Raw genomic sequence first — 72,089 nt, forward strand, 5'->3', positions numbered from 1 at the left:
AACAGGTATTCGTAGTTAAATTCTTTTAGTTCACCTAAGAATAATAATTGCGTGATTTATCATTCTACGTTATGTAATATAGTAGAATGTTATGAACCGACACTGAATCGTAGGAGCTAACTACTAGCTATGTAAAAGTTGAACAGAAGAACGCCCAGTGCTGCTTACCTGAGATGCCATCATCACACAGTCCTTCTTCGTAGGTGTCCGCTATGACTTCCTTTGTGTCGGAAAAAAGTTGTTTTCAGAACAATTACTTTGATTGAAAGTAAAAAAGTTTTACTCTCGACAAAAAGACACAAATTTACCTCCATAGCAAAAACTATTTGCCTGTGAATAACCACACCTTCATACAAACTTCCTTCTGTATGCAGAATTCTTGACGCACAACCGAAGGTGCTGCCATATCCTGCCAGCACCTCCACTAGCGAGCCACTCTGGTGCAGAATAATGACGCGTGGAAGAGGTTGCAAGTCGGGGAGTGGGGTTAATAGCTGAACAGTAGACTATTCAACCTTTACTAAAGAATAGTCTAATAGCTGAGCTAGGTGTGAAACCCCCCCCTCCTACCACAGACCAGATTTGCCCTAACGATCAAGGGGTAGCTTGCTGCTCAATGTAATAAAGTAATGACTTTTCAAATAAATTACCTTACACGTTATGTTGGCTGACAATTTGTTAACTACGCTGTCCTTACGAACCACATAGCATATCATTACAGCAGTATGTACCGGTATGTTAGCTAGCTACCTAACGTTAATAATAGTTGTACATCAAACTTGCCAGTATGTTAACTAAAGGCTATCTAACTACGGAACATTTATTGATTTGATTATTCCCATCATGTTTACCTTAGCTAAATGGTATAGTCATTGTGCGTTCTCAATGGTCATTCGGATGCTTTCGTAAATTCGCTCTGGCTATCTACACCGATTTCAGAACACTCTCGTCTGAGTGTACCAGAGTGAAGAATAATGAATTTAGTGTACCAGAGCACAGAATAATGAATTTACGAGCTCTCAACACCCGTTGAATATGGCCGGTGTCAGTAAACGTTGGCAAAAAAGCGTCATTAAATTGTTTCCAGCAGAATAGTTACAGTCACCAACAATCTGGCTAACACGAAAACTGCCTAACCAGCTCTGCTTGGGCGAGTAAAATGGTCAGAGGGGTCTTATTTGTGTCTGGAAGTAGCTAGCAAGCTAACCAACTTTAGCTTGGGTGCTTGACTTTAGTTGCAAGGCCGTTGCAATTTATGAGCGTCCCGTTGTACAGCGCCATATTTTCTGTTCCATTCAAACGGAAACCCAGAAGGAAACCCAGAACTAGATAACAGGGACTAGAGAGAAAAGAAGTATGGGAAAAAACACGCTGGTAGGCTTGATGAGATAAGACGAACTGGCAACAGACAAACAGAAAACACAGGTATAAATGCAGATGGGAAAATGGGGAAAATGGGTGACACCTGGAGGGGGGTGGACACAAGCACAAGACAGGTGAAACAGATCAGGGTGTGACAAGCATCTTCTATGAATAAGTCACTTACCTCGAACAGCAGACATGCTCTCTTGTGTCACATCCTGAACCTTGTAAGAGTTAATTTTCTATAGTAGATGGGTCAGGGCGTGACAGGGGGTGTTTGGCTGGTTTTCTTGTTTTCTATTTCTATGTTTTGTGTTCTAGGTTTTCTATTTCTATGTTGTTGTTTTTTTGGGTTGATCTCCAATTGGAGGCAGCTGGTTCTCGTTGCCTCTGATTGGAGATCATATTTAAGTAGGGCGTTTTTCCTTTTGGGTTTGTGGGTTGTTAATTTTGAGTAGTGTGTTATCCTCTCTGCGTCACGGTTTGTTGTTTTTTGTATTTCTAGTATTTGGTGTATTGCAACGTTTCACTATAAATAAAAAGATGTGGAACTACAACCATCCTGTGCGTTGGTCCGATCATTCTGACAGCCGTGACATTTTGTTCATATTGTAAATGACGCAAGTCAGGACAATGATCAGGATGAGAGAAAGCCAATGCTACTCCCAGGCAGTAGACCAAGAAAAGAGGGTCTGCTCCATTGTCTGTGAAAATAAATATGGGGATATAAGTATAGTACTGTATGGATAATTTTCTTATGTGATCTAAATAACTAGTACTGTGTACAGTTTTACACAGCAGAGTATCCAATAGATATAAACAAAAATGTAAGATATATCACCTACCCTTGATGTCCAGTATCTCCCCACATGAGGCCACAGCACAGTAATAAGTCTTGACAACAGAGAGGCTGAGGTTCCTCTTGGGGAGGTTGTAGACACAGCTCTGTGTAGGAGTCCCAGCCTCAGGGCTCTTCTCACACTGATCATTCCTGTCTGGGTGTAAATAATTCCTGAATGGGATTCTCCTGAGCCATGTCTGAACCAATAGACACTGTGTTCTCCTGCACAGGTCTCAGTGTGTATTGTACAGTTCAGAGTCATAGAGTCTCCTGGCTGGACTGAATCAGACACAAGCTGCTGGAGCACAGACATGCAGTTGGACCCAGAATCTGAAGAGCGTGAATAAGATCATGGTTTGTACATTCTATTTTCCTGCTAGATTAATTAATTTAGCATTATATGAATGCACTTCAGAACCAACATTTTTAAAAACAACTTAAGTTACCTTTGACAATTACAACAGCTCCTTCCCCAAATGTGGCTTCCCTCGCTAACATACTAACACAGTAGTATGTAGCTGAGTCCCCTGACTCTGTCTTGGAGATGGTTAGCTGTCAAATCCTCTCTCACATTCAAATGTTTAGTCTCGGTAAAGTCCTCGGTAAAGTTGTTGAAATAAATACTATTTTCAGTCCAATAATATGATGATGCCATGAGAAGAGGCTTCTGTCCAATAGTTTGCTTGTACTAAGAGACTCTGAACAATTGAGATCGACAAAAGCAAGTGAGAGATACACTTTGTCCCAGTTGTGTAACTATCACAGGGTCTGGTTGGATTACATCCGTATTAAGTGCACAACCTGTGAAGCAAACAAACTAAATAAATCAGACGAAGGTATAGTACAGAATTTAAAATTATTATTGTTATTCAGACTACATAGTCATTCAAATGGATGAGAAAAGACTGACAAAAAAGTAAAAGTATCCGTATTAAGTCTTACTTACCCAAATTGGCACAAAACAAAAAGATTGTCCAATATATAATCATCATTTCCTTTCTGAACTGTATAGTGTGTGGGTCTGACAACGGGGCAGCTTTTACATGATGACACTAATCGGGTAATCATTATGATGTAGGAGGAAACTCTGAACTAAGTGGTATTATTGGCTGTCTGAACAGGCATAAAGCATGTGATAAAAACTACAATCTAACATGTGTCCTGTGGCATTCCATAGTTAGAGCAGCCCTTCAAATGATGTAAAGTCAGAGTTACTGGTTTGTATTTTTTCATCATTTGGGTCAGTGTCTGAGACTACTGGTACATATGTCCTTTTTTACATACACAGGGGGTTTACATTGTTTTTCTCACTTCATGTCTGTAGAAGGCAGTTCAAGCTTCAGGAGGAAGTGAACTCTGGTGAGGTTGGCACCTTTTTTTACAAAATTAAGATGTGATCCTTTGATACCTGGTGCAAATAAGTGGTAAGAATTGGGCAAGTCATTAAACTAGGAAATAAAAATAAGTTTATTGAAATATCACACAACCATAAAGGCAGGTTGCAGAGTACCATATTACAACTATTATCATAAAAAGGAAGAATTCAAACATTTGCAAAATCATTATATACATTTTGTTGTACACTTTTACAAAAACAAATGTATGCTGTCAGTCAACCTCAGCCACTAGTGCTAAAGTTTTGAGTCTTCTGAAACCATCCCGTTATCAGCTCTCACACTTGCTGTACAATTATGCTCTGCACCTGAGAGTTTTTAGATTTATATTAGGCGAAGCTTGGCCCCTGCAATAGCATCCAACAATAAATGAGAAATGTATATAATAGACAGTTCACGCTGGCTCAGTCACGATCTGTAACAGCGCCTCTCGTAGGAGGGGGGTGTGTAGGAAATCAGGAGCAGGAGAGCAGATAAGTTCCAGTGTAATTCAACGTTTATTCAGGCAGTCCCGAAAGCACAACACAAACACAATGGGAATAAGCGCACTAACGTCGTCGCCACCCACAGGGAAGGAATTTCGCACACGGAGGAGAAACCTCGACTCCTCAAACTAAAGCACAAAATGCACACGGTAAACATATACCGTAAGAAACAAATTAAATCCTGTGGTGCAGGCACACACCCCTTACAAGCACAATACAAAGCAATAATCCCGCACACAGCCTAGCCTGCAGCGGGGTGTAATAAACCGACCGAAATCAACTTAATTAAACACAGGTGTGAAAAACAGACAGAACTAATCGAAAAGGAAAATGGGATCGGTGGCAGCTAGTAGGCCGGCGACGACGATCGCCGAGCACCGCCCGAACAGGGAGAGGAGCCACCTTCGGTGGAAGTTGTGACGGGATCAAAGTGGAGTTCAGAGGAGGGGTGGGGCTTAACTTAGAATGATGCTGATTGAATGACCCTCATATGTCACATCCTGTCTTGATTACTCACACCAGAGTAGATGGTTTCTTCTTCTCTCTGTTCTCTCCTCTGTCTCCTGGGCTTGGTACTCTTCTTGTCACTGAACAGCAGGGCAGTATAGTTCAGAGCATCATAATCACCGTTTAGCTATGGGGATGAAACAAGGACTCAGTAAATTCAGAGTATGGGTCAAGTCTAATGCTTTAGTCTTTTACTTTAATACTCTTTCCCTGTCTCATCCTGCTAACCTTTTGTTCTGACGTGTTGGCATGAGGGTTTCCATACTGGTGTCATGACTGTCCTGATCAGGTCAGGGTACAGAAGACCACCACCCTACAGATTATCTCCCAAAACCCCAACAGAGGAGGAGAGATTTAGGGGTCTGAAGATGTGGGGGTTTTATGACCCCTCACGCCATAATAAACCTTAAGCCACAGAGAAATTCCTTTGTCCTCACAATGGAATTCTGGCCTCAGAACATTAAACATGCAATAAAGGGACTTTGGAACAATGGTTTCCGTCAGCCACAACGGTGGTCATGACGAGAGGTGGAATATGAAAAGGTATGTAACTTTTGAATTGTTATTAAAGGTTAAGAGATGACGTTATTATGAAAACATTGTACCTTTAAGAGTTTTCCCAGTATATGCCTGATGTTTATACATTGTACGTTGTGTGGAAAATATCCAAATCAAAGAGAATGTTTTGGTAAAGATGAGATGTGAAGGTAGTGTCTAAAATAGGATTTTAGTCAAATCTAGGCCTTGCCCCTTAACTTGGTCCGCCCAGAGAATTGCCCTAAAGGCGGTTACCCCCACTTCTGACCCAAGGGTATAAGACAGGAGAGTGAAGAATTAACATAGGAGACTAATTGACCCCAAGCTGCAGCGAAGGTCTAACAAAGTCAACGAACCCCAAAACGAAACACAAGGTTGAAGACAAAGAAATCTTTTTCTACACGAGCTATGGACGAGTAGCTGTGTCTAAGCAGGTGAATTCAAGCCTAACCACACTCTCCATTGAATCGTGGTATATACACCGTTCGAGTCCGAAGCTGTGAGCTCTGAGCTACAGAGCTGTCTGTCCTCAGAAGACCCCTTTCAGATCAAGGGCGAGGGATCAGACCACTTAGCCAAGAAGGACACTGACATCGTGAGGACAACCAGAGAGTTGCGCCGGAGAAGTGCATCATTGAGAAGCCTAAACGACACACACGGAGCTTCCCACCTGAGACCTCCAACACGTAATTACATCATTATATTCTGACCCATAAGAGCGGCAGTTCGGGGCAAGGCTAGGTTTAAATAAGCATGGCTGACAAATGAACCCAAATGTATATTTCTCTCGTGTACTTTCTTGATTTCTCTCTCTTTTAAATCCTAATCAATAACTAGACTGTGTTTTGTGTATGTGTATTTTTATCATCATTTTAGCTTGCTAGTAAATAAATAATCAACTAAGATTGGTGTGGTAAACTCATTGGTGAAGCCCGGGTCCGTGCAGATTCCCGGATTATGCGACGTTCAGAATGAGACTGTAGAGGAAATTGATTAATTTAGCGACTGTTGTAAAATCGATATTCTGATATCCTTTGAGTTAATTTGGGAAATAGAAACTCAATCAAAATACTGTTCCCATGGTGCCCCAGGTTGATGAGTTAATAATTGCTTGATTCATTGCTTAATTCATGTAATCACGCAATTATAAACCGTTAATCATTCGATGAGCAACAGTCGTCACATTAACTAATACAACGTCACGACACTGGCTTTGCTGAGAAGGGGTCCCCGCTAAAAGAAAAATGACACAACATTTAAAACACTTGAAACCTCTTCTTGTCTACATGTCAAACACTTGAAACCTCTTCTTGTTTACTAATTAAATGGCATACTACCATGTCTTGTGTTCTTCTTAATTAAGAAATGACATCAGAGTACCTGTAAATAGGTTGCTGTGTGTTTGAGCGGGTGTTAGTGGCATGAGAAGAGAAAAATACTGTTCATCACTGGAACATAAAAATGCCTGAGTATGGCCTAAATGAATACCCTCCCTTTGTCATGTCTACTCCCGCTCCTCACCTCCATTGTTCGACGTCGCCAGTTTGGTAACCACCAGTCCTGGCATTCAACATTAGGCACACCTGGACTCCATCACTTCACTGATTACCTCCCCTATATCTGTCACTCCCCTAGTTCCCGTCCCCAGGCAGTACTTAACTGACTTGCCTCGTTAAATAAAGGTTAAATAAAATAAAGGTTTTGACTAAGTGTTTCATGTCTATACGTTACTTGTGTTTGTTATATTGTTCTATGTTCCGTTTATTATTAAACTCACCAGCTGCACTTGTTTTCCAACTCCCAGCATATACATTACAGAATACTGCCTCAACAAATGGAAGCAGCAGGTAATCAGAACATCTCCCAGATGGTTGAAGAACAGGGATACCTACTTCATCAACACAACAACCAGATGGTGGAACTGGGAAAGGCTATGGAAGAGGTTCTTTGCAGTCTTCAACGTCTGGAACATTCCCAAGTAGCGTTGCCTTCATCTAGCAGAGGATACTCTGCCAACAGTCGACCCAGTGAGACAGCACACCATTCCACTCAGCAGTCCACCCATGTTAGCGATGACCGTCTGTCCTTCCCGGATAAATGTGATGGAACCCCATCTAAGTGCCGTGGCTTCCTACTCCAGTGCTCCCTCTATTTTGTGCACCAGATGGGAGTTCCCAGCACTGAGAGGTCCAAGGCTGCCACAGTTATTTCTCTGCTGACTGGGCAAGCATTGAAGTGGGCTACGGCCATTTGGGAGAGAGGAGAGGAGGAGATGGATTCTATTCAGAGGTATCTTCGATCAAATCAAAGTTTATTTGTCACGTGCGCCGAATACAACAGGTGTAGACCTTACAGTGAAATGCTTACTTACAGGCTCAAACCAATAGTGTGAAAAAGGTATGTGTGTGTGTGTGTGTGTGTGTGTGTGTGTGTGTGTGTGTGTGTGTGTGTGTGTGTGTGTGTGTGTGTGTGTGTGTGAGTGTGTGTGTGTGTGTGTGTGTGTGTGTGTGGGTAAGTAAAGAAATAAAATAACAGTGAAAAGACATTTGAAAGTAAGAGCAGCAAGGCTATATATAGACACTGGTTAGTCAGGCTTATTGAGGTAGTATGTACATGTAGGTATGGTTATTAAACTAAGTCCCCCCGGCACGCTCCAGCAGGGAAGCTCCTTCCCCTTCCCGTGCCTCAGCATACCTGGTCTCATCTGTCCATTGACTTTGTTACTTTGGTGGTTGTGGACAGATTTTCAAAATCATGCCGGTTTATTCCTCTCTCTGGTCTCCCCACAGCGCTCCAGGTTGCTGAGGCACTGTTCCAGCAGGTCTTCCGGCACTATAGCCTTACGGAAGATATCATTTGTGACCGTGGCCCCCAATTCACTTCACGGGTATGGAGGGCATAAATGGAGAAACTACGGGTCACGGTCAGCCTCTCTTCCGGGTACCGGCCTCAGTCCAATGGGCAGGTGGAGAGGATGAACCAGGAGCTGGGGAGGTTCCTGAGGAGTCATTGCCAGGACCAACAGGGGGAGTGGGCTAGATTTCTTCCCTGGGCTTAGTCCCTTCCAATGTGTCCTGTGTTTTCAGCCGGCCCTGGCTCTGTGGACTCCGAGCCAGACCGAGATCCCTGTGGTGGACAACTGGTTCCGGTGCGCAGAGGATGTTTGGAGTGATGCTCATGTGAGGCTCCAGCATGCCATCCGTCGCCAGAAGGAGCAGGCGGATCGCCACCGCAGTAAGGTGCTCGTGTTCCATCCTGGTGATCGCGTCTGGGTCACCACCAGGACCCTCCCACTCCACATGCCCTGCAAGATGCGGAACCCACGGTTTGTGGGGCCGTTCAAGGATCTCCGGAAAGTCAACGAGGTGACGTATAGGTTACAGCTTCCCAGTGACTACCGTGTCTCAGCTCATTTCATGTCTTCCTTTTCAGGCCGGTGTTTCCTGGTCCCTTGGCTGATGCTGTCCCCCACGACACCCCTCCGTCAAAAACTGGTGTTTGAGATGCACCTGAAAAAAAACACAACATTTACTGCATTTATTACATTTACCAAATGCCTATAGTAAGCACTTTAAATCTATAAAGAACATGTATAACGTTAGTCAATTGAGCTAGATGTTACTGACATGCTTTCCAGATCAAAGAAAGGTGAGGAGTTTATTCATCCTGGTTGCTCCTTCACTGGACGAGACTGACCTGTGTAAAATGCAGTCTCTCTTCAGAAAAGAATGGAAACTTGCATTTACGTTCATTGGTTCATCTCAGGTACCGTCTGATTTTGATGGTCAAATTTGATTGACTGAACACTCGATAGGCCGCCCAGTAGACCATGAATAGAACAAACACTGTCCTTTCATGTTGTTGTACAGCTTGATTCTGTAATGCACAACTTTATCACGTAGCAAGTTTGAATATGTCAATGTTCAGTTTTATAATTGTTTGTTAATGTCACTACCGTGGATTTATCCTTTGTTAGGCCTAACTATGCTCACACTGTCTACAATACTATGTACTGCAGCTGGCCAACAGAGGGCTTGTCCACCCAAAGAGACACAACAGCAAGAGTCAATGGATCCTTTACTTAATGTTTGTCATGCCATTGTGGTCCATGGGAGTCATACAGTAGTTGGGACCTGGTTGGCCACATGTTATGACTCTGTCATCCTCTAGGGCCTCTATGACTTCCACACAGTCACTTCATAACACAGAGAAACAGAAAACATGACAATAGTCTTTGCTTAACCAACAATATCTCATATACTATTTATTCTTTAACGTATTGACAGATTAAATCCCTCCCATGATATAATTAGGAGGCTCTTTCTTCCTGGCCCAGATGATGATACTCTACATCCCACTTCAAACAATGCTTTGTGTTTAACTAAGGACTTCAGATCTCTAGGTCAAATGACCTAATAAATAGTTAATTGTGTTTTTACACAGATTTCAGTCGACTATATATAGATAACTAGATGCCTCATAAAAATAGTGTTCTGTTGTTGATAAAAAGGGCAACATGAAGAGCAAAAGAGTATGTGATACAACTGAATGACACCGCTGAGACATCCTGCTGAAACCACATAGAGAGAGACAGAGAGAGAAAGATAGAGAGAAAGAGACATGGAGGGTCCTGTGCAGAAGGCCAACTGGCCTTAACAAAGTGTAGATAGCTACAGCCTTGTGTATTTTTCATAGCAGACTGCAGAAAACCTGTAAATATGTTGCTGTGTATGTGAGGGGGTGTGTGGTATGCAATCTGTAGGCCTATGTCTTAATGAGAAAACAAAGAAGACCTCCCATACTATAACTGGCCTGTCCTCCTTTTGTGGAGGTGGCTGTTGTGCCACTTTCACTATGAGTAATTATGTTGAAAGGGGCCTATGTTATTTACTGTAACATGATGCAAGGGACTACCTGACTTCACATAAATGAGAAGACATTGACCTTTACATTGTAAGCACTGTGTTTAGAGAACATTGTTGCACTAAGGGGTGTGAACAGTACGGTGGCCCTGAGAGGAAAAGTAGAGTGCAGTGTGTTGCTGCAGGTCAGTCTTCCTGTGTTAAAGGTGACCACAGAGGTGTGTGAACAAAATACATTGAGTTCAACTTATTCAAATGAATTAGTTTTAACCGTCGGAAATGCTTTCTTTTTCTTGACAAATGCAAATCAAACGTAAAATAAGCTTGACAGAGAAGCAATGCATGAAATTATGTATACATTGTATTACATTTAAAAAAGCTTTAACAACTGCTTTCATCCCATTTTTTCTGCATATCCATTCATAGAAATAGCTAATGAAGCTAGAGCTAGTTAAAGAGCTATCTAGTATGAAGGGGAAAGTATTTCATTCATCCAGTTCTACTGTCTAATTCCAGAGTACATGACCACTGTCTCTTCCTCCATGTTTCCTCTCTGTCTTCTAGACCTGTTCGTCTTGTTGCTCAGATTCAGAGCTACATAATGGAGACTGTCTGCATCTTGGCTCTGTGAAGAACAAAATAGTTTTGTTGCCATTAAAATGTATTACTTCTTGCACAATTTGGTTTTGCAAGCCAAGTCTGAAAGTTTGTATAAGACATGCAATATAAAAGTATTTCTGCTTACACTTGCATCTGACCGGGAAACTGTAGGACCTCTTGTCTGAGAGACCAGTTCTGAGAACAAAGACAGAAAACGCTATAGATACTGCCACGTCTTCCAGTTTATCTACTTATAGAGATGGTGACATCAAAGAATAGCAACTTTCAATCACTTACCACTGCACTGCAGACATGTTATCTTCTTCATCTTGTAAATGATGCAAGCAAGGAGAATGATCAAGATGAACGCAAAGGCCAATGCTACGGCCAGGCAGTATACAAAGAGAAGAGGGTCTATACTCTCGTCTGCTGAAATTTGAGCAATAATAGAAGAAACTCAGAATAGCAAGCATATGTATAGTAGATATAAACAACAATGAAAGCTATTTAACCTACCCTCAATGTTCAGCTTGGTCCCGTTCCCGAACAGTATCTCCCCACATGAGGCCACAGCACAGTAGTAAGTCCCAGCATCAGAGAGGCTGAGGTTCCTCTTGGGGAGGTTGTAGACACAGCTCTGTGTAGGAGACCCAGCCTCAGGGCTCTTCTCACACTGATCACTCCTGTCTCCATGGGTGTAAATGATTCCTGGGTGGGATTCTCCTGAGCCATGTCTGAACCAATATACACTGTGGTCTCCTGCACAGGTCTCAGTGTGTATTGTACAGTTCAGAGTCACAGACTCTCCTGGCTGGACTGACTCAGACACAAGCTGATGTATAACAGGCATATTTCTGGACCCTGAAAATAAACCAATTTCATCTCTCTAGAATATCACTGTAGCAAGTTTTGTAAATCAAAATTTATTAAATCAAGATTTTGTTTGATTAAGAAAATACATCATATCTGTATATTCAGATTTACAAAAAATAAATCATAATAATAACTTTCTCTTTACCTTTTATGATGAGAACGACTCCTTGTCCAAACTCCACATTGATTCCATAAGCACTTCCACAGTAGTATGTGCCTGAATCAGAGAGTTCCACATCTGCGATCATTAGGTGATTTTTTCCTTGTCCACCTTCCACTGAGAAGCGAGGGTTGTCCTTAAACTCATGGTAAAATGTTGCATTCCTGTCATACTTATAAATGGTTGAGATGAGCTGAGGAATATTTCCAAAACTTTGCTTGTACCAGGAGAACATTATTCCCATGTCGCCTGAATTGAAGCAATGCAAAACTACTGTGTCTCCAACGTTGGCTGACATGAGACCAATCTTCTGACGCATGGATGAGGATTCAGTCCCAGCTAGCACATGAACTAGAGAACATGAAAATATATTAGCTGTTACATATCTCAATTACAACTTTGGATTGTCAAAGTGTCTGTAAAACGATAATGGGATACCTTGTGTCTTCAAATCAAGATTGGACATCACATAAGCAGAGAAATATAAAAGATTGACTTACCCCTCTCTACAAGAAGTGGAAATATCAGACACAGTGCGGTCATCTTCAAAGTTGTCAGCTCTTCACAACTCGGTCTTGAGTGGAAAGAGTCCACCTATGTAGACAACACTTCAGCAATGGAGTTACAGGTGATTGGTCGAACTACACAACATCATTTTTGTTGACACCTCATTCAGGCACAACTGTGGTCTTTACGTGTATCTTGTACAGTTTCGAATCACAGAATTGTCGTAAAGGTAGTATCTCATAGTTTGGATTTATACAAATGTTTTATGTACGGTTTCCCTTATTCTTTATCACTGCAGCTGATGTTGTCTAAGAGACTCAAATGTGCGACCTTTTTGGAACATGCATGCTATGACACTGTCATCCACGAGGGCTTCTATCACCACACAGTCACTTCACCTCACTAAAACCATCTATGGAGAAAACACAGCAAACACAATACCGTAGTCTTCTTTTAGTGATCTCTCATTCAGAATTTACACTCAGTACAATAGATGGATAGAATGCCCTCCCATGATATAGTTACTGAGTAGGTCCATGGTTCTAGAGGCCTAACATCACACTGATTGAGAATACCCTACTGGTCTCTACATCAAATACATAATACGTAGCTCACAGATTTCAGTTGACTTGGTATAGATAAACTGTCTCATCAAAATAGATGGTTTATTGTTGCAAAAATTGTACATTTCAATAGGAAGTAGTATAACCTACAGTATGAGAGAACTAAGAGTTCTGAGACATCTGGCTGAAAACCACAGAAATAGAGAAACAGAGAGAGAGAGAGAGAGAGAGAGAGAGAGACATAGAGACATAGAGAGACACATAGAGAGACACATAGAGAGAAAGAGAGTGGGAGAGAGAGAGAGTGAAAGGAGCAGAGAGACAACGGTCTTGTGTGCCTGAGGCCAGCAGGCCCTAACAATGCGTAGAGACATCCTTATCTTGTGTTCATCACAGACCACAGAGTAACTGTCAATCAGTTGCTTTGTGTGTGAGGGGGTATAAGTGGCATGAGAAGAGAAAACTATTTTCAACACTACAACTTCAAGATGCCTGAGTATGTCCCAAATAAATAAATTAAACTTCCTTTGTCCTGATTATTGTTGAATGCTTTATTCATCTTATCACAAGCAAGTCAATATGAAATGGTGGTGAAGCAATGCATTTCATTTATTAGTAGCTACAATTACAATAACAAAGCTAATACAGTTAACTAAGAGCTCATGAATTTTAATTGACGTCTGATTTATTGTTCTACTGTCTGATCTCAGAATACACTGTCTCTTCCTCCATGTTGCTTCTCTGTCTTCTAGACCTGTTCTTCTTGTTGCTCAGATTCAGAGCTACATAATGGAGACTGTCTGCATCTTGGGCCTGTGAAGAACAATTATATAATGGAGGAGAATATTACTAACTATACGTTTTATTAACTGGAACAATTTTTAAGGATTTCTACCTACCCGTGTATCCAAAAACGAGACTGGCTGGACCTCTTGTTTGAGAGCCGGGTCCTGAAAAGAAACACAGAAAAGATATTGATAGAACCCCTCACTACTGATACATCTGTAGATGGTGATATCAAAGAAGAGCAACTTCTTAGAATAAGTCACTTACCTCTGCGCTGCAGACATGTTCTCTTGTTCATCTTGTAAAGGATGCAAGTCAGGAGAAGAAACAGGATTAGAGAGAGAGCAACTGCTACTCCCAGGCAGTACACAAAGAGAAGAGAGTCTGCTCCATTGTCAGTGAAAATAAATATGGGAATAGAAGTATAATAACTATATGAATGATTGCACATATTCCCATGTGATCTAAACAACTTGTACTGTGTACAGTTTTACACAGTAGAGTATCCAATAGATATAAACAAAAATGTAAGATGTGCCACCCGTTTCAATGTCCAGCTTGGTCCCGTTTTCAAACAGTATCTCCCCACATGAGACCACAGCACAGTAGTAAATCCCAGGATCAGCGAGGCTGAGGTTCATCTTGGGGAGGTTGTAGACACAACTCTGTGTAGGAGACCCAGCCTCAGGGCTCTTCTTACACTGATCACAATGATTGGTGTAATTGATTCCTGGAAGGGATTCTCCTGAGTCATGTGTGACCCAATAGCCACTGACAAGAGAATGAGTAAGATCATGGAGAACATTCTCTTTTCCTGCTAGATTAATTCATTAAATTATTTAATTTATTAACAATCCGAAATGAAAGAAGCAATTTAAGTTACCTTTGACAGCTAAAATAGTTCCTTCTCCAAATTCAATGTCGTTCAAGAACAAAGCACATCACAATAGTATGTAGCTCATTCTCCTTCCTCTGTCTGGGACATGGTCAGGTTAAAGCTGTCAACTCCTCTCTTCACAATCAGATGTTTAGTTTCCACTGAAATCCTTGATAAAGTTGTTGTATAATAACTATCTTGATTGGTGTGAAGTGGTGATGTCATGAGTAAAGGCATTTGTCCAACAGCCTGCTTGAACCAAGCAACATAGGTCATCAAACTAGATGGACAAAAGCAAGTGAGTCACAATACCTCCCAGATGAGTTACTATCACCAGGTCTGGTTGGACTATGTCCATAGTAAATGCACAAACTGTAAAATAAAAAAATAGAAAATAGATCAGAGATATAGATTCAAAAAACATTTATATAGATGCCTCAAAGTGTCTGTGAATAATACTAAAATACCTTGTATTTTTTAGGAAGCAAATAAACAGAAATATGATTGGTTCAACTGGTAGGCATAGGGTTTCTCAATATGCATACTAGAGTGATCCACACTCTCATGCTCAGAGTGCATTCTCTGACGATGTTCTCTTGAGTATGTTCTTGTGAGGAAGAGAGTGTGGAGGGTGCATAAAACATTACATTTGAGAAGCACTTACATTACATTACACCTAGCAAACATTTTACTTCATAACTATCAGTTAGCTATACGTACATCATAATAATGTAGCTAACCAGATAGTTTAACAGGCAAAAATGACATAAAATGAATATTATGCAAGATAAATGTAATTTATATGTGGGTAGCTATCTATCAGTTCCTCATGGCTATCTGGTAAGCTAACAGTAGTAGCTAGCCAGTTTGCCCTATTGACTTACTATGGGCTTGCGATCTACGGTACGTACATTTACATTTAACATTTAAGTCATTTAGCAGACGCTCTTATCCAGAGCGACTTACAAATTGGTGCATTCACCTTATGATATCCAGTGGAACAACCACTTTACAATATTGCATCTAAATCTTTTAAGGGGGGTGGGGTTAGAAGGATTACTTTATCCTATCCTAGGTATTCCTTAACCTGTTAGGGCTAGGGGGCAGTATTGACACGGCTGGATAAAAAACGTACCCGATTTAATCTGGTTACTACTCCTGCCCAGTAACTAGAATATGCATATAATTATTGGCTTTGGATAGAAAACACTCCAAAGTTTCTAAAACTGTTTGAATGGTGTCTGTGACTATAACAGAACTCAAATGGCAGGTCAAAACCTGAGAAGATTCTGTACAGGAAGTACCCTGTCTGACCATTTCTTGGCCTTCTTTGCCATCTCTATCCATTACAAAGGATCTCTGCTGTTACGTGACACTTCCTACGGCTCCCATGGGCTCTCAGAAGGCGGCAAAAAGCTGAATCGTGGCTTTGCAGGCTCTGGCTGAAAAAAAGTAGCGCGTTTGGGTAGTGGCTGGTTACAGTACTGTGAGACTCAGGCGCGTGCCCGCGTCGACTGAATGCTTTGTTTTCTTTCCTCTGTTTACCTTAACGGAGATTCCCGGTTGGAATATTATCGCTTTTTTACGAGAAAAATGGCATAAAAATGGATTTTAAACAGCGGTTGACATGCTTCGAAGTACGGTAATGGAATATTTAGACATTTTTTGTCACGAATTGCGCCATGCTCGTGACCCTGATTTACCATTTCGGATAGTGTCTGGAACGCACAAACAAAACGCCGCTATTTGGATATAACGATGGATTATTTTGGACCAAACCAACATTTGTTATTGAAGTAGCAGTCCTGGGAGTGCATTCTGACAAGACAACAAAGGTAATCAAACTTTTGTAATAGTAAATCTGACTTTGGTCAGGGCTAAACTTGGTGGGTGTCTAAATGGCTAGCCGTGATGGCTGGGCTATCTACTGAGAATATTGCAAAATGTGCTTTCACCGAAAGCTATTTTAAAATCGGACACCTCGATTGCACAAAGGAGTTCTGTATCTATAATTCTTAAAATAATTGTTATGTTTTTTGTGAACGTTTATCGTGAGTAATTTAGTAAATTGTTAGTAAATTCCCCAGAAGTTTGCGGGGGGTATGCTAGTTCTGAACGTCACATGCTAATGTAAAAAGCTGGTTTTTGATATAAATATGAACTTGATTGAACAAAACATGCATGTATTGTATAACATAATGTCCTAGGTGTGTCATCTGATGAAGATCATCAAAGGTTAGTGCTGCATTTAGCTGTCTTCTGGGTTTTTGTGACATTATATGCTAGTTTGAAAAATGGGTGTCTGATTATTTCTGGCTGGGTACTCTGCTGACATAATCTAATGTTTTGCTTTCGTTGTAAAGCCTTTTTGAAATCGGACAGTGTGGTTAGATTAACGAGAGTCTTGTCTTTAAAATGCTGTAAAATAGTCATATGTTTGAGAAATTGAAGTAATAGCATTTCTAAGGTATTTGAAAATCGCGCCACGGTATTCAACTGGCTGTTGCGTAGGTGGGACGAATTCGTCCCGACTAGCCCAGAGAGGTTAAAGAGGTGGGGTTTCAGGTGTCTCCGGAAGGTGGTGATTGACTCCGCTGTCCTGGCGTCGTGAGGGAGCTTGTTCCACCATTGGGGTGCCAGAGCAGCGAACAGTTTTGACTGGGCTGAGCGGGAACTGTGCTTCCTCAGAGGTAGGGAGGCGAGCAGGCCAGAGGTGGATGAACGCAGTGCCCTTGTTTGGGTGTAGGGCCTGATCAGAGCCTGAAGGTACGTACTCTGCGTATGTTGTAGAGCATGAACCTACAGGATCAGGTCACCGCCTTGATGTTAGTGGAGAACGACAGGGTGTTGTCCAGGGTCACGCCAAGGTTCTTAGCACTCTGGGAGGAGGACACAATGGAGTTGTCAACCGTGATGGCGAGATCATGGAACGGGCAGCCCTTCCCCGGGAGGAAGAGCAGCTCCGTCTTGCCGAGGTTCAGCTTGAGGTGGTGATCCGTCATCCACACTGATATGTCTGCCAGACATGCAGAGATGCGATTCGCCACCTGGTTATCAGAAGGGGGAAAGGAGAAGATTAATTGTGTGTCGTCTGCATAGCAATGATAGGAGAGTTCATGTGAGGATATGACAGAGCCAAGTGACTTGGTGTATAGCAAGAATAGGAGAGGGCCTAGAACAGAGCCCTGGGGGACACCAGTGGTGAGAGCACGTGGTGCGGAGACAGATTCTCGCCACGCCACCTGGTAGGAGCGACCTGTCAGGTAGGACGCAATCCAAGCCTGGGCCGCGCCGAAGATGCCCAACTCGGAGAGGGTGGAGAGGAGGATCTGATGGTTCACAGAATCAAAGGCAGCAGATAGGTCTAGAAGGATGAGAGCAGAGGAGAGAGAGTTAGCTTTAGCAGTGCGGAGAGCCTCCGTGACACAGAGAAGAGCAGTCTCAGTTGAATGACCAGTCTTGAAACCTGACTGATTTGGATCAAGAAGGTCATTCTGAGAGAGATAGCAGGAGAGCTGGCCAAGGACGGCACGTTCAAGAGTTTTGGAGAGAAAGGAAAGAAGGGATACTGGTCTGTAGTTGTTGACATCGGAGGGATCGAGTGTAGGTTTTTTCAGAAGGGGTGCAACTCTCGCTCTCTTGAAGACGGAAGGGACGTAGCAAGCGGTCAAGGATGAGATGATGAGCAAGGTGAGGTAAGGGAGAAGGTCTCCGGAAATGGTCTGGAGAAGAGAGGAGGGGATAGGGTCAAGCGGGCAGGTTGTTGGGCGGCCGGCCGTCACAAGACGTGAGATTTCATCTGGAGAGAGAGGGGAGAAAGAGGTCAAAGCACAGGGTAGGGCAGTGTGAGCAGGACCAGCGGTGTCGTTTGACTTAACCTGTTAGGGCTAGGGGGCAGTATTGACACGGCTGGATAAAAAACATACCCGATTTAATCTGGTTACCACTCCTACCCAGTAACTAGAATATGCATATACTTATTACATATGGATAGAAAACACCCTAAATTTTCTAAAACTGTTTGAATGGTGTCTGTGAGTATAACAGAACTCAAATGGCAGGTCAAAACCTGAGAGATTCCTTTACAGGAAGTGGCCTGTCTGACCATTTCTTGAACTTCTTTTCCATCTCTATCATTTACTAAGGATCTCTGCTCTAACGTGACACTTCCCACGTCGTCCATAGGCGCTCAGAGCCCGGGAAAAAACAGAATGTCGTCATTCCAGCCCCAGGCTGAAACACATTATCGCCTTTCTCAAGTGGCCGATCAAGGGACACTGAGCTTATGCGCGTGACCCCGACCGCCCCCGCCTTTGGGATTTTTTCCTCTGTTTGCCGAAAAGGAGATTCCCTGTCGGAATATTATCGCTTTTCTACGAGAAAAGTGTCGTAAAAATTGATTTTAAACAGCGGTTGACATGCTTCGAAGTACGGTAATGGAATATTTAGAATTTTATTGTCACGAATTGCGCCATGCGCGCGACACTTCTTTACTATTTCGGATAGTGTCTGGAACGCACGAACAAAACGCCGCTATTCGGATATAACGATGGATTATTTTGGACCAAACCAACATTTGTTATTGAAGTAGCTGTCCTGGGTGTGCATTCTGACGAAGACAACAAAAGGTAATCAAACTTTTATAATAGTAAATATGATTATGGTGAGTGCTAAACTTGCCGGGTGTCTAAATAGCGAGCCCGTGATGCCTGGGCTATGTACTTAGAATATTGCAAAATGTGCTTTCACCAAAAAGCTATTTTAAAATCGGACATATCGAGTGCATAGAGGAGGTCTGTATCTATAATTCTTAAAATAATTGTTATGCTTTTTGTGAACGTTTATCGTGAGTAATTTAGTAAAATGTTAGCGAATTCCCCGGAAGTTTGCGGGGGGTATGCTAGTTCTGAACGTCACATGCTAATGTAAAAAGCTGGTTTTTGATATAAATATGAACTTGATTGAACAAAACATGCATGTATTGTATAACATAATGTCCTAGGGTTGTCATCTGATGAAGATCATCAAAGGTGAGTGCTGCATTTAGCTGTCTTCTGGGTTTTGGTGACATTATATGCTGGCTTGAAAAATGGGTGTCTGATTATTTCTGGCTTGGTACTCTGCTGACATAATCTAATGTTTTGCTTTCGTTGTAAAGCCTTTTTGAAATCGGACAGTGTGGTTAGATTAACGAGAGTCTTGTCTTTAAATGGCTGTAAAATAGTCATATGTTTGAGAAATTGAAGTAATAGGATTTTTAAGGTTTTGAAAATCGCGCCACAGGCTGGCAGTGGCTGTTACGTAGGTGGGACGCAAGCGTCCCACCTAGCCCATAGAGGTTAACAAACGAGGATCGGATGTTGTCGACCTTCTTTTCAAAATGGTTGACGAAGTCATCCGCAGAGAGGGAGGAGGGGGGGGGGAGGAGGATTCAGGAGGGAGGAGAAGGTGGCGAAGAGCTTCCTAGGGTTAGAGGCAGATGCTTGGAATTTAGAGCGGTAGAAAGTGGCTTTAGCAGCAGAGACAGAAGAGGAAAATGTAGAGAGGAGGGAGTGAAAGGATGCCAGGTCCGCAAGGAGGCGAGTTTTCCTCCATTTCCGCTCGGCTGCCCGGAGCCCTGTTCTGTGAGCTCGCAATGAGTCGTCGAGCCACGGAGCAGGAGGGGAGGACCGAGCTGGCCTGGAGGATAGGGGACATAGAGAGTCGAAGGATGCAGAAAGGGAGGAGAGGAGGGTTGAGGAGGCAGAATCAGGAGATAGGTTGGAGAAGGTTTGAGCAGAGGGAAGAGATGATAGGATGGAAGAGGAGAGAGTAGCGGGAGAGAGAGAGCGAAGGTTGGGATGGCGCAATACCATCCGAGTAGGGGCAGAGTGAGAAGTGTTGGATGAGAGCGAGAGGGAAAAAGATACAAGGAAGTGGTCGGAGACTTGGAGGGGAGTTGCAATGAGATTAGTGGAAGAACAGCATCTAGTAAAGATGAGGTCAAGCGTATTGCCTGCCTTGTGAGTAGGGGGGAAGGTGAGAGGGTGAGGTTAAAAGAGGAGAGGAGTGGAAAGAAGGAGGCAGAGAGGAATGAGTCAAAGGTAGACGTGGGGAGGTTAAAGTCACCCAGAACTGTGAGAGGTGAGCCATCCTCAGGAAAGGAACTTATCAAGGCGTCAAGCTCATTGATGAACTCTCCAAGGGAACCTGGAGGACGATAAATGATAAGGATGTTAAGCTTGAAAGGGCTGGTAACTGTGACAGCATGGAATTCAAAGGAGGCGATAGACAGATGGGTCAGGGGAGAAAGAGAGAATGTTCACTTGGGAGAGATGAGGATTCCAGTGCCACCACCCCGCTGGCCAGATGCTCTCGGGTTATGCGAGAACACGTGGGCAGACGAGGAGAGAGCAGTAGGAATAGCAGTGTTATCTGTGGTAATCCATGTTTCCGTCAGCGCCAAGAAGTCGAGGGACGGGAGGGTAGCATAGGCTGAGATGAACTCTGCCTTGTTGGCCGCAGACCGGCAGTTCCAGAGGCTGCCGGAGACCTGGAACTCCACGTGGGTCGTGCGTGCTGGGACCACCAGGTTAGAGTGGCAGCGGCCACGCGGTGTGAAGCGTTTGTATGGCCTGTGCAGAGGGGAGAGAACAGGGATAGACAGACACATAGTTGACAGGCTACAGAAGAGGCTACGCTAATGCAAAGGAGATTGGAATCCACTTTGGACTACACGTATCGAATGTTCAGAAAGTTAAGCTTACGTTGCAAAAATCTTATTGACTAAAATGATTAAAATGATACAGTACTGCTGGCTGGTGAAGTAGGCTAGCTAGCAGTGGCTGCATTGTTGACTTTGTTTGAAAGTGTAGCTGGCTAGGTAACCTCGATAGTTTCAGCACTACACCTTATCATGATACAAAGGCAACTATGTAGCTAGCTAACATAACACTAATCAAGACGTTCTTTTGTAATGTATTTAGTTTCTACAATGCTGCTCGTCGGTAATAGTTGGCTAGGTTTGGAAATGGCGTCGCAGGGGACGAAAATAGCTGGCCAGCTAACCTTGATAATTACTCTAAACTACACAATTATCAAACTATGACAAAGACAACTTATTGACTAAAATGACTAAAATGATACAGTACTGCTGGCTGGTGAAGTAGGCTAGCTAGCAGTTGCTGCGTTGTTGACTTTGTTTGAAAGTGTAGCTGGCTAGGTAACCTCGATAGTTTCAGTGCTACACCTTATCATGATACAAAGGCAACTATATAGCTAGCTAACACTAGCTAACCTGGCTAGCTAACCTCGATAATTACTCTAAACTACACAATTATCTTAGATACAAAGACAGCAAAGACAACGATGTAGCTAGCTAACACTACACTAATCAAATCGTTCCGTTGTAATGTATTAGTTTCTACAGTGCTGCTAGTCGGTAGAAGTTGGCTAGCTAGCTAGCAGTGTTGACTAAGTAGGAGAACGGTGGCGCGGCGCGGCGGACAAAAATAGCTGGCTAGCTAACCTCGATAATTACTCTAAACTACACAATTATCTTAGATACAAAGACAGCAAAGACAACTATGTAGCTAGCTAACACTACACTAATCAAATCGTTCCGTTGTAATGTATTAGTTTCTACAGTGCTGCTAGTCGGTAGAAGTTGGCTAGCTAGCTAGCAGTTGTTGACTAAGTAGGAGAACGGTGGCGCGGCACGGCGGACGAAAATAGCTGGCTAGCTAACCTCGATAATTACTCTAAACTACACAATTATCTTTGATACAAAGACAGCTAAGTAGCTAGCAAAAAAATTGCTCAGATCAAACAAATCAAACCATTGTAATGTAATGAGATGTAATATTACCTGCGGAGGGAAGCGGAACGAAGTGCAGCACAACTAATCATGCCAAAATTAACAATGCATGTATTTATTATCGTATCAAGATAAAATATTGTACTCAGGCACCATATGAGATGTCAATAGGCAACATTTCTTTCCAAAGTCGGAGTGTATTTTGTCTCGCTTTAGCTCAAATAATGGCTGCCATTCATTTCAAGAAATGTAGAATAATTTTTATGTGGTTGCATCATGTTTCTTTGTATACTTTCTGATGAAGCCTGCATCGATGCATGCTTCAGAATATGTACAAGCAGAGTACGCATTCGACAAGTGCCCTCTGTATTGCATTTCGCATACTTTGATTTTGATACTCCAACACTCCCGTGTTCCAATTTGCATGCTCGGAGCACGGTAGTATGCATTTTGAGAAATACCCATAGGTTTTGTTGACGCCTCATTCAGCCGAAACAGTTTGGAATAGTTTGTGCATATATTATGTCAACATTTTGTGATGTTTTAGTTCATTTTGGTCTTCGACAAGGGTTTTCCGGTTGTTCGTGCACACAAAAGAAAATTCTTGAGGCAAACCGAAGTCAGCAGCAAATGTCGCTACCTAAAGCCGGTAGCCGAAGTCTAAGCCCTTTCATCCGTGATTGGTCAACAGGAGGGATTCTTCAATAAAGTGTTTGATGACATTCAACAGAAGTCCTGCACTGAACATCTAAGTTAGATGTAAAATTGTGCGACTAAGATCTCAACGGCAAAAAACTTCAAAATGAATTTCTTGAGTTATCTTGAGGGAGTATATTCTAGCTACAGTGTCTCAAAATGGAGAAACAGTACCATTTATGTTTTTTTCTAGTTTTTCAAGCAAAGGTATTTTAACGGCATTGTAAGATGTTCTGTTAGTCTACATGGCATGCAGTATATCAGTGGAGCTGTGTTTCCAATTGTCAAGGGCTTCAACATCGGAGAATGAAGGAACAGACTGAGGCCACAACACAGTATAAAGTCCCAGCATCAGAGAGGCTGAGGTTCCTGTTGGTGAGATTGTATACACAGCTCTGTTTAGGAGAACCAGCCTCAGGGCTTAAATCTAGACGTTCCGCTAGCGGAACGCCTCACCAATATCCAATGGTATAGCGTGGCGCGAATTACAAATACCTCAAAAATGCAAAAACTTTAATTTTTCAAACATATGACTATTTTACACCATTTTAAAGTCAGTTACATAGCTTTCTTCATTGTTCCATTCTAATTTAGACCTGGAACCCCAGGTGCGTGCAATTAATGATCAGGTAGAACAGGAAACCATCAGGCTCCGGATCTCGTAGGGTAAAGTTGAATTCAACTGAACCAGAACATTCCTGCCTCACGTATATACCTCAAACTACCACCATTTAAGTGTTGTGTGTTGATTTTTTCAAATTGTCTCAAAATGTGAATAACGTTGAAATGTCCTTGCCTTTTTGTTTTCTCACACTTACTTTAGGTGCACTGGATTTATCTCTCCTCCATTACGCCGGTCAAGGTAAGCCAACTGTATTACATTATTTGAAAGAAAACAAATAATATTTTCAGCAGATACAGTTGTTAAAAACTATTTGACTTGAGCCCGTTTTAATCTGATTATAATTGTATAATAATCTTAGCAGTAGTAATTATCGTGTTATGGGTCAGTTGTAATGATCTATGTGCATTATATTTGAGCATAGGTAAAGAACGAAGGCTGATTGCAAGAATGATTTCATAGGGGTTGAACAAGAGCCATGTGTCTGGGGTGGCTGCTCATAGATCCTAATTTCTGTTCTATAACATTGTCTTATATCTACTGTTTTATATCATTATATTATCCTTGTATGAATATGCAGTTTTATATTCTTACAGATTGAAAGTAGTGTTAGGTTTAAGCTCTTTGTGTATGAGAAGTGTAATTATCTAGTGGACTGCAGTAGACTGTAGGAACGTGTACTCCCAATAACTCAAGGCCTCTCATGACTGATAAGAAGACATGTGAAAGGCACTGGGAAGTACAAAGGTTCTGGAATCGACAGGCTGGAACACAGTAACATGAATAGGATGAACAGACTCAGTTCCTGCCAAGCAACAGAGACTGATTCATGCTAGACATAGAAAGGGGACCAAGTCGGGAGGTATAAATATACATGCTTGTTTTACCTGTAGGCGTGCTTTTGCAGCTGCAATACCTAGTTTGGTGAATACATTTAGCTTGAATCCGTCTGGTTTATTGTACCAGAAATTAGAACCTAACACAGTACTCCTGATGTTCCATAGGTCTGTTGTGCATTTAACATATGTTGACATGTAGGGGTAGAGCAATGTCAGTGTATGTGGGGGAAAAATCTACAGAGTGAAACATTTCAATTTCAGTCTCATTCCCTGTGTATCATTTACAGAAACATCCACTAACTGAAGTGTAACACATGAGAGTTCCATGACTGATTGGACACACCGGCCTAACTAATACATATGATATGCTTTATCTTTCACTCTCTTCTTAGTGTTGTTCTCATAGGAAGTAATCCTCTTCTATTGGTTTCATTCTGACAGAGGAACCTGCAGTAGTTTTTGTGCTGTACATGTCTGATTGAGAATGTACTGAAAGTTCTCCCATGACATCATCATACATTGTCCCCTCCCCCTGAGCCCATTGATCTAGAATAGAGGGTGCTGTATCACACATGAGACGCTTAACTGAGAGAGTTCAAATAGGGTTCATCAGTAGTTCTTTGTGGTTTGTAACTGATTTCAGATAACAAAATATATGTTATAGTCAGTTTAATAAATAACTGTTTTGCTGTGGCTGTAAGCTGTCAGGGGCAACATGAACAACAAGTAAAGATAGTGATAACAGTGACACCACATAGACATCCTGCTGAAAACCACATAGAGACACAGAGACACAGAGAGCAGGTAGCAGGGTCCTGTGGGTACAAAGTCAGCGGGCCCATCTGACCAAAGTATAGATACAGCCTCGTCTTGGGCTTACAGAAGACTGCAGAGTACCTGGGAACTTGTTCACTGTATCAAATCAAATGTATTTATATAGCCCTTCTTACATCAGCTGATATCACAAAGTGCTGTACAGAAACCCAGCCTAAAACCCCAAACAGCAAGCAATGCAGGTGTAGAAGCACGGTGGCTAGGAAAAACTCCCTAGAAAGGCCAAAACCTAGGAAGAAACCTAGAGAGGAACCAGGCTATGAGGGGTGGCCAGTCCTCTTCTGGCTGTGCCGGGTGGAGATTATAACAGCACATGGCCTAGATGTTCAAATGTTCATAAATGACCAGCATTGTCAAATAATAATAATCATAGTAGTTGTCGAGGGTGCAACAAGTCAGTAACACAAGAGTAAGTATCAGTTGGCTTTTTCATAGCCGATCTTTGAGAGTAACTCTACCGCTCCTGCTGTCTCTAGAGAGTTGAAAACAGCAGGTCTGGGACAGGTAGCACGTCCGGTGAATAGGTCAGGGTTCCAGCAGGTCTGGGACAACAGGTCTGGGACAGGTAGCACGTCCGGTGAACAGGTCAGGGTTCCATAGCTGCAGGCAGAACAGTTGGAACTGGAGCAGTAGCACGGCCAGGTGAACTGGGGACAGCAAGGAGTCATCAAGCCAGGTAGTCCTGAGGCATGGTCCTAGGGCTCAGGTCCTCCGAGAGAGAGAAAGAAAGAAAGAAAGAAAGAGAAAGAGAAAGAGAATTAGAGAGAGCATATTTAACCTGTTTGGGCTAGGGGGCAGTATTGAGAATTTTGGAAAAAATATGTGCCCATTTTTAACTGCCTCCTACACCAACTCAGAAGCTAGAATATGCATATTATTGTTCAGGTTTGGATAGAAAACACTCTAAAGTTTCTAAAACTGTTTGAATGGTGTCTGTGAGTATAACAGAACTCCTATGGCAGGCAAAAACTTGACAAGGTTTCATGCAGGAAGTGGCCTGTTTGACAAGGAGTCGTGCGTCTTGCATCTGTTTATTGAAGAGTAAGGATCTTAGCTGTAACGTGACAATTCCCAGGGCTCCAATAGGCTCTCAGGACCCGGGAAAATCATGAAGGTTGACGAGGCAGCCTCAGGCTGAAACAGATTATCACCTTATCCAAGTGTCCCATTAGGTGACAATGGAATGAGGCGCGTGCGCGATTAGCCCCCGTGGAGTATTTTAATTCGGCTGTTTAGTTTATTGCAGATTCCCGGTCGGAATATTATCGCTTTTCTACGAGATAAATGGCATAAAAATTGGTTTTAAACAGCGGTTGACATGCTTCGAAGTACGGTAATGGAATATTTAGACATTTTTTGTCACGCCATGCGCCATGTGCACGACCGTGGATTACCATTCGTATAGTGTCTAGAACGCACTAACAAAACGACGCTATTTGGATATAACTATGGATTATTTGGGACCAAACCTACATTTGTTATTGAAGTAGAAGTCCTGGGCGTGCATTCTGACGAAGAACAGGAAAGGTAAGAACATTTTTCTTATAGGAAATGTTATTATGGTGAAGGCTAATCTTGCCGGGTGTCTAAATAGCTAGCCGTGATGGCTGGGCTATGTACTTAGAATATTGCAAAATGTGCTTCATCCGAAAAGCTATTTTAAAATCGGACATATCGAGTGCATAGAGGAGTAATGTATCTATAATTCTTAAAATAATTGTTATGCTTTTTGTGAACGTTTATCGTGAGTAATTTAGCAAACTGTTAGTAAATTCCCCGGAAGTTTGCGGGGGGTATGCTTTTTCTGAACGTCACATGCTAATGTAAAAAGCTGTTTTTTGATATAAATATGAACTTGATTGAACAGACATGCATGTATTGTATAACATAATGTCCTAGGTGTGTCATCTGATGAAGATCATAAAAGGTTAGTGCTGCATTTAGCTGTGGTTTGGGTTTTGGTGACATTATATGCTAGCTTGAAAAATGGGTGTCTGATTATTTCTGGCTGGGCACTCTCCTGACATCATCTAATGTTTTGCTTTCGTTGTAAAGCCTTTTTGAAATCGGACAGTGTGGTTAGATAAACGAGAGTCTTGTCTTTAAATAGCTGTAAAATAGTCATATGTTTGAGAAATTGAAGTAATAGTATTTCAAACGATTCAAAAATCGCGCCACTGGATTAGACTGGCTGTTACGTAGGTGGGACGAATTCGTCCCGCCTAGCCCATAGAGGTTAAATTCACACAGGACACCGGAAAAGACAAGAGAAATACTCCAGATGTGACAGACTGACCCTAGCCCCCCGACACAAACTACTGCAGCATAAATACTGGAGGCTGAGCCAGGAGGGGTCAGGAGACACTGTGGCCCCATCCGATGAAACCCCCGGACAGGGCCAAACAGGTAGGATATAACCCCACCCACTTTGCCAAAGCACAGCCTCCACACCACTGGAGGGATATCTCCAACCAGCAACATACCATCCTGGGACAAGGCCGAGTATAGCCCACAAAGATCTCCGCCACGGCACAGCCCAAGGGGGGGGGGGCGCCAACCCAGACAGGAAGACCACATCAGTGACTCAACCCACTCAAGTGACGCACCCCTCCCAGGGACAGCATGGAAGAACACCAGTAAGCCAGTGACTCAGCCCCCGTAATAGGGGTAGAGGCAGAGAATCCCAGTGGAAAGAGGGGAAACCGGCCAGGCAGAGACAGCAAGGGTGGTTCGTTGCTTCAGCCTTTCCGTTCACCTTCACATCCCTGGGCCAGACTACACTTAATCATAGGACCTACTAAAGAGATAAGTCTTCAGTTAAGACTTAAAGGTTGAGACTGAGTCTGCGTCTCTCACATGGGTAGGCAGACTATTCCATAAAATTGAGCTCTATAGGAGAAAGCCCTGCCTCCAGCTGTTTGCTTAGAAATTCTAGGAACAATTAGGAGGCCCGCGTCTTGTGACCGTAGCGTACGTGTAGGTATGTACGGCAGGACCAAATCGGAAAGATAGGTAGGAGCAAGCCCATGTAATGCTTTGTAGGTTAGCAGTAAAACCTTGAAATCAGCCCTTGCCTTAACAGGAAGCCAGTGTAGGGAGGCTAGCACTGGAGTAATATGATCAAATATAGGGGTGGGTGTGGCATGCTATCAACACAACTACATGAAAACAACTCATTACAGAGGAACAATTACTTGAATAAAAAGGTTGTGTGCCTTACTAGTATCTGGAACTCAATACAAAAAACCGACTACTTGTGTTCTGCAAAAAAAGTCAAAATTAATACATTTTAATAATGAAGGAATTTTGACAGGCCCAATGAGCTTAAAATGAACCAGCCCATCTAGCATTTGATGGCCAGTCTGCCCCTGTCGCTTATCACAAAATGAAAAAAAAACGTGTAAATATTCTTACAGAGAGTGTATAAATACACATTTTAATACATTTGATGGTGCTAAACAAGCTTTACATTGTGCATGGTGTTCTTAGGCTTGTGTGCAGCTGCTCGGCCATGGAAACCCTTTTCATGAATCTCCCATCAAACAGTTCTTCTGCTGAAATTGCTTCCAGAGGTTGTTTGGAACTTGGTAGTGAGTGTTGCAACCGAGGACAGATGATTTTTACACGCTCATCACTCTGAGGTCCCGTTCTGTGAGTTTGTGTGGCCTACCACTTTGTGGCTGAGCCGTTGTTGCTCCTAGATGTTTCCACTTGACAATAACAGCACTGACAGTTGACTGGGGCATTTCTAGAAGGGCTAACATTTTATGAACTGACTTGTTGGAAAAGTGGCATCCTATGACAGTGCCATGTTTAAAGTCACTGAGTTCTTCAGTAAGGCCATTCTACTGCCAATGTTTGTCTATGTTGATTGCATGGCTGTGTGCTCGATTTTATACACCTGTCAGCAATGAGTGTGGCTGAAATTGCCGAAACCACTATTTGAAGTGGTGTCCACATACCCTACATATACAAAAGTATTTTAATAAGTTTGAAGGTGAAAAATCTATGTCACCTCCTCTTTTAAGATGCCTGAGTATGGCCTAAATAAATACATTCAACTTCCTTTCTCTTCATTGTTGTTAAATGCTTTGTTCATCTTACCACAAGCCAGTCCATGTCAGTGAGAAGCAATTTAGTTTATTCATTAGTAGCTACAGTTACAGTAATACAGCTAATAAAGCTAGAGTCAATAAAGAGCTAATTCATGTTAATGGCCATCTGTTGTATTGTTTTACTGTCTGATCCCAGAGTACACTGTCTCTTCCTCCATGTTGCTTCTCTGTCTTCCAGACCTGTTATTCTTGGTGCTCTGATCCAAGATTCAAAGCTACATAATGGAGACTGTCTGCATCTTAGGCGTGTAAAGAACAATTATAAAATGGAAGGAGAATACTACTACACATTATTAAATATATTTAAAAAAATGTACACGTTTTTATAGTAATACAAAATACAAGAATTCTGCTGACCTTTGTAACCAACGATGAGACAGGCTGGACCTTCTGTTTGAGATAAAGATACAACACCTCACTACTGATACATCTGTAGGTGGTGATATCAAAGAAGAGCATCTTCTAAGAATAAGTCAGTTACCTTGTAATGGGTGTGTGTTGGTGGCAGGGAAGTCAGGCGCAGGAGAACGAACTTGGTATAAACGGAGTCGTTTAATAAGTGCTCATAATAACTCCAAAAACCAAAATATACAAAAATAATAAAAGTGGGTACAAAACCCGTCACGCACCAACACATAACTAGCACAAACATACAATCAACCAATCACCGACAAGGACATGATTGGAAACAGAGGGTTAAAACCTGTTAGGGCTAGGGGGCAGCATTTGCACGTCTGGATAAAAAAATGTACCCGATTTAATCTGGTTACTAATCCTACCCAGTAACTAGAATATGCATATACTTATTATATATGGATAGAAAACACTCTAAAGTTTCTAAAACTGTTTGAATGGTGTCTGTGAGTATAACAGAACTCATTTGGCAGGCAAAACCCTGAGACATTTTCTGACAGGAAGTGGATACCTGATGTGTTGTATTACCTTTAAACCTATCCCATTGAAAAACACAGGGGCTGAGGAATATTTTGGCACTTCCTATTGCTTCCACTAGATGTCACCAGCCTTTACAAAGTGTTTTGAGTCTTCTGGAGGGAGATCTGACCGAACAAGAGCCATGGAACGATGATGTCCCATTAGACACCTGGCGCGCGAGTTCATGTTGGGTACCCTCGTTCCAATACGTTATAAAAGAGTATGCATTCGTCCACCTTGAATATTATTCATGTTCTGGTTAAAAAAGGCCCTAATGATTTATGCTATACAACGTTTGACATGTTTGAACGAACGTAAATATATTTTTTCCCCTCGTTCATGACGAGAAGTCCGGCTGGCTTAGATCATGTGCTAACAAGACGGAGATTTTTGGACATAAATGATGAGCTTTTTTGAACAAAACTACATTCGTTATGGACCTGTGATACCTGGAAGTGACATCTGATGAAGAGAATCAAAGGTAATGGATTATTTACATAGTATTTTCGATTTTAGATCTCCCCAACATGACGTCTAGTCTGTATCGCAACGCGTATTTTTCTGGGCGCAGTGCTCAGATTATTGCAAAGTGTGATTTCCCAGTAAGGTTATTTTTAAATCTGGCAAGTTGATTGCGTTCAAGAGATGTAAATCTATAATTCTTTAAATGACAATATAATATTTTACCAATGTTTTCTAATTTTAATTATTTAATTTGTGACGCTGACTTGACTGCCGGTTATTGGAGGGAAACGATTTCCTCAACATCAATGCCATAGTAAAACGCTGTTTTTGGATATAAATATGAACTTGATAGAACTAAAAATGCATGCATTGTCTAACATAATGTCCTAGGAGTGTCATCTGATGGAGATTGTAAAAGGTTAGTGCATCATTTTAGCTGGTTTTATGGTTTTGGTGACCCTGTCTTTGACTTGACAAAACATTACACACAACTCTTGTAAATGTACTGTCCTAACATACTCTAAATTTATGCTTTCGCCGTAAAACCTTTTTGAAATCGTAAAACGTGGTTAGATTAAGGAGATGTTTATCTTTCAAAGGGTGTAAAATAGTTGTATGTTTGAAAAATTTGAATTTTGACATTTATTTGGATTCAAATTTGCCGCTCTTGAAATGCACCTGCTGTTGATGGAGTGCACCACGGGTGGCACGCTAGCGTCCCACCTAGCCCATAGAGGTTAAACATTGATTCAGGAGTATGAAATATTAGAATCATTGGTTTACAAATAGCATTTTAAGTTGTTAAACTGGAATGATAACCAGGACTAGACACAATGTAAGGTTCTGGGTGTAGCTGGTGCATAGGAGTCAGGCGCAGGACAGCAGAGATGAGTAACAAAAGGAACTTTACTCAAAAATTAAAAATACATAACGTAACACCAAGCCCACAAATATCGGACCGAACTTACAATAAACAAACACGCACAAAAACCATGGGGAAAACAGAGGATTAAATAATGAACATGTAATTGGGGAATTGAAACCAGGTGTGTAAAACAAAGACAAAACAAATGGAAAATGAAAAGTGGATCGCGATGGCTAGAAGGCCGGTGACGTCGACCGCCGAACGCCGCCCAAACAAGGAGAGGGACCGACTTCAGCGGAAGTCGTGACACAACCTGAACATCTTTCAACTTCTTCTCTCTGGTCTGGTGTAACAGTACAACTGAGATGAGGGTCAAGAGACAATGTGAAGTGACAGCATCAGCAGAAATGTGAATCTACATGCACCACAGGAGGCACAACTTTTAGATTGTATCCAGTGGTTGTTTGAAGAGGAAGTGAGGTCGAAATAATGTCCCACCTTAGATACAGAATGTATTCATAGATGAATCTACGATGTGTCTCTCTAAAAATGCATACGCTATCAAGAAGGTGTGCTATTTATCTTCAAATGGTATAAAGTCAGAGTTACTGGTTTGTATTTCATAATTTGGGTCAGTTTCTGAGACTAGCAGCATGTACAGTGCCTACAGAAAGTCAACACCAACATTGGATTTCTTCATATTTTATTGTGACAAAGTGGGATTCAAATGGATTTAATTGTCATTTTTTGTCAACGATGTACACAAAACACTCATGTCAAATTGGAAGAAAATCAAAGACAAGTTAGGTGGTAAGAATTAAACATAGGTAATAAAAACATGTTTATTGAACTATCACACGCATATAGGCAGGTGACAGAGTTCCATGTTACAACTAATGTCATCAAAGGGAAGAGTTTAGACATTTGTAAATCATTATATACATTTTGTTGTACACTTCTACAAAAACAAATGTATCCAGTCAGTCAACCTCAGCAACTATTGGTCAAGATTTGAGACTTCTGAAACCATCCTAGTATCAGCTTTCACACTTGCTGAACAATTATGCTCTGCATTTGAGTGATTCTATGTCGTTATTAGGAGAATATGCCAATGCAGTGACAGTCTCTTCAGCTAGGCCCGACTATTTCATTTTACAGCAAATAAGGAATGTACAAAACAGCCAAGTCACACAGACACAGTCAAGCTCAAAGTGGAGGTCAGTGGGCTCAACTTAAAATTATGCTGATTGGAGGACTGTCACATCCTGTCTTGATGACTCACATCAGAGTAGATGGTTTCTTACTCTCTCTGTTCTCTCCTCTGTCTTCAGGGCTTGGAACACTTCTTGACAGTGAACTTCAGGGCAGTATAGTTCAGGGCATCATTGTCACCATGGACCTATGGGGATGAAACACAGACTCACTCAGTTCAGACTCTGGGTCAAATCTAATGCTGTACTCTTTTGCTTATCCAGACGCACTCTTGATACAGTAGAACTGATCCTGCTAACCTGTTGGTCTGAAGTGTTGGCATGAGGATTCCCATAGTGGCCTTGTTGAAAAGGGGTCCCTGCTAAAAGACAAATGTCAAAACGTTCATTATATTGGAAACCTTTTCTTGTTAACTAATACAAAGGCTTACTCCTGTGAATGTCATATTATCCACTTCAAAATGAAGTAGGTTTGTGAAATTAAAACAATGTCCAGAGAGGGAAGTGATAAGAGGAGGGCTAGCCTTCACTCTTCTTTATGATCTATAGCTATTATTACTATTGCTATTAGTATGAAGACTTTTACTGTACCTGCACAGTGTTCACATCGTGACCTCTTCATTCTCTCACAGAGGATAATGTTGACAATCACACTCAGAATCACAGCAGTTGTCAGGCAAGATATAATGATGAGGAAAAGAAGATTACTCTGATCACCCAACAGGTCTGAAACTTAAAAAACAAGGCTTGATTACTTTCTATTATTCTTTATTGATTTATTGCTCTATAAAATATTTATAATTTTAAATCTACTATGAATTAAATGTGATAGGAAATATCAAAATGTAAATCTACCATTTGAGAGAAAAGTAGTGCTGTATTTTTGTTATGCACTACCTACCTTCAACATCCAGCTTGGTCCCGTTCCCAAATAGTATCTCCCCACATGAGGCCAAAGCACAGTAGTAAGTCCCAGCATCAGAGAGGCTGAGGTTCCTCTTGGGGAGGTTGTAGACACAGCTCCGTGTAGGTGGACAAGCCTCGGTATTCTTCTCACACTGATCACTCCTGTCTCTAAGGGTGTAAATGATTCTTGGATGGGATTCTCCTGAGCCATGTCTGAACCAATAGACATAGGGTTCACCTGCACAGGTCTCAGTGTGAATTGTACAGTTCAGAGTTACAGAGTCCCCTGGCTGGACTGACTCAGAAACAGGCTGCTGGAGAACAGACATGCTGTTGGACCCCGAATCTGAGGAGAGTGAATAAGATCATGGTTTGTACATTCTATTTTCCTGCTAGATTCATGAAATTAGCGTTATATGAACACTAGGTTAGGAAGCGACTGAAGTTACCTTTGACAATTAAAAAAGTTCCTTCTCCAAATTTGACTTCGCTCATGTCCATAGCACCACAGTAGTATGTAGCTGAGTCCCATGACTCTGTCTTGGAGATGGTCAGGTTAAAGCTGTCAACTCCTCTCTTCACACTCAAATGTTTCGTCTCAGTAAAGTCCTTGGTAAAATTGTTGGGGAAAAAAATATTTTGAGAGAGATAATATGATGATGCCATGAGAAGAGGCTTCTGTCCAACAGATTGCTTGAACCAAGAGACAATGAACATCGAATTAGATCGACAAAAGCAAGTTAGAGATACACTTTGTCCCTTGTGTGCAACCATCACAGAGTCTGGTTGGATTACATCCTTGTTAAGTGCACAACCTGTGAAGCAAACAAACTAAATAAATCAGACAAAGGTATAGTACAGATTTATACATTATTATCATTATTCAGACTACATAGTAATTCAAATGGATTAAAAAAGACTATGACATAATTAAAAGGATCCACATTAATATTTCTTACTTACCAAAATTGGCGTAAATCAAAAAGATTGGCCAATATATAATCACCATTGTAATGTCCATTCCGCACTGTATAGTGTGTGGGTCTGACAACGGGGCACCTTTTATATGATGACACTCATTGGGTAATCATTATGAAGTAGGAGGAAACTCTGAACTAAGTGGTATTATTGGCTGTCTGAACAGGCATAAAACATGTAATAAAAACTACAAGCTAACATGTGTCCTGTGGCATTCCATAGTTAGAGCAGCCCTTCAAATGATGTAAAGTCAGAGTTACTGGTTTGTATTTTTTCATGATTTGGGTCGGTGGCTGAGACTACTGGTACATATGTCCTCTTTGACATACACAGGGGGTTTATATTGTATTTCTCATTTCATGTCTGTAGAAGGCAGTTCAAGCTTTCAGGAGGAAGTGAACTCTGGTGAGGTTGGCACCTTTTTGACAAAATAAAGATGTGATCCTTTGATACCTGGTGCAAATAATTGGTAAGAATTGGGCAAGTCATTAAACTTCATAATAAAAACATGTTTATTGAAGAATCCCACAAGTATAAGGGCAGGTTACAGAGTTCCATGATACAACCAATATCATGAAAATGATGACTTCAGACATTTGCAAAATCATGATATACATTTTGTTAAACGCTTCTACAAAAACAAATGTATCCAGTCAGTCTACCTCTTTTGCTGAGGATTTGAGACTCATGAAACCATCCTAGTATCAGCTATCACACTTGCTGGACAATTATGCCCTGCATCAGAGTTATTTTACAGTTATAGAGTAGGCAAAGCTAAGCCTCTGCAATGGAATCTTATAGCAAATGAGAAATGTATATAACAGCCAGTTCAAACTGGAACAGTCAAGATCAAAGTGTAGTTCAGAGGAGGGGTGGGGCTTAACTTAGAATGATGCTGATTGGATGACCTTTACATGTCACATCCTGTCTTGATGACTCACACCAGAGTAGATGGTTTCTTCCTCTCTCTGTTCTCTCCTCTGTCTCCTGGGCTTGGTACGCTTCTTGTCGGTGAACTTCAGGGCAGTGCAGTTCAAGGCATCATCGTCAACGTGGAGCTATGGGGATGAAACACAGACTCCCTCAATTCAAACGCTATGTCAAAGCTAATGCTGTAATATTTAGCTTTAATACTTTTATCCAGTCTCACTTTTGATACAGCAATTCTGCTAACCTGTAGGTTTGAGGTGTTGGCATGAGGATTCCCATACTGGCTTTGCTGAGAAGGGGTCCCCACTAAAAGACAAATGACAAAACCTGTAAAACACTTGAAACCTGTTACTGTTTACTTATTAAAAGGCTTACTACCATGTCTTATGTTCTTCTTAATTAAGAAATTACATCAGAGTACCTGTAAATAGGTTGCTGTGTGTGTGATGGGGTCCTAGTGGCTTGACAAGAGAAAAAGCTGTTCATCACTGCAACATAAGGATGCCTGAATATGGCCTAAATAAATACATTCAACTTCCTTTGTCTTGATTGTTGTTAAATGCTTTATTCATCTTATCACAAGTAAGTCATTGTCAAATGAGAGTGGCAAAGAAGCAATGCACCTAATTCATTACAGTTACAGCTAATAAAGTTAACAATTAAGGCTGTGTCATTCATCCATTTCTACTGTCTGATCCCAGAGTACACCATCTCTTCCTCCGTGTTGCTTCTGTGTCTTCTAGACCTGTTCTTCTTGTTGCTCAGATTCAGAGCTACATAATGGAGACTGTCTGCATCTTGGGCCTGTGAAGAACAATAATAAAATGGAGGAGAATATTACTATATGTTTTTATTGTAACCCCTTTCACTCTTCTTTATATGGTAATTCAACATAAGGAATTCTATTTACCGCTGCATCTGAATAAGAGACTGCTGGACCTCTTGTCTGAGAGACGGGTCCTGAAAAGAAAGAGAGAAAAGATAAAGGTACAACTCCTTCTTCAAATACAGACACATCTGGTGATGTGAAAGAAGAGCAACTTCTATGGACTTTACCTGCTACATACATCATTCATTTATTTGTTATGGACTTCACTTACCTCTACACTGCAGACACTTTCTCTTGTTCATCTTGTAGATGATGCTACCAAGGACAATGATCAGGATGAACGAGAGACCCAATGCTGCACTCAGGCAGTACACCAAGAGAAGAGGGTCTGCGCCATTGTCTGGGAAAATAAATATGATGATTGAAGTATAGTAACTATATGGATGATTGCACGTTTTCTTATGTGATCTAAATAACTAGTACTGGATACAGTTTGATTACGCAATAGTTATGAACAAAACTGGACGATGTATCACGTACCCTTAGTCTCCAGCCTAGTCGAGTTCCAGAACAGTATCTCCCCACATGAGGCCACTGCACAGAAGTAAGTCCCAGCATCAGAGAGGCTGAGGTTCCTCATGGGGAGGTTGTAGACACAGCTCTGCGTAGGAGACCCAGCCTCAGGGCTCTTCTCACACTGATCATTACTGTCTCCATGAGTTTAAATGATTCCTGGATGGGATTCTCCTGAGCCATTTCTGAACCAATACACACTGTGTTCTTCTGCACAGGTCTCAGTGTGTATTGTACAGTTCAGAGTCACAGACTCTCCTGGCTGGACTGACTCAGACACAGGCTGCTGTACAACTGTCTTGCTGTTGGATCCTTAACCTGAAAAGAAGCATCATGTCAATAACACTTTTGATTATCTAGAAATTCAAATTCAACTCTGGACCTTAAAGTCAGTTCCACAGCTTTTTTCATTGTTCCCCTCTAATCAGTGACTGATTTAGACCTGGGACACCAGGTGCGTGCAATTAATGATCAGGTAGAACAGAAAACCATCAGGCTCCGGATCTCGTAGGGTAAGAGTTGAATACCCCCGAACTAGAACATTCCTACCTCACGTGTTGTACCATGATATCATCTCATTATGAAAATTCATTCTAAAAGAGGCAGTACATTTTGTTACTGCAATTATTCAGTCCTATAGCTATGCTTCTACTACCTTTATCTATAAATACACATTTTAGACTTTCTGAAAATAAGAACTATCTCTGTACCTTTTACAATGAGAATTGCTCCATCTTCAAAGTGCACCATGTTGTTATAAGCATTTACACAGTAGTATGTTGCTGAATCAGACAGTTGCATGTCTGAGATCCTTTGGTGGTCTATTCCTTTGCCACTTTGCACTGAGAAGCGAGGGTTATCCTTAAACTCATGGTAAAACGTTTTATCACTGTTATACTTATAAAAGGTTGCTAAGATTCGAGGAAATTCTCACAATGTTTGCTGGTACCCCAATAATTGAATTCCCATGTTTCCGTCATGGAAGTAATGCAAAGTTACCGTATCTCCAACGTTGGCTGACACGAGGTGTATCGGTGAGGATTGTGCCGCAGTTAGAAGATCTAGAATATTCAGAAACATATTATTTAGACAAATATATTAGCAGTTACAGTGCATTCGGAAAGTCTTCAGAACATTTGACTTTTTCCACATTTTGTTACGTTACAGCCTTATTTTAAAATTGATTAAATAAATGTTTATCCTCCTCAATCTACACACAATACCCCATAATGACGAAGCGAAAATAGGTTATTAGAATGTTTTGTTTTTCAGTCGCAGGGACTGGGAGACCACACTGCGTGCACAATTATTAGGCACATTGTATTCCTCGTGATTAATTTTATTGTTGAACAAAAACAATGCTCTCAGTCAATCCAAAATGTTATTGAATCTCAAACCTGAATGTTTAACAAAGGAAAAGTGAGTTTTGTCTTTCTCAGGGAAATATATAAGTGTGCACAATTATTGGGAAACTATTAGTATGCAGAATTATTAGGCAACTAAATTACAAAAATAATTTCTCTCAACTCACTTGTTTATTCTCAATTTTTAGAGTAAGTGTAACAGATAAGTAACACAAAATGATAATTATATAACATTTTTGGCCTTTCAAAAATATTCAGTGACCAATATAGCCACCCTTATTTTCAATAACTGCCATGAGCCTTCCATCCATGGAGTCTGTCAGTTTCTTGATCTGTTCATGATCAATTTTTGCTGAAGCAGCAACCACAGCCTCCCAAATGCTGTTCAAAAAGGTGTATTGTCTTCCATCACTGTAAATCTCACATTTGAGAAGGGCCCACAAGATCTCAATAGGATTTAAGTAAGGTGAGGAAGGGGGCCAGGTCATTATTCAGGCATCTTTGAGGCCCTTGCTGGCTAGCCAAGCAGTGGAGTACTTGGATGCATGTGATGGAGCATTGTCCTGCATAAAGATCATGGCCTTCTAGAATGCTGAGGACTTCTTCCTGTACCACTGTTTGATGAAAGAATCTTCCAGAAACTGGCAGTAGGTTTGGGAGTTGAGTTTCAGTCCATCTTCAACCCGAAAAGGTCCAACTACCTCATCCTCAATGATAGCAGCCCATACCAGTACCCCTCCTTCACCTTGCTGGCACCTGACTCAAAGTGGTGCCCTGTGTCCATTACTGATCCAGCCACGGGCCCATACATTTGGTCCATCAAGAGTCACTTTCATTTCATCTGTCCATAAAACCTTTGAAAAATCTGTCTTCAGGTATTTCTTTGCCCAATCTTGACGCTTCAACTTGTGAATCATATTCAGTGGTGGTCTTGTTTCAGTCTTCTTGACCTTGGCTATGTCTCTGAGCACTTGACACCTTGTACTTCTGAACACTCCAGGTAGGTTGCAGTTCTGGAATACGGTGGCACTGGAGGATAATGGGTTCATGGTAGTTTGACGTTTAATTCTTCTCAAGTCTTTTGTAGTTAATTTGCGCCTTTTCTTCCCCATGCGTTCTTTGCGCCCCAGTTGGCTTTTCGCAAACAAAACGTTTAGCTATTTAAAGAGTGTCGCATCCGTCTGAAAGGCATTTTACATTTTTGGCTTTTCAGTGTCAGTAAATTTCTTTTTTGGCGCATTTTACCTGAGGTAATGAGGCTGGCTAATAACTATGCACACCTTGATATAAGGTGTTATTCACTTTCGCAAACACCCTCCCTCATTACACGAATACATATCACCTGAAAATGAGTAAATCCAATAAGCATTGAAGTTTATATGGTTTGGAGTTCGAAAATGTGAATAGAAACAATGATAAGATCAGAATACTCACTAGCCTAATAATTGTGCACGCAGTACAGTCAGGATCGAGGGAAAGAAGAACGGAGCAAAGTACAGAGAGATCCTTGATGAAAACCTGCACCAGAGCGCTCAGGACCTCAGACTGGGACAAGGTTCACCTTCCAACAAGACAACGACCCTAAGCACACAGCCAAGACAATGTTGTCTCTCTGTTGAACTCGATGGTTCTATTGTGAAGTTATCCAGGGGTGTAAGACTCCTCCAGAGGTCACAATGTCATTTGTAGTAGAGCTTTTCTGTCTTGGAGTGCTCGTTAGACTAGATACCTCAGGTGTACCACACGGTGGTGAGAGGGGTCTGTTCCCTACATTACATACACAGCTGCAGAATGTGAATATTTGGTCTAGTCTTTACCTTCTTCACTCGTTGAGAGTTTCAGAGGGTTTTACCATTTTCAGCCGTGTAGCTACCGCTCTACGCTGTCTGATCTTGTAGTTTTAACCATTTCAACGTCTGGACCACGGCCTCACGTTCTCTGGTCAATTGTAAATTATTGGTGAGGCCTTTAAGCACTCTGGCCTTGGAGGACTTCCGTCATGTTGACACGAACTGTGAGCTCACTTGGGCGTGTCTCCTGAGAGACGGGGTTTGGCTATCTGTCAGCCATGTGCCGTGCTGATCTCACACCATTGATCCTCAACCAAGGAGGATGGGAACTTGTTCTCTGTATGGGGGAGGGGGATGTGAGTGTCGTGCGATCAACACAACTAAATGAAGACAACTCATTACAGAGGAGCGATGACGTGAATAAAAAGGTTGTGTGCCTTATGCAACTACTCACTGGAACTCAATACAAAAAATGACACGTAAATACATGAGCCATTGTCTTCGTCATATAGAGATCATTCTGCTACCCATTTAATTTGGAATGATTGTGTGGCTCCTCCTGGTAACTAAGCTAGACATATGTCTATTTTACACCATTTTAAAGACAAGACTCTCGTTAACCTGTTGGGATAGGGGGCAGTATTGGCACACCCGGATAAAAAACGTACCCGATTTAAACTGGTTACTACTCTTGCCCAGAAACGAGAATATGCATATAATTAGTAGATTTGGATAGAAAACACTCTAAAGTTTCTAAAACTGTTTGAATGGTGTCTGTGATTATAACAGAACTCATATGGCAGGCCAAAACCTGAGAAGATTCCATACAGGAAGTGCCCTGTCTGACAATTTGTTCTCCTTCTGTAGCATCTCTATCGAAAATACAGCATCTGTGCTGTAACGTGACATTTTCTAAGGCTTCCATTGGCTCTCAGAAGGCGCCAGAAAGTGTAATGGGGTGTCTGCTGTCTCTGTGCGAAGAACAGCAGGAGAATTTGTTAGTGGTCAGCCTGGGAACAGTGAGACTGAGAGGCGCATTCACGAGAATTCTCCATGTTTTTCTTTCATCCTTTGAATGAATACAACTTCGCCCCGTTGGAATATTATCGCTATTTTACGAGAAAAGTAGCATAAAAATGGATTTTAAACAGCGTTTGACATGCTTCGAAGTACAGTAATGGAATATTTAAAAATAAATTGTCATAAAATGCGCTCGCGCGTCACCCTTCGGATAGTGACCTGAACGCATGAACAAAATGTAGCTATTTGATTATAACTATGGATTATTTGGAACCAAAATAGCATTTGTTGTTGAAGTAGAAGTCCTGGGAGTGCATTCTGACGAAGAACAGCAAAGGTAGTCCAATCTTTCTAATAGTAATTCTGAGTTTAGGTTGTCCCAAACTTGGTGGGTGTCAAATTAACTAGCCTGTGATGGCTGGGCTATGTACTCAGAATATTGCAAAATGTGCTTTCGCCGAAAAGCTATTTTAAAATCTGACACCGCGATTGCATAAAGGAGTTCTGTATCTATAATTCTTAAAATAATTGTTATGTTTTTTGTGAACGTTTATCATGAGTAATTTAGTAAATTCACCGGAAGTTTGCGGTGGGTATGCTAGTTCTGAACATCACATGCTAATGTAAAAAGCTGGTTTTTGATATAAATATGAACTTGATTGAACAAAACATGCATGTATTGTATAACATAATGTCCTAGGAGTGTCATCTGATGAAGATCATCAAAGGTTAGTGCTGCATTTAGCTGTGGTTTTGGTTTTTGTGACATATATGCTTGCTTTGAAAATGGCTGTGTGATTCTTTTTGGCAGGGTACTCTCCTGACATAATCTAAAGTTTTGCTTTCGCTGTAAAGCCTTTTTGAAATCAGACAATGTGGTTAGATAAAGGATAGTCTTGTTTTTAAAATGGTGCAAAATAGTCATATGTTTGAGAAATTGACGTTTTTGCATTTTTGAGGTATTTGTAATTCGCGCCTTGTAGTTTCTGGGCAGGAGTAGTAACCAGATTAAATCGGGTACGTTTTTTATCCGGCCGTGAAAATACTGCCCCCTTTCCCGAACAGGTTAAAAAAGAGAGTTTGAGACAACTGCAAGTGTTAGTCAATTGAATGTACTCTATGCATGCTATTATGCACATCATGTAATCAGGATGCAATGTCCCTGCAAACCTACCAGTGAATATTGAAGAATATGAGTGAAAATCAAACAATACATTTAAATTACAGTGAGTTAATGTTTTATTTGATCTAAAATGCACAACTGTATCACATCAGGAATGTAAAAAGGAGTATGGCAAAATACAAGCAAGTGAACCAATGTTCACTGTGTTCTCAGTGTGTATTGTACAGTTCAGAGTAACAGAGTCTCCAGGCAGAACTGAGCACAGTCATGTTTTTGGAACCTGAAACTGACAAAAAGGTCAATTAACCAATAGAATTTCTAGAATATCACGATAGTAAGTGTTCTAGCTGATCATTTGTTCAAATAAAATCTGATTTAGAGAATTTCTTATATTTACACAGTAATATAAAAAAATCTGATTTAAAAAACAAACTTTCTCTCCACCTTTTTTCAATGAGAATGTCTCCAAACTCCATCTTATTGCTAGAAGAGCTCCCAGAGTAGTGTTAACCCTTGCAAGGCTGCCGGCCAAGATGGCATCCCTAGTTGCTTCCAAAGAGCATGCGCAGACCAGCTGGCTGGTGTGTTTACGGACATATTCAATCAATCCCTATCCCAGTCTGCTGTTCCCACATACTTCAAGAGGGCCACCATTGTTCCAGTTCCCAAGACAACTAAGGTAACTGAGCTAAACGACTATCGCCCCGTAGCACTCACTTCCGTCATCATGAAATGCTTTGAGAGACTAGTCAAGGATCATATCGCCTCCACCCTACCTGACACCCTAGACCCACTCAAATTTGCTTACCGCCCCAAGAGGTCCACAGACGATGCAATCGCAATCACACTGCACACTGCCCTAACCCATCTGGACAAGAGGAATACCTATGTAAGAATGCTGTTCATTGACTACAGCTCAGCATTTAACACCATAGTGCCCTCCAGACTCGTCATGAAGCTCGAGATCCTGGGTCTCGACCACATCCTGTGCAACTGGGTCCTGGACTTTCTGACGGGCCGCCCACAGGTGGTGAGGGTCGGAAACAACATCTCCACCCCGCTGATCCTCAACACTGGGGCCCCACAAGGGTGCGTTCTCAACCCTCTCCTGTACTCCCTGTTCACCCATGACTGCGTGGCCATGCACGCCTCCAACTCAATCATCAAGTTTGCAGACGACACTACAGTGGTAGGCTTCATTACCAACAATGACGAGATGGCCTACAGGGAGGAGGTGAGGGCCCTTGGAGTGTGGTGTCAGGAAAATAACCTCACACTCAACGTCAACAAAACAAAGGAGATGATTGTGGACTTCAGGAAACAGCAGAGGGAGCACCTCCCTATCCACATCGACGGGACAGTAGTGGAGAAGGTGGAAAGTTTTAAGTTCCTTTGCGTACACACCACGGACAAACTGAAATGGTCCACCCACACAGGCAGCGTGGTGAAGAAGGCACAACAGCGCCTCTTCAACCTCAGAAGGCTGAAGAAATTTCACAAACTTTTACAGATGCACAATCGAGAGCATCCTGTCGGGCTGTATCACCGCCTGGTATGGCAACTTCTCCGCCCACAACCGTAAGGCTCTCCAGAGGGTAGTGAGGTCTGCCACTGCCTGTTCACCCCGCTATCATCCAGAAGGCGAGGTCAATACAGGTGCATCAAAGCGGGGACCGAGAGACTGAAAAACAGCTTCTATCTCAAGGCCATCAGACTGATAATAACATTGAGTGGCTGCTGCCAACATGCTGACTCAAATCTCTAGCCACTTTAAGAATTAAACATTCGATGTAATAAATGTATAACTATTCACTTTAAACAATGCCTCTTTATATAGTGCTTACATACCCTACATTACTCATCTCATATGTATATACTGTATTCTACACCATCTACTGCATCTTGCCTATGCCGTTCGGCCATCGCTCATCCATATATTTATATGTACATATTCTTATTCATTCCTTTACACTTGTGTGTATAAGGTAGTTGTGAAATTGTTAGATTTACTTGTTAGATATTACTGCATGATGGAAACTAGAAGCGAGGGTTATCCTTAAACTCATGGTAGAATGTTGGGTTCCTTTCAAACTTATTCACAGTTGAGAAGAGCTGAAGTGTATCTCCCAATGTTTTCTTGTACCAAGAGAACAATACTGCCATGTCACTTTCATGAAAGCAGTGCAAAATCACTGTGTCTCCAACGTTGTCTAACATGAGACCATTCTCTTGATGTATGGATGAAGACTCAGTTCCAGCTAGCACATCAACTAGAGAACATGAAAACATATTAACTATGCTATAGGTTACCCCAAATACAACTTTAGATTGTCAAACTGTATAGAACAATAATGGGATACCTTGTGTCTCCAAATCAAGAGTGGACATCAACAGAGAAATGTAAAAGATTGACTTACCAATCTCTACGAGAAGTGGAAATATATGAAACAGTGTGATCATCTTTAAAGTTGTCATCCACTTCACAATTTGTCTTGAGTGGAAAAACTCTACTGCTATGTACAACACTTCCAAAATGGAGTTACAGGTGATTTGTCGAACTGGACACACATGTTTGTTGACCCCTCATTCAGGCACACCCATGTCTTTCTCATGTGTATAGTACAGCTCTGTCTCACAGATTATCCTGGCTGGACTGACTCATAATAGTTGTTTTATAGGTAGATTCTGATCATTATAGATTTATTACAAATTAAGGACTTATTATTGAAGTTTGGCATCCCTTATTCTTTATCAATGCAGCTACTGTAATATAAGAGATTCATAGTTGCGAACTTTTTGGAACATGCATGCTTTGACACTGTCATTCCCTACGGCTTCAATCACCACATAGTCACTTCACTTCACCTCACTAAAATCATCTATGGAAAAAACACAGCAAACACAATATGGTAGTCTTCTTTTAGTGATCTCTCATTCAGGATTTACACTCAGTAGAACAGATGGATAGAATGCCCTCCCATGATAATGTTATTGAGTAGGTCCATGGTTCTCTTGGCCTAACATCACACCTAAAATCAGGTTTTGTATTTGACTAAGAACTATTGATCACTATGTCAAATTACATAATAAATATCTCATTATGTATTTTCACAGATTTCAGTTGACTATGAAAAGATGCCTCATCAAAGTTTAGTTTACTTTCAAGAGTTAGTTTACTGTTGCTTACTAAAACGGTTAACTTGAAGAGCAAGTGGAATATAGACCAAGTTCAGTATGAGACGTAACAGCTTTGAGACATCCAGCTGAAAACCACACAAAGAGAGAAACAGAGAGCGAGAGTGGGAGAGAGAGCGAGAGAGAAAATGGTCCTCTGTGCAATAGGCCAGCAGGCCCTAACAAAGTGTAGATACAGACCACAGAGTACCTGTAAATAGGTTGTTATGATGAGTGTGAGTGTCACGTCCTGACCAGCAGAGGGAGTAATTGTATTAGTTTTGGTCAGGGCGTGGCAGAGGGTTTGTGTTGTGTAAGTATTTCTATGTTCTGTCTAGTTTAGTTTTTCTATGTTTAGGATTAGGTGTTGGACTCTCAATTGGAGGCAGGTGTTTCTAGTTGCCTCTGATTGAGAGTCCTATATAGAGGTGTGTGTTTGGTTTGGTTATTTTGTGGGTAGTTGATTTTGAACTGCTGTATGTATGTACTTAGCCTGTAAAACTGTCGGTCTGTCGTTATCTTTTTTGTTTATTGTTTTTCCGTGTTCACGTTTATTTAATAAATTATCATGATGAACATGCAACCCGCTGCGTATTGGTCCACCTTTTCTGACAGTGATTTTAACATATCGTCAGATGAAGGAGAAGACTGTGACAGAACTACCCACCACAAATGGACCAAGCAGCAGAGGAAGGAGCAACAGGTGGACTTTGAGGAGCAAAGGGAATTTGAATTGGACCAATGGGAGAAATGGACATGGGAACAGATTATGGGCGGAGAGGGCCCAGGGAGAAAATGGCGCGAAGACCGGGAACGCTACAGGGGAACACGACTGGCGTTTAAGCCGGAGAGGCAGCCCCCAAAACATTTTTTGGGGGGGCACACGGGTAGTTTGGCAGGGCCAGGATTGAGCCGCAAGCCAAATCTCCGTGCTTATTGGGGGCAGCCTATTATTAGTCAGGTCCCGTGCGTTGGAGTGATGTGCACGGCGTCGAGGCCTAGTATTCACAGGCCGGTGTGCGCGGTACCTGCGCCCCGCATTTGTCAGGGGAAAGCGAGCATCCAGCGAGGAAGGGTGGAGCCGGTGCTGCGCTCGAGACCGCCAGTGCGCCTTCACGGTCCAATATATCCTGTTCCCGCTCCACGCACTAGCCCTAAGGTGTGTGTTTCCAGTCTGGCAGATCCAGTACCAGCACCACGCACCAGGCTTCCAGTGCGTCAGCCCAGTCCGACTCGTCCTGTTCCCTTTCCCCGCACTAGCCCTGAGGTGCGTGTTCCCAGGCTGATACCTCCAGTACCAGCACCACGCATCAGGCTTCCAGTGCGTCAACCCAGTCTCACTCGGCCTGTTCCCGCTCCCCGCACTAGCCCTGAGGTGCATGTTCCCAGGCTGATACCTCCAGCACCACGCATCAGGCTTCCAGTGCGTCAACCCAGTCCGACTCGGCCTGTTCCCGCTCCCCGCACTAGCCCTGAGGTGCGTGTTCCCAGGCTGGTACCACCTCTACCAGCCCCACGCACCAGGCCTCCAGTGCGTCGGCCCAGCCTCAAGAGCCCGGCACCAGTGTGCAGTCCAGAGTATCCGGCACCAGTGTGCAGTCCAGAGTATCCGGCACCAGTGTGCAGTCCAGAGTATCCGGCACCAGTGTGCAGTCCAGAGTATCCGGCACCCGTGTGCAGTCCAGAGTATCCGGCATCAGTGTCTAGTCCGGAATCGAGGGAGACTGCCTGCGACCCGGAACCGAGGGAGTCTGCCTGCGACCCGGAACCGAGGGAGTCTGCCTGCGACCCGGAACCGAGGGAGTCTGCCTGCGACCCGGAACCGAGGGAGTCTGCCTGCGACCCGGAAGCGAAGGGGTCTGCCTGCGACCCGGAATCGACGGAGTCTGCCTATGACCCGGAACTGGGTGAGTCTGTCTGCGACCCGGAAGCGAAGGGGTCTGCCTGCGACCCGGAAGCGAAGGGGTCTGCCTGCGACCTGGAATCAACGGAGTCTGCCTATGACCCGGAACCGGGTGAGTCTGTCTGCGACCCGGAACCGAAGGAGTCTACCTACGACTCGGAACTGAAATTGACTAACTGTGTGGTAAATGAGTCTGCCTACAGCATGGAAAGGAGGGAACCTGCCCACGAGCCACAACTTGAGTCTGTCTACGACCCGGACCCCAATGAGTCTGCCTACAACCTGGAGGGCAGGAGGCCAGAACCAGAGCCACCTCCAGGATAGGTGGGTTGGGGAGGGGGGGGTGTAGCACAGTGCCGTCGTTGACGGCAGCCACCCTCCCTTCCCTCCCTGTAGTTTAGGGGGATTTTTCTGTTTGTTTTTGGGATTTTCTGTGTTTTTCTTTTGAGGTGCATTCAGGGTCTGCACCTTTAGGGGGGGTACTGTCACGTCCTGACCTGCAGAGGGAGTAATTGTATTAGTTTTGGTCAGGGCGTGGCAGAGGGTTTGTGTTGTGTATGTATTTCTATGTTCTGTCTAGTTTAGTTTTTCTATGTTTAGGATTGGGTGTTGGACTCTCAATTGGAGGCAGGTGTTTCTAGTTGCCTCTGATTGAGAGTCCTATATAGAGGTGTGTGTTTGGTTTGGTTATTTTGTGGGTAGTTGATTTTGAACTGCTGTATGTATGTACTTAGCCTGTAAAACTGTCGGTCTGTCGTTCTCTTTTTTGTTTATTGTTTTTCCGTGTTCACGTTTATTTAATAAATTATCATGATGAACACGCAACCCGCTGCGTATTGGTCCACCTTTTCTGACAGTGATTTTAACATATCGTCAGATGAAGGAGAAGACTGTGAAGGTGAGGGGGTGTTAGTTGCATGAGAAGAGAAGAAAACTGTTCAACCCTACAACTTAAAGTGGAACTGACATAGTTTAAACTACTTCGCAGAAATCAAACAAACAGATAATCATAATATCAGATCAAAATATCAATATCGCACTTCATGCTTCAAAACCATCTTTATAACAGGTTTTAAAAATAGGTTCTACTTTACTCAAAATTACATTACGTAGAGTAAAGCATTGTTATCAGAATTAAAATGATGTATTCAATGCATGATTAATAAAATTCACCAATAAATCGCTAAGTTGTCTGATAAATATTGCCAGGTTGTAAATCACAGCTAGTAATGTTACATTGTTTGCTGCCTCCAGCCATTTAGGGGATGAACTGTTTCAGTTTCATGCAGTTGGAGTGCAGCATAACTTGAATGTACTGCAAAGACTGAGTCCAAAATAAAAAATGTTTTTACAGCACTAATTTTGCAGTGTAACTGCATTTAGAGTACAGTATATATATTCCAATATGTTGGAGAAAAACAAACGAAAAGGGCAATGATTGGCAATCTCAACACAATAAATCTAGCTATGCAGTAACGTTATGTGGCTAAGGCTTTAGCTTATTTTTATGTAGGCCTACTTATTTAGGAAGCTAGCTGTATGTCTTGAAAGCTAGCCAAGCAATGTAGCTAGCTAAAACATAAAATGGCACAGAGCCTTGAACTGTAGCTAGCTAGCTGCTGGAAGAATGTTATGTTATCACCTGGACAAGTGCCCGAGTGGCAGACCCCCCCGCCACCCCGACAATTTCTTTCTGCTTCGGTGGCTACAGCTATTGGGATTATCTTTCAAGAAATACAACTAACTAAACTAGTTACCCATTTACTCAAACTTGAACGACTGTTAGCATATCTCTTAGTTGGCAATCAAAATGTATTTGTCATCGATCAAATGAGCAAGCAGAAAAGCTGTAAATCCCATTCACTTGTTAAAACATGGGTTATTATGTGTTACGTTGGTATGAAGAGATTCGGTAGACAGGCACAGGAATGCGTAATAGGGTTTTTTATTAAGCCCAAATTACATCGTGCTGTGTAAAGGAACGGGGACGAAGACCAAACAAACACATAACAAAACACAGGGTAGAAACCCAAAACAAAAGAGCAAGGAGTACCTATGTCACGCTGGTATAAATGATTCGGGAGACAGGCGCAGGAATGCGGAATAGTTTTTTTTAATGTACCCAAATTACGACGTGCCATGTAAAGGCACGGGACGAAGACCAAACAAACACTATACAAAAACACAGGGTTGAAACCCAAACAAAAGAGCGAGGATTACCTCGAATAAATAACACATGCGCACAATGATTAACACATGGGACGAGACGTGTAATCATCTGCGCAATCCAGAATAGCACGAAGGCCAAAACACAGCGCAGGGACTCACACGCATCAACGGACATTGTAACAATAATCGACAGGACAATAGTAAACCAAGGACACACTTATACAAGTACTAATTACTGGGAATAGGGGCCAGGTGTGCGAGATGAAAGTTCCGGAGGGATCCGTGACATTATGGGACTATGGGCAGGCTGCAGGAGGCTGTGTAGTCTACTATTCCCCATCGTATTCACAGTGCAGTTTTGGCTGTCAACTACACGCTTATTAAAGTGACTAGTGTTCCATTCGTTAACGTGGCCAGTGATTTCTTGTATATGCCAGTAGGCAATAGACTCTAATGTGCTAGTGATGGCTGTTTAACAGTGTCATGACTGGCCTGTTCGGGTCAGGTTACAGTGGATCACAGTCCTACAGAGATATCTCTCACTCCCATGGAGGGGGAGAGGCATAGAGGGATTGGTGGGGGGGGGGGGGGGGGGTTTATGACACCTCACGCCCATTGTAAATCTTAAGGCAGCAGACGAATCCTTTGTCCTCTCAGTGTGGAGGATTGGAATGTATGGTGGGCCTATGGAGAATCTACCTCAGAACGGTAACATGCAATAAATGTACTTATATTTCATCAGCCAAAATGGTGGTAACAATGATAGATGGAAAATGAAAATGAATGTCGTTTTTGTTATGTTATTAAAAGTTAATGACAACTTTTTAATGAAAACATTGTAACTAGTAGAGTTTTCATAGTATGTACACAATGTTTTCATACTGTGCGTTGTGTAGAAAATATCCAGATCAAAGAGAATGTTTTTGGAACAATGAACTTTGATTTTAGTTGTATAACGAGACCATCCATAGTACATTTTAACCTGTTATGGCTAGGGGGCAGTATTTTCACAGCCGGATAAAAAACGTACCCGATTTAATCTGATTATTACTCCTGCCCAGAAACTAGAATATGCATATAATTATTAGCTTTGGATAGAAAACACTCCAAAGTTTCTAAAACTGTTTGAATGGTGTCTGTGAGTATAACAGAACTCATTTGGCAGGCCAAAACCTGAGAAGATTACATGCAGGAAGCGCCCTGTCTGACTATTTCTTGCCCTTCTTGATTATCTCTATCCATTACAGACGATCTCTGCTGTTACGTGACACTTCCTACGGCTCCCATGGGCTCTCAGAAGGCGGCAAAAAGCTGAATCGTGGCTTTGCAGGCTCTGGTTGAAAAAAAGTAGCGCGTTTGGGTAGTGGCTGGTTACAGTACTGTGAGACTCAGGCTCGTGCCTGCGTCGACCCCATGCCTTGTTTTCTTTCGTCTGTTTACCTAAATGCAGATTCCCGGTCGGAATATTATCGCTTTTTTACGAGAAAAATGGCATAAAAATTGATTTTAAACAGCGGTTGACATGCTTCGAAGTACGGTAATGGAATATTTAGGAATCTTTTGTCACGAATTGCGCCATGCTCGTGACCCTTATTTACACTTCGGATAGTGTCTTGAACGCACGAACAAAACACTGCTATTTGGATATAACGATGGATTATTTTGGACCAAACCAACATTTGTTATTGAAGTAGCAGTCCTGGGAGTGCATTCTGACGAAGACAACAAAGGTAATCAAACTTTTGTAATAGTAAATTGGAGTTTGGTCAGGGCTAAACTTGGTCGGTGTCTAAATGGCTAGCCGTGATGGCTGGGCTATCTACTGAGAATATTGCAAAATGTGCTTTCACCGAAAAGCTATTTTAAAATCGGACATATCGAGTGCATAGAGGAGTTCTGTATCTATAATTCTTAAAATAATTGTTATGCTTTTTGTGAACGTTTATCGTGAGTAATTTAGTAAATTCACTGTAAATGTTCTGTCATAAAAATAAAAATTATAGAAGATATCCTTTTGTTAAAATGCTAGTTCTGAACGTCACATGCTAATGTAAAAAAGCTGGTTTTTGATATAAATATGAACTTGATTGAACAAAACATGCATGCATTGTATAACATATTGTCCTAGGGTTGTCATCTGATGAAGATCATCAAAGGTTAGTGCTGCATTTAGCTGTGGTTTTGTTTTTTGTGACATTATATGCTAGCTTGAAAAATGGGTGTCTGATTATTTCTGGCTGGGTACTCTGCTGACATAATCTAATGTTTTGCTTTCGCTGTAAAGCCTTTTTGAAATCGGACAGTGTGGTTAGATTAACGAGAGTCTTGTCTTTAAAATGCTGTAAAATAGTCATATGTTTGAAAAATGGAAGTTTTCGGATTTTAGAGGAGTTTGTATTTCGCGCCACGCCCATCATTGGATATTGGAGCAGGTGTTCTGCTAGCGGAACATCTAGATGTAAGAGGTTAATACCTTGCCTCGTAACTAGATACGCCCCAGAGAACTTGTCATGAAGACGGAAAAGTCCTTTGTACCCTGGGGTATAAAACATGTGAGTTAAAATCACCAGCTATAATAAATGCAGCCGCAGGATATGTGGTTTCCAGTTTGTATGAAGTCCAGTGATGTTCTTTGAGGGCCATCGAGGTAACGGTTTGAGGTGGGATGTAAACGGCCATGGCAATGACGGAGGAGAATTCTCTTGGGAGATAATATGGTCTGCATTTAATTGTGAGGTATTTCAGGTCGGGTGAACAAAAGGACTTGAGTTCCTGTACGTTTCTAGAACTACACAATGAGTCATTAATCATGCAACACAACCGCCGCCCTTCTGCTTTCCGTGAAACAAAATATGTTACAGACCCCAATGTCTCTCTGGAAAGAAATCCTTGCTCTAAGCTCATCATCTTTGTTATCCAAAGACTGAACATTAGCGAGTAATATACTCTGAAGTGGTGGGTGGTGTGCGCGCCTCCTAAGTCAAACCAGAAGGCCGCCTTGAGTGCCTCTCCTCCGTCGGAGGAAATATAAAAAAAATAAGATGTATCACTTACCTTTGATGTCCAGCTTGGTCCCGTTTCCAACCTGACAAGAAAGTCTACATGTCAGTAAGTCTGTTTCCTATTGTGATCTGATTATGTAAATAGTTATCTTATCTTCAAGACATGGTATCCAAAAAAGTGCAAATAGTTGCAGAAGGTACTGATTTCAGAATTTTTTGTTCATCATGTTCAATCATCTATAAATGACTTTGTTGAGCTTCAGAATTAATTTGAGATACTTTCATATGATTTGGACTTGATGTGCGAAACAGGATAATATCGGTCCCATGACTTGAATGTGATTTGTGCCACGAATGCTAAAACATTAGCATTTGGAAACAGTGCCGAGTAAGTTAAACCAAAGCATGGATTTCTGTTATACCTTCTCCATAGGCTGCTTGTAGGGTAAGTGTAACAGTGTAGGTTCCGTCCCTCTCTTCGCCCCAACCCGGGCTCGAACCAGGTACCCTTGCACACATCAACAACTGACACCCCACGAAGCATCGTTACCCATCGCGTCACAAAAGCCGCGGCCCTTGCAACGCAAGGGGAAACCCAACTTCAAGTCTCAGAGCGAGTGACGTCACTGATTGAAACGCTATTAGCGCGCACCACCGCTAACTAACGAGCCATTTCACATCGGTTACACTCACCCCCCCTTTGACCTCCTCCTTTTCCGCAGCAACCAATGATCCGGGTCAACAGCATCAATGTAACAGTGTAGGTTCCGTCCCTCTCTTCGCCCCAACCTGGGCTCGAACCAGGGACCCTTGCACGCATCAACAACTGACACCCACCGAAGCATCGTTACCCATCGCGCCACAAAAGCAGCGGCCCTTGCAACGCAAGGTGAAACCCTACTTCAAGTCTCAGAGCGAGTGACGTCACTGATTGAAATGCTATTAGCGCGCACCACCGCTAACTAACGAGCCATTTCACATCGGTTACATAAGGAAACCAATATGTAATTTCAGGGGCGCAACTTTCACAGAGGAAAGAGTCTCCTGGCTGAACTGACTCAGACACAGAATGTTGTACAAAAGTTTTGCTTCATCCTGAAATGAAAATTTAGTTCAGAACTTTAGATGATGGATTAGCACATTTGAACAATTAACTGTTAATAAAACAATAGCAATTAAAACAATAACAATTAACAATATTACTGTTGATAAAACAATAGCCCACTTTCCAGAATGAGAAATATCCCGTTTTTGAATTTCATCACATTAAATGCTAGCTTGAAAAATGGGTGTCTGATTATTTCTGGCTGGGTACTCTGCTGACATAATCTAATGTTTTGCTTTCGTTGTAAAGCCTTTTTGAAATCGGACAGTGTGGTTAGATGAACCTGTTGGGGCTAGGGGGCAGTATTTTCACGGCTGGATAAAAAAAACGTACCCGATTTAATCTGGTTACTAATCCTACCCAGTAACTAGAATATGCATATACTTATTATATATGGATAGAAAACACCCTAAAGTTTCTAAAACTGTTTGAATGGTGTCTGTGAGTATAACAGAACTCATTTGGCAGGCAAAACCCTGAGACATTTTCTGACAGGAAGTGGATACCTGATGTGTTGAATTACCTTTAAGCCTATGCCATTGAAACACACAGGGGCTGATTAATGTTTTGGCACTTCCTATTGCTTCCACTAGATGTCACCAGCCTTCACAAAGTGTTTTGACTCTTCTACTGTGAGATCTGACCGAACAAGAGCCTTGGAACGGTGATGGCCGATTAGACTCTGGCGCGCGAGTTCATGTTGGGTACCCTCGTTCCAATTCGTTTTAAAAGAGAATGCATTCGTCCACCTTGAATATTATTCATGTTCTGGTTAAAAAAGGCACTAATGATTTATGCTATACAACGTTTGACATGTTTGAACGAACGTAAATATATTTTTTCCCCTCGTTCATGAAGTGAAGTCCGGCGGGCTTAGATCATGTGCTAACAACACGGAGCTTTTTGGACATAAATGATGAGCTTTTTTGAACAAAACTACATTCGTTATGGACCTGGGATTCCTGGAAGTGACATCTGATGAAGAGAATCAAAGGTAATGGATTATTTACATAGTATTTTCGATTTTAGATCTCTCCAACATGGCCGTTTGTCTGTATCGCAAAGCGTATTTTTCTGGGCGCAGTGCTCAGATTATTGCAAAGTGTGATTTCCCAGTAAGGTTATTTTTAAATCTGGCAAGTCGATTGCGTTCAAGAGATGTAAATCTATAATTCTTTAAATGACAATATAATATTTTACCAATGTTTTCTAATTTTAATTATTTAATTTGTGGTGCTGACTTGACTGCCAGTTATTGAAGGGAAACGATTTCCTGAACATCAACACCATAGTAAAACGCTGTTTTTGGATATAAATATGAACTTGATAGAACTAAAAATGCATGCATTGTCTAACATAATGTCCTAGGAGTGTCATCTGATGGAGATTGTCAAAGGTTTGTGCATCATTTTCGCTGGTTTTATGGTTTTGGTGACGCCTGTCTTTGAATTGACAAAACATTACACACAGCTATTGTCAATGTACTCTCCTAACATAATCTAACTTTATGCTTTCGCCGTAAAACCTTTTTGAAATCGGACAACGTGGTTAGATTAAGGAGATGTTTATCTTTCAAAGGGTGTAAGATAGTTGTATGTTTGAAAAATTTGAATTTTGACATTTATTTGGTTTCAAATTTGCCGCTCTTGAAATGCACCTGCTGTTGATAGGGTGCACCACGGGTGGCACGCTAGCGTCCCACATAGCCCCAAGAGGTTAACGAGAGTCTTATCTTTAAAATGGTGTAAAATAGTCATATTTTTGAAAAATTGAAGTAATAGCATTTCTAAGGTATTTGAATAACGCGCCACAGGATTCAACTGGCTGTTGAGTAGGTGGGACAATTACTAAATTACTCACGATAAACGTTCACAAAAAGCATAACAATTATTTTAAGAATTATAGATACAGAACTCCTCTATGCACTCGATATGTCCGATTTTAAAATAGCTTTTCGGTGAAAGCACATTTTGCAATATTCTCAGTAGATAGCCCGGCATCACAGGGCTAGCTATTTACACAGCCAGCAAGTTTAGCACTCATCAAAGTCAGATTTACTGTAAGAAAATTTTTATTACCTTTGTTGTCTTTGTCAGAATGCACTCCCAGGACTTCTACTTCAATAACAAATGTTGGTTTGGTCCAAAATAATCCATCGTTATATCCAAACAGCGGCGTTTTGTTTGTGCGTTCAAGACACTATCCTAAAGGGTAAATAAGGGTGGCGAGCATGGCGCAATTCGTGACAAAAAAAATTATAAATATTCCATTACCGTACTTCGAAGCATGTCAACCGCTGTTTAAAATCAATTTTTATGCCATTTTTCTCATAAAAAAGCGATAATATTCCGACCGGGAATCTGCGTTTAGGTAAACAGACAAAGGAAAAGAAAGCATTCGGTCGACGCGGGCACGCGCCTAAGCCCATAGTACTCTGAGTGGCCACTTGCCAAAAGCGATAAAGTGTTTCAGCCAGAGCCTGCCTCGATATCGTTCAGCTTTTTCCCGGGCTCTGAGAGCCTATGGAAGCCGTAGGAAGTGTCACGTTATTGCACAGATCCTGAGTCTTCAATAAAAAGAGCCAAGATGAAACACTACTTCTCAGACAGGCCACTTCCTGCATGAAATCTTCTCAGGTTTTGGCCTGCCATATGAGTTCTGTTATACTCACAGACACCATTCAAACAGTTTTAGAAACTTTAGGGTGTTTTCTATCCAAAGCCAATAATTATATGCATATTCTAGTTACTGGGCAGGAGTAGTAACCAGATTAAATCGGGTACGTTTTTTATCCGGCTGTGTCAATACTGCCCCCTAGCCATAACAGGTTAAACTGCAATGATAACCAGGACAAGACACAACCTGAACATCCTTCAACGTCTCTCTCTCTGGTCTGGTGTAACAGAACAACTGAGATGAGGGTCGAGAGACAAAGTGAAGAGACAGCATCAGCAGAAATGTCTTTCTACATGCACCACAGGAGTCACAAATTTTAGGTTGGCTCCATGGGTTGTTTGAAGAGGAAGTGAGGTCAAAATAATGCCCCACGTTATATACAGATACAATATGTATTCATAGATGAATCTGTGATGCTATTCTCTCTAAATTGCTTACGCTATCACAAAGGAGTGCTATTTATCTTCAAATGGTATGAAGTCAGAGTTACTGGTTTGTATTTTTTCATCATTTGAGTTGGTTTCTGAGACTAGTAGCACATACAGTGCCTATAGAAAGTTTACACCAACACTGGATTTCTTCACATTTTATTGTGACACAAAGTGGGATTCAAATGGATTTAATTGTCATTTTTTTGTCAACGATCTACACAAAACACTCATGTCAAAATGGAAGAAAATCAAACTTAAGATAAGTGGTAAGAATTGGGCAAGTCATTAAACATATGAAATAAAATGGTGTTTATTGAACTATCACACACATATAGGCAGGTTACAGAGTTCCATGTTACAACTATTATCATCAAAGGGAAGAGTTCAGACATTTGCAAAGTCATTATATACATTTTGTTGTACACTTCCACAAAAACAAATGCATCCAGTCAGTCAACCTCAGCCACTATTGGTGAGTATTTCAGACTTCTGAAACCATCCTAGTATCAGCTTTCACACTTGATGAACAATTATGCTCTGCATCTGAGTGATTCTATGTTGTTATTAGGAGAATATGCCAATGCAGTGACTGTCTCTACAGCTACAACCGACTATTACATTGTATAGCAAATGAGGAATGTACAAAACAGCCAAGTGACACAGACACAGTCAAGCTCAAAGTTGAGGTCAGTAGGGCTCAACTTAAAGTGATGCTGATTGGAGGACTGTCACATCCTGACTTGATGACTCATACCAGAGTAGATGGTTTCTTCCTCTCTCTGTTCTCTCCTCTGTCTCCTGGGCTTGGTACTCTTCTTGACAGTGAACTTCAGGGCAGCGTAGTTCAGGGCATCATCATCACTGTTGAGCTGTGGGGATGAAACATAGATTCACTCAATTCAGACTCTAGGTCAAATCTAATGCTGTACTCTTTTCCTTATCCAGACCCATTCTTGATACGGTACAATTAATCCAGCTAACCTGTTGTTCTGAAGTGCTGGCAAGAGGATTCCCATAGTGGCTTTGCTGAAAAGGGGTCCCTGCTAAAAGGCAAATGTCAAAACATTCAATATATTCAAAAGCTTTTGTTGTTTACTAATAAAAAGACATACTACTGTGAATGTAATATTTTCAGATTCAAAATGAAGTAGGCCAGAGAGGGAAGTGGTAAAAGGTGGGCGAGCCTTTTATCTGTAACTATCATTAATTTTAAGATAATTATGAAGACTTTTACTGTACCTGCACAGTGTTCACATCGTGACCTCTTCATTCTCACACAGAGGATAATGCTGACACTCACACTCAGAATCACAGTAGTTGTCAGGCAAGATATAATGATGGGGAAAATAAGATTACTCTGATCACCCAAAAGGTCTGAAAGTTAAAAAACAAGGCTTCATTATTTTCTTTTATTATTTTTTCCTCAATGCATTTGGCATAAAAGTTAGCTATTAAAGTTAAATCACTGGAAATCTACTATCAACTAAAGGTGAAATATTTACATATTGATATTTCAAACCATTATGGAGAAAAGTAGTGCTGTATTTTGGTTATGGACTACTTACCTTCAACATCCAGCTTGATCCCGTTACCAAACAGTATCTCCCCACATGAGGCCACAGCACAGTAATAAGTCCCAGCATCAGAGAGGCTGAGGTTCCTCTTGGGGAGGTTGTAGACACAGCTCTGTGTAGGAGACCCAGCCTCAGGGCTCTTCTTACACTGATCATTCCTGTCTCCATGGGTGTAAATGATTCCTGGATGGGATTTTCCTGAGCCATGTCTGTACCAATATACACTGTGTTCTCCTGCACAGGTCTCAGTGTGTATTGTACAGTTCAGAGTCACAGAGTCTCCTGGCTGGACTGACTCAGACACAGGCTGTTGGAGCACAGACATGCTGTTGGACCCTGAATCTGAAGAGAGTGAGTAAGATCATGGTGTGTACATTCTATTTTCCTGCTAGATTCATTCATTTAGCATTATATGAACACACATTAGGTAGTGACTTAAGTTACTTTTGACAATTAAAAAAGTTCCTTCCCCAAATGTGACTTCGCCCTCTTCCATAGCACCACAGTAGTATGTAGCGGAGTCCCCTGACTCTGTCTTGGAGATGGTCAGGTTACAGCTGTCAATTCCTCTCTTCACACTTAAACGTTTAGTCTCATTAAAGTCCTTGGTAAAATGAAAACTATTTTTAGAGGGATAATATGATGATGCCATGAGAAGAGGCTTCTGTCCAACAGTTTGCTTGAACCAAGAGACTTTGATCAAATGAGATTGAAAAAAGCAATTTAGTGATACACTTTGTCCCAGTTGTGTAACTATCAAAGGGTCTGGTTGGATTACATTGTTGTTAAGTGCACAACCTGTGAAGCAAACAAACTAAATAAATCAAAGACAAGTTATAGCACAGAATTATACATTATTGTCATTATTCAGACTACATAGTCAATAAAATTGATTCAGAAAGACTGACATAAAAAAGCAAAAGAACCGTATTAATAAGTCTTACTTACCCAAATTGCCGTAAAACAAAAAGATTGTCCAATATATAATCATCATTTTAATGTCCTTTCTGCACTGTATAGTGTGTGGGGTCTGACAACAGGGCACCTTTTACATGATGACACTCATTAGGTAATCATTATGAAGAAGGCGGAAACTCTGAACAGAGTGATATTATTGGCTGTCTGAACAGGCACAAAACATGTGATAAAAACTACAATCTAACATGTGACCTGTGGCATACCATAGTTAGAGCAGCCCTTCAAATGATGTAAAGTCAGAGTTACTGGTTTGTAGTTTTTCATCATTTGGGTCGGTGGCTGAGACTACTGGTTCATATGTCCTCTTTGACATACACAAGGGGTTTACATTGTATTTCTCACTTCATGTCTGTAGAAGGCAGTTCAAGCTTTCAGGAGGAAGTGAACTCTGGTGAGGTTCGCACCTTTTTGACAAAATAAAGATTTGATCCTTTGATACCAGGTGCAAATAATTGGTAAGAATTGGGCAAGTCAGTAAACTTCAAAATAAAAACATGTTTATTGAAGTATCACACAAGTATAAGGGCAGGTTATAGAATTCCATAATACAACCATTATCATGAAAATGAATACTTCAGACATTTGCAAAATCATGATATACATTTTGTTGTAGACTTCTACAAAATCAAGTCAACCACTATTGCTGAGGATTTCAGACTTATGAAACCATCCTAGTATCAGCTTTCACACTTGCAGGACAATTATGGTCAGCAAAGTGGTTATTTTACATTTATATTAGGCAAAGCTAGGCTCATGCAAAGGCATCCTACAGCAAATGAGAAATGTATATAACAGCCAGTTCAAACTGGAACAGTCAAGATCAAAGTGGAGTTCAGAGGAAGGGTGGGACTTAACTTAGAATGATGCTGATTGGATGACCCTTGCATGTCACATCCTGTCTTGATGACTTACACCAGAGTAGATGGTTTCTTCCTCTCTCTGTTCTCTTTGTTCTCTCCTCTGTGTCCTGGGCTTGGTACCCTTCTTGTCAGTGATCTTCAGAGCAGTATAGTTCAGGTCATAATTGTCACCGTGGCGCTATGGGGATGAAACACAGACTCACTCAAGTCAGACTCAAATCTAATGCTGTAATATTTAGCTTTAATACTCTTAACCAGTCTCACTCTTGATGCAACAATTCTGCTAACTTGTTTGTCTGATGTGTTGGCATGAGGATTCCTATACTGGCTTTGCTGAGAACCATTCAAATCTAAAACACAAATGACAAAACATTTAAAACACTTGAAACTTCTTCTTGTTTACTAATTTAAAGGCATACTACTATGTCTTATGTTCTTCTTAATTAAGAAATGACATCAGAGTACGTGTAAATAGGTTGCTGTGTGTGTGAGGGGTGCTAGTGGCATGAGAAGAGAAACAACTGTTCATCACTGCAGCATACATTTTTATGGAGTAAGGCCCAAATAAATACCTTCAACTTCCTTTGTCTTGATTATTGTTAAATGCTTTGTTTATCTTATCACAAAGTAGTCATTGTCAAATGAGTTTGGCAGAGAAACAATGCAACTTATTCATTACAGTTACAGTGAATAAAGTTAACAGTTATTAAGGCTGTGTCATTCATCCATTTCTACTGTCTGATCCCAGAGTACACCATCTCTTCCTCCATGTTGCTTCTGTGTCTTCTAGACCTGTTCTTCTTGTTGCTCAGATTCAGAGCTACATAATGGAGACTGTCTGCATCTTGGGCCCATGAGGAACAATTATAAAATGAAGGAGAAAAATATAATTTTATTGTAATCCCTTTCACACTTCTTTATATGGTAATACAACATAAGGAATTCTATTTACCGCTGCATCTAAAGAAGAGACTGCTGGACCTCTTGTCTGAGACATAGTAGATTAAACAATGGATATAAACAGAAATGTAAGATATTTCACCTACCCTTGATGTCCAGCTTGGTCCCGTTTCCAAACATTATCTCCCCACATGAGGCCACAGCACAGTAGTAAGTCCCAGCATCAGAGAGGCTGAGGTTTCTCTTGGGGAGGTTGTAGACACAACTCTGTGTAGGAGGACAAGCCTCTGGACTCTTCTTACACCAATCACTCCTGTCTCCATGGGTGTAAATTATTCCTGGATGGGATTCTCCTGAGCCATGTCTGAACCAATAGACACTGTGTTCTCCTGCACAGGTCTCAGTATGTATTGTACAGTTCAGAGTCACAGAGTCTCCTGGCTGGACTGACTCAGACACAGACTGCTGAACAACGGTTGTGTTTCCGGACGCTGAACAAAAATGTTTTTACGTCAGCAAATGTGTTTCCTATTTTGTGTCCTCAACATTTATTGAAAATGTAAGCGACAGTAATGTCTTATTGTGCGAATACCTCACATTCAATTAAGACATTGAATATCCAAAATGTAAAGTGCAAAAATGCTGGAGATTAGTTTCGGAACATTCATTTCTAGTTATCTTCTCTCTAAATTCAGATTGTGTACCTTTAAAATCAAGAATGGATCCTTCTCCAAATTCTACCTGGTTGGAAATAGAACTCCCTCATTAATATGTTGCTGAATCTGAGAGCTGCATGTCTGAGATCATTAGGTGTTTTATTCCTTTGCCACTTTGCACTGAGAAGTGAAGATTGCCTTTAAATTCATTGTGGAATGAAGCATTATTGTCACACTTGTAAGCTGAGGACCATCACCCAAGGTTTTCTTGAACCACAAGAAGTGCAGTGCCAAGTTGCCTTCACGGGAGCAGTGCAAAGTCATTGTGTCTCCTATGTTGGCTGAAACAAGGCACATGGTTGAGGATTGTACCGCAGCTAGAATACACACAAAGACAAATATGAATTGCATCAATAAAGTTCCTGTGTATCTTCAAATTTAGGGTGTACCCCCTATAAGCACAGTAGTATAAAAGCTGGACCTACCCATCTCCCTGAGAAGTGGAAATATCAGGCAGAGTGTGATGATCCATCTAGACACCGTTGCCCTAGCGCACACCAAAAACTATACATACCTCGGCCTAAACATCAGCGCCAGAGGTAACTTCCACATAGCTGTGAACGATCTGAGACACAAGGCAAGAAGAGCTTTCTATGCCATCAAAAGGAATATAACATTTGACATAACATTTGGGATCTGGCTAAAAATACTTGAATTGAATATAGAACCCATTTCCCTTTATGGTTGTGAGGTCTGGGGTCTGCTCACCAACCAAGGATACACAAAATGGGACAAACACCAAATTGAGACTCTGCATGCAGAATTCTTCTAAAATATCCTCTGTGTACAACGTAAACCACCAAATAATGCATGCAGAGCTGAATTACCCGCTAACTATCAAAATCCAGAAAAGAGCCATTAAATTCTACAACCACCAAAAAGCAATCAATTCCCAGACATTCCATAACAAAGCCATCACCTAGAGAGAAGAGCCCTCTAAGGAAGCTGTTCCTGGGGCTCTGTTCACAAACACAAACAGACCCCACAGAGCCCCAGGACAACAACACAATTAGACCCAACCAAATCATGAGAAAACAAAAAGATAATTACTTGACACATGGGAAAGAATTTACAAAAAAACAGAGCAAACTAGAACGCTATTTGGGCCCAAACAGAGCGTACACAATGGCAGAATACCTGAACACCGTGACTGACCCAAAATTAAGAAAATCTTTGACTATGTAGACTCAGTGAGCATAGCCTTGCTATTGAGAAAGGAAGGCAGACCTGGCCCTCAAGAGAAGACAGACTATGTGCGCACTGCCTGCAAAATGAGGTGGAAACTGAGCTGCACTTCTTAACCTTCTGCCAAATGTATGACCATATTAGAGAAACATTTTTCCCTCAGATTATTTCCCCACAAAGATTTTGAAAAAAAATCTAATTTTGATAAAATCCTATATATTTAGGGCAAAATACCACAGTGTGCAATTACAGCAGCAATATTTGTGACCTGTTGCCACAAAAAAATGGACTTTTTCATTGTTTAATTCACTTTTGTTAATTATCTATTTCACTTGCTTTGGCACTTGCTTTGCCAATAAAGCCTTTGAAATTGAATTGAATTTGAATTTAAAATTGAATTGACATTGAATTGATCATCTATTAAGTTGCCACCTTCTTTACTAACTGTGTCTTGAGTGGAAGAAGTCTGCCCATGTAGACAACAATTCAACAGTGGGCTGTTTGGTGACTGGTTGAACTGGACAGGTCATTTTTGTTGATGCCTTATCCAGCCCACCATGGTCTTCACAGGTAAACTGAGAATCACTTACTGTGTATTATCAATGCTAAAAGTGGACCAATGCTAGTCATTTGCAAAAACTGGCTGGATGAAAGCTGTTTAATACTCTGTTAAAACTCTTATCTGGATAAATAGGCTGTGTAAGAACAATTCAAATATCATCCAGCAACCATTTTTCTTTTTTGCCAATCATCATTTTCTGTACAGCACTTTGTGACATCGGCTGATGTAAAAAGGGCTTTATGAATACATTTGATTGACTGATTGATTGATTTACCATCACAGGTTGTTGTTGTTTTTTAAATAGTAGTTTGTACATTTTGTATTTTTTAAGCATACATTATATGTACCTGTATGCTCTTGGTATCAACATCAATTGTGTGCCTTAGATATCTTTGGTTCCACCACATGCAGCAGTTACAGTTCTCCTGATGACCTATAGGAGGACTGTTATTCATAGAATGTGACTTGATACTGTATGTACAGGATGAATAGGGGTGGAGCATCATGAGTGTATAAGGGGGAAACACTTACAGGATGAAGCAAGTCTATTTTATGTCAGTCTTACGTTCACTATTTCACAGAAACATGAAGTATAACACGTTAGAGTTCAGTAGGGTCTAGACGTGTACCTGGGTGGGTAGGGCTCTTGGCTGTAGACTGGATACACCTTCTACTCTACACTCTGTAAACTAATGATTACAGTTCAAAAATGAATAAAACCTATGATCTTGTAAGTGATAAGATACTGTGTTAGTCTACATGGCATGCAGTATGTCAGTAGAGCTGTGTTTCTAATTGTGATGGGCGTGAACAATGGACAAAGAGAGTAACTGACTGACACCACATAGACATCCTGCTGAAAACCACAGAGTGTGTAGCAGGCCAGCAGGCCTGTCCAAAGTGTAGAGATTGCCTCGTCTTTAGCTCTCAGCAGACCAAAGTGTTCATGTACCTGTGAACAGCTCACTGAGTGCATGATGCGTGGGTGGATTCAGCATGGTAACACTAGGTTGTCTCTGCAGAAGCCCTCTGGACAAACATTCATACAGACATACAGTATGTACAGAACACTTTTACAATGGGCTTATTGGTGATTGGTTGGACTGGACATGTGCGTCATTTTTGTAAATGCCTTATTCAGCCCAGCATGGTCTGCATAACTGAAAATCACTCATATAATCAATGTTTAAAGTGGACCAATGCTTACTTTATATAATATTTTGTGCAGGTTGGGTGAATCACAGTTATTGGTATCTTGATGAACATGTTGTAGATTGAAAGCACTTTCTGGACAAAGATGTCTAATCCTGAGGTTTCACTGTGGAAAGAGATATATAAATGTCCATCAGTAAAATGAGTTTAAAGTAATACTGTTGTCTGGTAAGCATGCAGAACATTTTCAAGCATACATCACAGAATGTACCTGTATGCTCTAGTATCGAACTTATGCTGTGATAGTGTTGTGATAGACTTGGCCCCACCCCATGCAACAGTCACAGTTCTCCTGATGACCTATAGGAGGACTGTTATACATAGAACATAACTTTATATGTACCATGGGGAACAGTGGTGGAGTATCATGAGTGAAAATGGGGGAATCACTGACAGGATGAACCAAGTCTATTGTATGTCAGTCTCATTCACTATCATTCACAGAATCATGCTCTATCTGAAGTGTAACATCTGACAGTTTAGTAGGAGTCAGGGGTGTACCTGGGTGGGTAGGGCTCTTAGCTGTAGCCTAGTATACATTTATACAACTTCTACTTTAAATCAACTATCGTAGTTCAAGAATGAACATGAACATGCTTTTTAGTCATAATCTGTGTCTGGGAAACTGGCCCATGTGATAGATAGAGGCTATATAGCATGCAGTATGTCAGTGGACTGTGTTTCTAATTGTCATGGTGGTGATCAACAATGTAAACATGAGAGAAAACACACTGACACCACATAGACATCCTGCTGAAACTACATAGTGAGTGAAAGGCCAACCAGGCCTGTCCAAAGCAAAGAGACAGATTTGTTTGAGCTCACAGCAGACCAAAGTGTGCAGGTACCTGTGAACAGCTCACTGAGTGCATGATGTGTGGGTGTGTTTAGCATGGTAACAGTAGGTTGTGTCTGCAGCAGCCCTCTGCACAAACAAACATACTGGCATACTTTATGTACAGAAACTAAGAGATAGGAGAAGTCTATTTTAGTCTGTATCAGTTGTTTAAATATATATTTATTAATGCAAAAGGAAGGCACCTTCGGTACACAGGGATTTCAGGAGAGCAGTTCCATCAATTTACACATACAGCGTAAGCAAGGATGCTGATGATCAATTGAATTAGAAGTCACAGGCAAATATTTTTCAAATGCAATACGAGCAACTAAGCAATCTCAATGAATCATAATTTGCAATGCACAGCGATTATACAGTATCTCCTACTTTACTCCAAAACCCATCTATAGTCTATTGACACTGGACTTAGCTTTATCTATTTCCTGGTGGTGTAAACAACGATTAAGATGTTCAGACAGCAGAGGATAATTCCAGTTCTTATGATGGAGAGAAGGGCCAGGATTCTCAACTGTGGATCAACGTCACAATATGAAATAATACAATTGCTCGTTCCATGACATAGACTGATCAGGTGAAAGCTATGATCCCTTATTGATGTCACTTGTTAAATCCACTTCAGTCAGGGTCAATGAAGGGAAGGGGACAGGTTAAAGGAGGATTCTTAAGCCTTGAAACAATTGAGACATGGATTGTGTGATTCAGAGGGTGAATAAGAAAGACAAAAGACTTAAGTGCCTTTGAATGGGGTATGGTTGTAGGTGCCAGGCACACCGGTTTGTGTCAACAACTGCAATGCTGCTGGGTTTTTCATGCTCAACAGTTTCCTGTGTGTATCAATAATGGTCCACCACACAAAGGACATCCAGCCAATATTAGGTAGGTGTTCCTAATGTGGTTTATTCAGTGTATATTGTATCACTCCAATATATTGCTATGGGCAGTAGTCGATACCACAAATAAATAATTACATGATCAAAAGTTTGTGGATACCTGCTCGTCGAACATCTCATTCCTAAATCTTGGGCATTAATATGGAGTTGGTCCACTCTTTGCTGCTATAACAGCCTCCACTCTTCTGGGAAGGCTTTCCACTAGATGCTGGAAAATTTCAGCGGGGATTTGATTCCATTCAGCCACAAGAGCATTAGTGAGGTCATCCACTGATGTTGGACGATTAGGCCTGGCTCACAGTCGGCGTTCCAATTAATCCCAAAAGTGTTCGAGGGGTTGAGTTCAGGTGTCTTTGCAGGCCAGTCAAGTTCTTCCACACCGATCTCGACAAACCATTTCTGTATGGACCTCGCTTTGTGCACAGGGGCATTGTCATGCTAAAACAGGAAAGGGCCTTCCCCAAACTGTTTCCACAAAGTTGGAAGCACGGAATCGTATATAATTTAATTGTATGCTGTAGCATTAACATTTCCCTTCACTGGAACTAAGGGGCTTAGCCTGAACCATGAAAAACAACCCCAGTCCATTATTCTTCCTCCACCAAACTTTACAGTTGGCTCTATGCATTCGGGCAGGTAGCGTTCTCCTGGCATCCGCCAAACCCAGATTCGTCCGTCGGACTGCCAGATAGAGAACAGTAATTACTAGAACATGTTTCCATTGCTCCAGGTTCCAATGGCGGCGAGCTTTACACCACCCAAGCCGATGCTTGGCATTGCGCATGGTGATCTTAGGCTTGTGTGTGGCTGCTCGGCCATGGAAACCCATTTCATGAATCTCCCAACGAAGAGTTCTTGTGCTGACTTTGCTTCTAGAGGCAGTTTGGAGCTCTGTAGTGAGTGTTGCAACCGAGGACAGACAATTTTAATGCGCTATACGCTTCAACACTCAGCGGTCGTGTTTTCTGAGCTTGTGGGGCCTACCACTTCCTGGCTGAGCCGTTGTTGCTCCTAGACATTTCCACTATACAATAACAGCACTTACAATTGACCGGGGCAGCTCTAGGAGGGCAGAAATTAGAAATTTTACGAACTGACTTGTTGGAAAGTTGGCATACTATGATGGTGGCACATTGAAAGTCACTGAGCTCTTCAGTAAGGCCATTCTACTGCCAATGTTTGTCTATGGAGAAAGAATGGCTGTGTGCTGGAATTTTATACACCTGTCAGGTGTTGCTGAAATAGCCAAATCCACTAATTTGAAGGGTTGTCCACATACTTTTATATATATAGTGTATTTTTTATATTTTACCTTTATTTAACTAGGCAAGTCAGTTAAAAACAAATACTGATTTACAATGACAGCCTTCCCCGGCCAAATCCGGAAACGCTGGACCAATTGCACGCTGCCCTACGGGACTCCCAATCACGGCCGGTTGTGATGCAGCCTGGATTCGAACCAGGGACTGCAGTGAAGCCTCTTGCACTGAGATGCAGTGCCTTAGACCGCTGCACCTCTCGGGAGCCCTTGTATGTACAAGTGTGAACATGTGGTGTTAACACCTACACAATGAAACAAGTACATTTCATGTCAGTCTTACATTGATTGTATATCATTCACTGAAACATTCACTAAGTGTAACACTTGAGAGTGCCATACCTGATTGGACACCCCAGCCAACCAGCTAGTGACACACTTCATCTAGTCTGATTTACTATGTGGTTAATATGGTTCTAAAAGGAAGCAATCTATCAGGAGGATCCTCCTCTATTGGTCTCATTCTGACAGAGGAACATGCAGTAGTTTTTGTGCTTCATAAGACATGTCTGTTTGAGAATTTACTGAAAGTTCTCCCATGACATCATCACAAAATGGCCCCTCCCCATGGACCATAACTTAGAATAGATGGTGCTGTATCACACATGAGATGCTTAACTCAGAGAGTTCAAATAGGGTTCATTAGCAGTTCTTTGTGGTTTGTAACAGATTTCAGATAACTACAAATATATTACAGTCAATTTGATAATTAACTGTTTTGCTGTGACTCTAAGCTGTCAGGAGCAACATGAACAACAAGTAAAGATAGTGAGAACAACAGTGACACCACATAGACATCCTGCTGAAAACCACATAGAGATACAGAGACACAGAGAGCAGGTAGGAGGGTCCTGTGTGCACAAAGCCAGCAGGTCTACCTGACCAAAATGTAGATACGGCCTCGTCGTGGGCTTACAGAAGACTGCTGAGTACCTGTGAACTTGTCAACGTGTGGGGGTGGGTGTGAGTGACATGCTATCAACACTACTAAAAGAGGACAACACATTACAGAGGAGAGAGAACTTGAATAAATAGGTTGTCTCCCATTCTTATTCAACTACTCCCTGAAAATCAATTTTAATAAATGACACGTAAAAACACGCGTCATTGCCTTCATTATATAGAGATCACCCTGCTACCAGTTTTATTTTGAGTGATTGTGTGGCTCCTCCAGGTAACTAAGGTACACTTTATAATAACTTAATTGATGTTAGTAGTAATGATCCAGTGATGGTGACTACCTAGACTGTTTGATACAAGTGACTATGATTCTGAAATGGATTTATAACATGATACAGATGTGTAATACGTATGTAATAAATGTAGATATTACCTTGTTATAGATTCTTAACAGCCACAGTGTCTTTGTTGGGCCTTTGCTGACAGATATGAGTACACACATCAACTGTCACAGGAAAGTGAACAATTTGAACATTTTCACAACTTCTAAAAGTTGATGCGACTCTACTGGTGAAGCATTCACAGGGACTTCCATATACACTGCTGCTCCCTATTGAAAGATACATGAATTGTAGTCCTGCAAGGTGGAATTATAAGTTCACATTTGTCAATAGTTTCTGAAAACTTCTAAATCACAATGTGTACATTGTCATATTTGAAATCAGTCTCTCAACAATATACTGTAAAAATTATATTCAGATAAGATTTTCTCATGAAGAGAGTGACATGGTTGTTTATGATTACGATGTACTGAGGTGTGTGTAGAGAGCGTGTGATGAGGACTGACAGTCATTGCTGGGGGTTAGAGATGAGTTTACATGAGTGGAAAATCTATTTAGGGTATTCAGAACACCACAGATATATTTTCAGGACACAGGTAAATAAGAGTTTGAGACAAACTAAAACACTTGTCAATAGATGCATACTAACAGTGCATTAAACAACCAAAAATAGCTTTGTTACATTGAGCATAAGCCTAATATAGTTGTTAGACACTGAATTTATGGGTGAAAATTAGAGACAAATATGAATGCAAACCAAGCAATACCTCTATATGAAAGCAGTTTAATGTTTTATTGGATCTAAAGTGCACAACAATATGAATGTTAAAAGGATCTTGACAGAATACAAGTAATTGTAACACAAAATGAAAAAGCCATAGTAATACATACAGTGTAGAAAACACAAAATCATTGCAAGTTATTAAAGAGCAAAAGTTGACGTTTCAGTCCATGTTTTAGCACCTCACCCCAGACTACACAGTGTCTCTCTCCATGGCGCTCCTCTGTCTCCGGGTCTTTGGCTTCTTGTGGATGACATTCAGAGCAGCGTAATGGACCGACGTGAGTGTGTCATCATCTTCTTGATCCTAAGAGGAATAGCAAAACAAATTCCAAAGACATCAGGAAATGACCTGAATTTGATAGAAGGATCTGTTTACAGTTCATCAAACTCATGCAAACAAAAAGTAACTTTATGGTCTGCATACCTGGTTATAAAAACAAGGGACTGCCAGACCACTTGACTGAGTGTGCGTTCCTTTTAGACAAACACATGGTGGAATCATCATTATCAACATCATCATCATCATCATACAATTAGTTATCCCAGTTTCATGATTGAACTTAATGTATACTCCACCAAAACAATAAGCATGTATTGTGGACAATGATAATGCTTACGCCTGCACAGCAGAGAAGTTTGTTTTCTTGGGCAACTTATACAAAACACAAGCAAGGACAACGATGAGGATGACACAAATGTCATGACGTGCGACTTTACGACAGGCCATAAATACCTTGTAGAAACTGCCATGCAGTATTTTGACGCCCCATGCGAGGAATCTAAAATAGAATGAGGTCTTCATGACTGAATTAAGTATATACAGGTATATTAATTGTGCAAACAGATTGCTGTACAAACAGACGGCGTTAGATTGAAATAGAACCGTGTGGTGTGTGTGTTGCTCATAGAAGTTGTTCCGGTGTCGTGTATCAGATGACGTCAGATTGTCTTATGAGTTGTAAAGTAGTGATTACATTTCTAGTACTTGGAAAACGATCTAGCTACTTATAGAAATTTGACAAATAGCTGCGTTGGGCCAAACGTTCTATTTCGGTCTCTTGTGTTTCAGGACAGGGTAGACTCGGTTATTATTAATTTCTCGAGCAAGGACAAAGAGCCAGCCGATTGAAATTTGAGATATTAGCTTGACAAGTGATAATTCTCTGTCCCTCGCCTCTTCAGTAGCATGAGGAGACCACGGTGCATTTCGTTGTTTTCCACGCATTCCGGTTAAAACATTGTGAAAATAACGCCGGAAAGGGTTTGAACGTAAGACGCTATTAGTAAAACCATTCCCTTGTCTAAACGGCCATACCTGGAAACAGTCCTGGATGACTGCTTAACTTGTCATGCGCTAATTGATTCGGGTGCGGCAATATCGCTCATCTCTCAAACATTGTTCGATGATCTCAAAAGGGCTTTGAAGCCAACTAAACGTTGGTTAAAATTGGAACAATGCGTCACTACACTCCTGAGGTTTCACTCAGACTACCTCGCCTCTCACATTGAGAGTCATGCTGAAACTACACTTCCAGGACGTATCACTCGTTCACCCTGTGTACGTTACCAGCCTCGAATCTGAACCCCTGCTACTCGGAGCAGACTTGATGGATTGGTTACTCCCACTGGTGGATTGGAAAACCAACCATGTACGGTCACAGGTCACAGTGCCTTCTCCACTGACCACACTGTCTTCCCCTAACGCTAGCTGCAGCGCAGTCATCCACTAGGGATATTTGTCAAAAGCACCCCTTGGGAAAAAGACGTTTCGAAACCTCTTGGTGCAGAATCCGATTCAAAGAGATATTACGATATCTCGATACATTCCATCAGCAAACCTGATTGAACATTTTTTTCATGATTTCGAACCAGCAGTCTCTGTGAATGAGCAACTTCCCTCCTCCTTGAAGTCGTGCAATACTGTAGTTGAGATGAACTTCTCTTGCCCTTCGGACACTTCTGCAAGCACTGTGGCCATCTCAGCAAGAAAAACAACAAGGCGCAGAGTGTACTCTGCTTCCGCTGATACATCTTCCGCCTTGTGGGGGACTGTCACCCCTTACAATGACACTAATAGCATCAGTCCTGCAACTCACCCAATGACGCCCACTGGTGAAATACTTTGTGATATAACAGACAGATATCCTCGTCTCAGTTCGCAGGTACTGAAGAGGTTGCCACACGCGGCTGCTGTGGTGACAGACAGGCCTCAACAGCCACTGAATGTTTTGAAGCACAAACACCAGGAGATTTGGTTGAAAGGTTACAGCCATTCTCATAACAACGCGGCTGCTGACTACTCGTACGT

General features: G+C 41.5%; 2 protein-coding genes and 4 pseudogenes across 3 annotated transcripts; all 6 read right to left on the minus strand.

Moving 5' to 3' along the window:
* Positions 1 to 1,940: 1,940 nt before the first annotated feature.
* LOC106577714 (uncharacterized) lies at positions 1,941 to 3,192 on the minus strand (annotated as a pseudogene).
* Positions 3,193 to 10,487: 7,295 nt separating this feature from the next.
* LOC106577681 (uncharacterized) lies at positions 10,488 to 12,173 on the minus strand. Its single transcript, XM_014155999.3, has 6 exons — positions 12,122 to 12,173; positions 11,607 to 11,972; positions 11,105 to 11,449; positions 10,886 to 11,014; positions 10,734 to 10,783; positions 10,488 to 10,613 (listed from the first exon to the last, which is right to left on the minus strand). Exons 1-6 carry the CDS (start codon positions 12,162 to 12,164, stop codon positions 10,488 to 10,490), a joined length of 1,059 nt encoding a protein of 352 aa, XP_014011474.3. The 5' UTR covers positions 12,165 to 12,173.
* A 1,211-nt stretch (positions 12,174 to 13,384) lies between these two features.
* On the minus strand, positions 13,385 to 34,656 carry LOC106577715 (uncharacterized; annotated as a pseudogene).
* Positions 34,657 to 36,227: 1,571 nt separating this feature from the next.
* LOC106577676 (uncharacterized) lies at positions 36,228 to 44,717 on the minus strand (annotated as a pseudogene).
* Positions 44,718 to 56,991: 12,274 nt separating this feature from the next.
* LOC106577670 (uncharacterized) lies at positions 56,992 to 59,309 on the minus strand. Of its 2 annotated transcripts, XM_014155988.3 has the most exons (6): positions 59,225 to 59,309; positions 58,721 to 59,074; positions 58,268 to 58,618; positions 57,942 to 58,076; positions 57,684 to 57,745; positions 56,992 to 57,571 (listed from the first exon to the last, which is right to left on the minus strand). In XM_014155988.3, the coding sequence occupies exons 1-6, from the start codon at positions 59,268 to 59,270 to the stop codon at positions 57,431 to 57,433; spliced, it is 1,089 nt and encodes a 362-aa protein (XP_014011463.1). In that variant the 5' UTR covers positions 59,271 to 59,309; the 3' UTR covers positions 56,992 to 57,430. The 2 variants fall into 2 exon arrangements, with proteins under 2 accessions (XP_014011463.1, XP_045557355.1); XM_045701399.2 differs by lacking the exon at positions 59,225 to 59,309 and having other exon boundaries at positions 58,721 to 59,208.
* Positions 59,310 to 60,845: 1,536 nt separating this feature from the next.
* Positions 60,846 to 62,282, minus strand: LOC106577716 (uncharacterized; annotated as a pseudogene).
* Between the last annotated feature and the right edge of the window lie 9,807 nt (positions 62,283 to 72,089).

This window comes from Salmo salar, chromosome 18 (genome assembly GCF_965601325.2).
Source record: "Salmo salar chromosome 18, fSalSal1, whole genome shotgun sequence".
NCBI lineage: Eukaryota > Metazoa > Chordata > Actinopteri > Salmoniformes > Salmonidae > Salmo > Salmo salar.

Coding starts and splice junctions, on each gene's coding strand:
- LOC106577681 (XM_014155999.3), bottom strand. CDS start 12,164: ATGACCGCACTGTGTCTGATATTTCCACTTCTTGTAGAGAGGG. Junction 11,450..11,606: donor AGTCGTTCTCATCATAAAAG/GTAAAGAGAAAG, acceptor GTTTATTTTCAG/GGTCCAGAAATATGCCTGTT. Junction 10,784..10,885: donor AACATGTCTGCAGTGCAGTG/GTAAGTGATTGA, acceptor CTTTGTTCTCAG/AACTGGTCTCTCAGACAAGA.
- LOC106577670 (XM_014155988.3), bottom strand. CDS start 59,270: ATGATGATTATATATTGGACAATCTTTTTGTTTTACGGCAATTTGG. Junction 58,619..58,720: donor AACTTTTTTAATTGTCAAAA/GTAACTTAAGTC, acceptor CACTCTCTTCAG/ATTCAGGGTCCAACAGCATG. Junction 57,746..57,941: donor ACGATGTGAACACTGTGCAG/GTACAGTAAAAG, acceptor TTTGCCTTTTAG/CAGGGACCCCTTTTCAGCAA.